The sequence below is a fragment of the Lutra lutra genome, chromosome 4, assembly GCF_902655055.1.
Source record: "Lutra lutra chromosome 4, mLutLut1.2, whole genome shotgun sequence".
Taxonomy (NCBI): domain Eukaryota; kingdom Metazoa; phylum Chordata; class Mammalia; order Carnivora; family Mustelidae; genus Lutra; species Lutra lutra.
This window is the reverse complement of record NC_062281.1, coordinates 149,749,656-149,821,259: the sequence shown is the minus strand read 5'-3', so window position 1 is coordinate 149,821,259 and position 71,604 is coordinate 149,749,656. Positions and strand designations below refer to the sequence as shown.

Genomic DNA, 71,604 nt, shown 5'->3' with positions numbered 1-71,604 from the left:
AGAACTTTCTGATGACTAATTCAGTTCCTTGGGGTCCTTGATGTGGAAGCAGGGACGTGCCCTGGATAAGGAACCCAGGATCACCCAGGCATCTGGTTCCTTGAACATCATAGGAGAAGAATATGGTTCTTGAAGCCTAACAGTGGCCCCATCAGCCAGTGAATGAGGAGAGCCTCGACAAAACTCTTAAGACTCACTGGGAGCAACAGTTGCTGAGTCAGTGAGATCCAGCTAGTACCAATGACATAGCCAGGGTAGAGGTGCCAATGGAAGGAGACAGAAGAGAGAAGAGCCCTATGGAAATGACAGAGGTGTGAACTGGGGAGCACACACCGCATTGCTCATCACGCTTCCTTTGCTCACTCTACCAGCAAAGCAGGCTGTCTCTCAACCCCTGGGATGCCCAGAACTCTCCCCCAAGCTTTCCCTCCTGGGGCGCCTGCAGCTGCTGCCCTTCTCATCTGCTCTTCCCCTGAGGAACTCTAGTCATGGAGGAAGTCTTGGTTTAGGTGTTTTTTGCAGAAAGGCCTTTCCCCCTGGCCCTGCTCAGAAGATTTTTCTCTTTACTTTCCTTCTTTACTGTCTTTGTCAAGGTGTAGAATCATACATTAATCAGTGTGTTTTCTATTTACCAGTGTCTCTTACCAGAATAAAAACTCCACGAGGGGAGGCATCCTGTGGATTTCACTCCCTGTTGCCTTCTGAGTGCCTGGCAAAAAATAGGAATTCAGTGTTGCTTGATAAATCAAATGAGTGTCATATGGATGCTAGGTGTTATGATTCAATTCTCCCAACGTAAGTAAAAACATCAGTCTCTTGGCTTACATCAGAAGGTTTGTATAGTTTGGGTCAATCAGTCCCACTGAGCTTAGTCAGTTCTGGCGGATGACATAAAATTAGGTTTGGGTCCTGCAGTGGTGAGATCATAAGCCTTTTTTTCTTTTAACATCTGTTTATTTGAGCATCCTGACACTGAGCAGGTAGACTCGATCATTTTATAAGATGACTTCCCTTCAGATGTCAAATCGACACCGGAAAACTGAAGTTTGGGACAAGCTGTCAAGGCAAAGTGCGAACTTGTAGATTTCCCTCCTTAGGCCCACCTTGCCAGGAAGTTGTGTAGGAAGAAATGTGGGATAATGGGGGCTCAGCCAAGCCATCTTCTTCCCACTTCTCCCCCAACTCCAGGACAGCTTTGAAGACCACAGGCATTCCAAATTAAACTAAATCCTGTGTTTAGTATCACCCTTCCTACCTGGCATCTTCCCCACCAGTCCATCACCCAAACTGTTACCAGCATGAATCTCTCTCAAGTTGAGAGTCCGCTTCTCTGTGTCCTTCTACATTTCCCTATCACCTGCAAGATAACTCCCAAACTCTTAGCATGGAACAGATCCTACTTCACAACCTCACCCCTAAACTTTCCTGCTTCCATTTCTCTTCTCATACCTTCATTCCCAGCTTCTCGAAGCAGCTTACAGCTCTCTGAATGCACCGTGCTCTCCTATGCCACTGTGCCCTCACATGCAAGTTCCTCTTCCAACTTTTCCTTCCTGGTGAGTCCCACTGGCTCAGCTTACATGTCACCTCTCCCATGAAGTCTCTCCTGATAATGGTTCCTCCTCCCCAGATCTGGCATCTCTTTGTGCTTTATCTGTATGCTCTTCCCCACCAGACTGTGAGTTCCTTGAGAATAGGGATTGTGTCTCACTCATCATTGAATCCCTATGCTTAGCATAGGTCCTCAATGAGACCCAGGCCCAGGGGCATGCCCTTCTCTGGGATGTCAGACATCCAAAACAAAATAAATGGGGTCAGTTTCCAGAGTTAGGAAGAAACAATTTCACTTTCTGGGGCCATCCCATATTCTAACATTTTCCCATCTTCCATGACCTTCCACTTGACCCATATAGAAGATCCATGGAGGCAAGAGTAGAGCAGAGTCTTTTTTGGAATTGTCTTTTTTGGTTAGTTCCACCAATGCACATCTTCTCTAACAATCAAAGGACATGGGGAATAGATACTTCAGCATGATCCTTATCTCTATCCAGAAGATGCTAAGCACTAACTTCTAGACCCCTGAGATATATTAACTTTATAAAAAGAAAGTCCTCTCTGCGATTACCAATGAAGTAGGTTTTTTTTTTTTTTTAAAGATTTTATTTATTTATTTGACAGAGATCACAAGTAGGCAGAGAGGCAGGCAGAGAGAGAGAGAGGGGGAAAGCAGGCACCCTGCCAAGCAGAGAGCCCGATGCGGGGCTCCATCCCAGGATGTTGGGATCATGACCTGAGCCAAAGGTGGGGGCTTAACCCACAGAGCCACCCAGGTGCCCCGAAGTAGTTGTTTTTAATAAAGCCACATCTGGAACTATTTTTTATGCTTGCCTAATGGTCACACATTATCCTTGCCCATCCCCACCTCCAAGCCCAATCTTTCAGGCAGACCCATTTTATATAAGGAGGTGCCCACTTGCATTAGTGGAGGGGAGAAGGGACACTGTATGGCTGGAAGAACGTGCTGACAGCTTATTTTAAGAACACTCATTGAAAGCTGGGCTTTAGAACACTCAGTGAAAATTGGCTGGGCTTGAATTTTCTTGGGGTCTTCAATCCATCTGGACTTGTATACCCAGAAATGGATGAGGTATACTTCACTAGAAGAAATTAAGACCTGAAGTTATTTTGGAGGAGGGTTTAAGTTCAATTGCTTCTTCAATCATCACACATTTATTTTATAAATATCTCCTAGTGCCAGGCACTGTACTAGGAATCTGGGGTCCACAGATGAGTCGGATAGGGTTCTAGCCAAGAGTCACAGAGGTTCACAATGATAATACTTTGATAAGTGCTACCATAGAAGTTTTGATAAAATGTTATGAATGCTCAATGGGAATGTTCATTCCACCTGAAGATAGAGTTAGCAAGGAAAGCTTCATAGCGAATGTGCTATGTATGCCAAGCCTTGAGGAATGGGTGGGATTCATCCACGGGACCAGAAGGAAAGATATTCCAGGTAAATGGATGAGTACAAACAGAAGCCTAGAAGGGGGAAAAGGCATGAGACTCAGACTCACACAAAAGCAAATTTCTCATAATGAGTGTGTAGCCATTAAGCTTAGGAATTATTAACCATTTTTGAGTCATGGAACTCTGTGAAAACCAAATAAAAGCTAATGATTTCTTTCCCCAGGGGAGCGTGTATGTGCCCGTGTATGCATGCACGTACACATACATAGAATTTTGTAGGCTTTTTCATTGAGTTCATGAACCCTCTGCCCCAATGGACACAAAGGGTTACAAATCTGTTTGAAATATCCATACATAACACAAATTAGAAGAGAATTAATGGTTTTATGAGGCGCTAGCTTCATCTTCTCCAAATACTAGTGCTACCCACGTAACTTATTGAATGACAAAATAAAATTAACTTGTGTGTATCTACAAAATTAGCCAATTTTCTGTGTCCCAAGGTCATTGGTTAATGTCCTCTACCACAATGACTTTTCTATCCCTTTTGTTAGAATGGTTAGAATTTCAGGGATATACATTTAGAATGTTAGTTGAAATAAACAAAAAACAAACAAGAGTGGAGATAGGCCTGAGACTCAGGCTCTTTTTTTTTTTTTTTAAACACTTGGGAGTCTAAAGCGGGGGAGTGGTGTGGCTTTTTCTGTGCTGCTCTGTTGTCTGGCTTAGTCTACCTTTGCAGGTAATTAATTCCCCAGCCTGCTTATTTTTTCTAGTTGGCTCTTGTTTAGCTTCCATAGAGCCCCACCCCAAAGTGCTTTATTGTCCCTCTGCTGACTATTCCTACATATGGTCAAAATCAACTCACCTTCCGGGTTGCTGACATCGGCAAATTCACTGTTTGGCAAACTCTGCTCTGCTCCCAGTAACCCTTTGTTAAAGAAGTGTTATTACAGGGGTGCCTGGGTGGCTCAGTGGGTTAAAGCCTCTGCCTTCAGCTCAGGTCATGATCTCAGAGTCCTGGGATCGAGCCCCGCATGGGGCTCTCTGCTCAGCAGGGAGCCTGCTTCCCTCTCTCTCTGCCTGCCTCTCTGCCTACTTGTGATCTCTCTCTCTGTCAAATAAATAAAATCTTTAAAAAAAAAAAAAAAGAAGTGTTATTACAACGGAGTGGATCTGATAGCTAACGAGTCTGTCCAATCTCTTGCACTCCGAGATACACTCCGAAGGAGCAACTCCTTCGGTCCTTGGATTTACAGCCACAGGCAGGATATTAGCACTCTCAGACCTGTTGGGTACTAGAGCACTGCTAATGAGCAAACAGCCCTGCCTCAATTAGTGGTTTGTGAAATATTCCTGGATATCAAATTGCTTTTGCTGCTTGATAATCACACCGGCTCTTGGGATGAAAAGCAACCAAGCAAAAATTGTTCCCCTGCTGCATACTGCCTTGTTGATCTCCCAAGTTGTATCTGTAGACAGAATTTAAGTTTGCCATTTCCCCAGAGCTAAGGTTTGACTTACACAGGTAATCACTGTGTTGGTGTTCATGGTTTCTCTTATGAATCTTTTTGGGTATATAGATTACCATCTTTGAAGGCTATTTCTGTAATAAGGACTTAAGGCTGATTATTTTAACAAATTAAGAAATAAACTATAGAAAAACCCCAAATGGTAAACTGCTATTGTAGTAACTTGTCTAAGTATAGGTGTTTATTTCAGAGAGAGAGAGAAAAAGAGAGAGAGAGAAAGAGAGAGAGAGAGGAGGGCAGTGGAGGAGAAAGAATTTAATGAAACCGGGAGAATGTTTCATCCAGATTGCAAATCGTGTTGACTCTTCCTAAATTCTTAGCTTCTTAATTACCCAGTAACTTCAGATGGCAGTAACGTTAACCCCAGCAACTGAAAAGAAAAGCTTCAGTGTAGAGCTTGGGAAGAAAAAAGTAGTAAAGGGAAAGGAATTCAAGATCTGTTATTGGTATTTGAATACATTTATTGTGACAAGAATGCTGTTATAAATATTCATAAGCAAAGACCATCTTTTTTATCGAGGGATTGTGAAAGATTCCAAATTGGAAGGATACATGTTCTGTGAAAATCTGCCACTGTTCCTGATTTGAGAGTAAGCAACTACTCTTAAGTTTCTGCTAACATCACAAATGGTCACAGCACATGCCACTTGGTATAATCCAGATTTTAAATGGACTTCCCAGGGGACTGTCTGTCCCTCTTCACCACAACCTCCCTTCCCTCAGCCTTCAGAAGGACCACACTATCCTCTGTAAGCAACCCTACATAGATTGTTGGGGGAGGGAAGAGGGTAAGTTGACAAGAGCATCAGCTACAGTTATCTCAAGTCCAGAAGAGAACAGTTTTCACTGCTTGATGGTAAGAAGCACTGAGAGTGATGTGAGTTGACTCTCCACTCTTTCAACTTCACCTAGATAGGTAATCCATAGATGATGCAGAAAAGAGGTTGTGGGAGGGGTACTTTTCCAATATTTTATTGCATTTTCTTAAATATCCTTTCTGGAATTTTCAGGAACAAAACATAAAAAAATTATATACTTTATTACAAATGGTAAACTCAGAGTGCTCCAAATCTCTTATTTACAAACAACACTGGGCAGGACACCCAAACAAACAAACATGAAATAACTTACAAAGGCATGAAGCTGTTTATTGACAGTAATCAGCTTTCATCAAATTAAAAAATATATATATGTACATACACAGTTAAGGAAGGCAGGCCAGAAAGAGTTCATCTGCAGGCTCAGCCTCGCTCTCACAAACCTCCCTCCCGCCTCCCCTCCCCCAACCCTCCCCCCTTTTGTGTTCTTAAGGAGTACTACAGAAGCAATCTAGTCTCTATTGCAGTTTGGAACCCCTCCCCCTCCCCCCTTTAATACTGAATGAGATCGAATGTTAGGTCCATGCAGTTCTTGGTCAATGTTAAAGAAAAGTCTAACGTTCTGTTCCTGCGGGGACAGCCCGTCCGCAAAGCGGGGCAGCCCGCAGGCAGCCGCTCCCTGGCCCCATGCCAAGGGAGGGCGCGCCAAGTCCTTCCCACTCGTGCACACTGGGGGCGCCGTCAGGACGCCGCCCAGTCCAACTTGGATACCCTTGGCTTTAGTCCTTGGACACTTCTTTTCTCTGTCTCTCTCGCTCTCTCAACTTGTCAAGTTCTCAAGTCTGTCTCTCTGTGTAATTTTTTTTTCTCTGTTGCCCCTCAGCCCCCGACAGTCTCTCTTCAAAACGTTTGCAACTGCTGCGTTAGCATGAGTTGGCACCCACTGTTAACGTGGTTCATGACTTTCTGTTTAAGCTGTGCCACCTGTTCCCTGAGCATGTTGGCCGTGGACGCCAGCTCCGAGTTCTGCGCTTTCAAGGTTTTCACTTTTTCCTCCAGCCGGGCGATCCTCTCCAGCTTCCTTTTCCGGCACTTGGAGGCAGCTATGCGGTTCCTCATGCGCTTCCTCTCTGCCTTGATCCTCTCCTGCGACTCCATGTCGATGGGGGACAGGGGCGGCGTTTCCCCGGGCATCTCGGGCACCGTCTGCGGCTCCTCCTTCAAGGCCTGCAGCCGCGGGTGCTGCACCGGGAGCTGCTGGGGCAGGTGGTGCGGCGGCTGCGGGGGCTGCTGCTGCTGCTGGGGCTGAGCGGGGAAGGCCAGGCCGGCCGCGCCGTAGGAGGGCGCCCCGCCGCCGCTGCTCAGCGCGCCCGGGTTGAAGTTGCTGAGGTTGGCGTAGACCGGCGGCTCGCTGTGCAGGCTGGCACTGAAGCCGCCGCTGCCGCTGCCACCCGCCGCCGAAGCCACCGCCGGAGCCACCATGCCCGCCCCGCTGACCGGCTGAGCCGCCGACGTGACGCTGGGCAGCGTGTTCTGGCTGTGCAGTTCGGCCAGGGCGCGCACGAAACCCTCGGCGAAGCCCTCCTGCTCGTCTGTCACGTTCTTGGGGCACAGGAACTGCGTGGGGGTCGGTGTGGTGGTGATGTGCCCGTTGCTGGACTGGATTATCAGGCGCTCCAGCTCGGGCGAGGCCAGCTTGAGCAGCCCCACGTCGGGCGAGGTGAGGAGGTCCGAGTTCTTGGCCCGGAGGTGCGGTTTCAGGCTGCCCACCGGGTCTGCCAGGTTCAGGGTCATGCTCTGTTTCAGGATCTTGGGGTTACTGTAGCCGTAGGCGCCGCTCTCGGACTGGAGGAACGAGGCGTTCAGGGCATCGTCGTAGAAGGTCGTTTCCATCTTTGCAGTCATAGAACAGTCCGTCACTTCACGTGGGGTTAGTTTGGGCTGCGCGCAGAAGTTTCGGGGCCGCAACAGCGCGCTGGCAAGCGGGGGACACCCGCGCCTCCCGGGGCCCTGGGCAAGGAAAGTTTCTCGAGAGGCGCGCGCACCCGCCGGCTGTCCTCCCCCCTGCGCCCTGCTCACCAGCTCGCTCCCCAGGCACTCAGGGTTCAGGTGCCGCCCGCACTCTTGTCAGCTCGCGCGCGCTGCCGGGCTTTGAAAAGTCGCGGTCACTCACGGAGCGCTCTCGGGCGCAGCGGTTCCTGGGAGCCCGCGGACGAATACGCTTCCCGGCGACAGCGGCCTTCCCGGCGGCGGCAGTCAGCGCCGATCCCACTGTGGCAGGCCGGCGGCGGGTCTCCGCCGCCCCGACGCCGACGACTGTCCCCTCCTCCGCTGCGAGGGGGAGGCGGCGCCTGGCAGCGCGGCTCGCGCTCGCCCAAGTTCAGCAACCGGTGCGAGAGAAGCTGAGCGCACGTCCCTCCTCGATCTGCTCTCTCCGCCGCCTTCTCGTCTTCACCGCCGCCACCACAGCTTCACGCGCAGCAAAGCTTTGCAAAAGTTCGCTCCGGGACCCGGGCCACTTGTCCCCTGTCCTCCTGGCCAGGAAAGTTCTTGGCCGCTGCAGCCGCTCTCCGGACTTCCCCGGACGGACTGCCGCCTCGCTCCGCGCTGTCAGCAGCTCCCGGGCAGCGGGGCTCTCCTCCTGGGGGCGGCTGGAGAAGGGGCTCTCCGGACGCTCCCCAAAACACCAGCCCCGGAGCCACAGGCGTTAGCTCTGGGCAATTGGTGAGAAAACAGAAAAGAAAACAGAAAAGGATTTGCAGCTCGGACTCCACTGCCGTCTTGCCTGCCTGTGTCTGCCTGTCTCCCTGAGTCCGCGCACCTCCACTCCCGCCTCGGTGGTTCAGCCACACTCCGTGCAACTCTGAGCCCTTATCCAGCCGGAGCTCAACACTTATCTGCTACCAGTCAACCCCTAAAAATAGCCCATGATGTCACCCCAAGGCCTTCCCATTGGCTCGCATCGCTCTCAAGGGGGCGGGCCCGCCCGTCGCCATGGAGACCCCACCCTAGAAGATTCTTCTCTAGACCCGCGGAGGCTCACGGGATGAGGTAATGCTCCGCTGCCCTCCTACAGTTGGGCCCTTCTTTCTCCTCCTCTCCCCCTCCCCCTCCCGCGCGATTCGCGCGGGGCTCTTTCCCCTCCCCTCCTCGGCGCGTCTTTCCCGGCCCGCCCGGTGCATTGTGGGCTGACGTCTTGGGGTTTGACTGTCTAGTGACCGTGGCTACAGCGAGTCGGGTGAACGCGGGCTCTCGCAGCCTCTGACCGAGGCGGGCTCAAGTTCAGGGCTTGGGCGGGAATGCAGGGGACTCCGGCACCCGGAAGGCTCGGAAACCCGGCCAGGTGTCTGGGGCTGAGAGCGCTGGGTGTGGGGTATTTCCCCACTTGGGGTGCTCGCTATCATCCACCGGCACTTCGCCGCTTTGCGGGGCCGGAGTCTGTTCGCTCGGGTGTGTGCCCCCCCCGCACTTCCGGGGGGCGGGAGCACCGCCCTTAAGGTGGCTCTTTTAAGTCCCCTGTGGGGGCGAGTGAAAGTGGGCTTAAGTTTAGGGGCGGTCTCGGGAGAGCGGGCCCCCCACGTTGAGGACGCTGCAAAGTTTGTCTCCTGGTCAAGTTCACGAGCGATCGTCCGCGCTGCTGTTTGGCTGAGCCTAGAAGCCAAGTGATTTGCATTGCTCGAAACTCGGTGCTCAGCTAAGTCTGCGTTGCACCCCCACTGCACCCTCCAGACCATGGGAGAAAGGGTGCGAGGGCTCAGTTTTGCCTTGATGGGGAAGTTTTTCTATAGGGGGTAGAATTAGGGGGCAACTCAGCTTCCAGTGTGAATGCGCGTTTAGGGAATCCGAAACTTGGGGAACCCCGGTGATCGTCTGCTACCCGCCCCCGCACAACATGCAACCATAGTTCACAAACACACGCGCGGGCGCGCGGGCGCGCACACAGACACATACACACACACACACACACACCCCACCCCACACCACACCACACCTCCCGACCTGATTTGTTTACAGGAAAACAAGTCCGAGAGCGTCAGATAACTCAGAAAAAAGTCACGCAGCGAGTCAGGGGTAGAGACCAGGACTTAAGATCTCTCCGCTCCTGGCCAGGTGGTGGGCCCATATCCTGGGTAGCCTCTAGGAAGCGCTAGACACATATAAGTGGTTCTTTTTCTGCGGTTATTTTATCCTCCTCCTACCCCGCAGCCCTTAGGGACAAAAGTGTATGGCGGAAGGAATATCCAAATCGGGGACCGTGGGTTCTCGCGTGCCCAGCGCTGCCACGGTGTGAAGTGAGAATTGCCGAACTTCTCTTGAATTCCTTCAGGTCTGCAAGTGGGGCCGGTGAGACCCACCTCACTGGGCTGAGCTAGTGGAACATCGTCGCCTCCAGGGCCAGGAGGTGGTCGCCGCACAGCCCCCTTTCCTACCCTCCCTCCAAGTTTCCCAGAACCTCGATGAAATGACAGAATATGAGTGTGACTTGGCAGAACCAGGTGTCCTTACCCCTGTGAGGAGCGGTGAGGGGAGGAAGATGAAGGAGGAAAGGGTCAGAAGTCAGCACTTTCCCGGACCTCCTGTTGAGGACTGGGGTTTGAAGTCAGACTTGCTGCAATTTGTGTTCTCAGATTCTAATTTTGGCTTTTCAGCTTCTGAACTTAGGGGGAATTCATCTTTGGGTTTATAGCCCGGAGCTTTACGGTATTTGTGGCTTTGAGAGTTCAGATTCAAGGGCCCAACAGCAGCTGGTGTCAGAAATCTTGACAACTTTTCTTCACCCCACGCACTCACCTCTCCTTCCCTCCTGCAGCAGAGGGAAACTGAGCAGCTCCTGTGAGCCAGGCACTGAGCTGCGGTGCGAGGATAGAGTGATGACAATACCCAGTTATTTTCCTTGAGGAGGGAACATTCTCTATTCTGTTGCCCTGAATCATTTTCTTTTGTAATCACGGAGCTGACATTCTTAATAATTTTTTTTATGTTAACGGTAATAAAAATAAATTTCATGTATTAAACACCTACCACCAACCAGGCATTTACCTGAGCTATTTAAATATGCTGTTTCTCCTCACAACCATCTCTAGGTGTGTGTATTTTTATTTGGATCTAACATATGAGGAACTAGGTTCGGAGAGGTTAAGACTCTTACTCAGGTCACACAGCTGGAAATTAACCTCAGGTCTTTGTTCCATTCCCTTGTATCTGTTCTGCTCTGGAAGACTTTCTTGTTAAGTATTAGGTGTCTGTAGGGGAATGGCACTTGGACGGTGGGATAGAACTAATTACCATGTCTGATCCTCTGGAACTCCTTTCAGAGCTCCTGTATTTAGAAACTTTAAGACTTAGGACTTTGTGTGTGCAAGTATATATATATACACACATCTTTTGCCTAAGGGTTCTGTATGTTTCTCTCTGCCTTATGTGGTTTAGTAGGCTTATTTTCTCCTTATGTTGAGAAATAGCATATTTTATCCAAAAAATAGCAGATCTGTTCATGTTAACACCCCTGCTTGGAAACCTTCATGGCTTTCCCTTATGATGAGGAAAGAGTTCAGAGACCTTTGCTCGAGAGAGGGGGCTCCTTTCCTACGCTCACTCCTGCTCTCCTGCCTCCTCTCTCACTTCCAGAATCAGTCAGGAAAGGCTGGGCTATGCTCTAACAAACAAACCAGACATCTCAGTGGCTTACCCCAGGGAAGTTTATTTGTTGTTCATGCTACATGTCCCCGCTCAAGGTCTGCAGGGGAGTTCTGCTCACCATGGACACTTGAGGACTTGGACTGAAGAAGGCTTCGTCTTGACACGTACTTCTCATTACTGTCTTGGCTGGAGGAGACAAGGCAGCAGACCATTCACTGGCTCTCGAAGCATCCACCTGAAAGTGACACACTGAGTTTTTGCTCGGGTATCACTGGTCAAAGCAAGTCATGTGGCTACAGCCCAATTTTAAATCTCTGCAATTCTGCCGAGTATCTTAAAGGGAGAGGGCCAGGACTATTTGGAGAACAACACTAATGACTCTAGCAGTCTCTTTTCTGCTCACCAAATGTTTGGCTTACTGTCTTCCCACAGACAGAATTTTCTCATTCTTTCCTCAGGGGGGACAATCCTAAAGATTTATCAAGTCACAGTGTGTCAAGCTCACTTTCCAGGTTCTGGGTGATTCGTAGTAGACTCTGTATCAGCTCCAGATGTGACCTTTTTTCTAAATGCAAGACGTCTCTCCTGTGTACCCTCAAGATGGACCAGTGGAACGGAGACAGGCTAACTGCTGTGGGCACGCTGTTTGGAAAATGAAGGAATGGGAAACCACAGTAGACACCAGTCCACTAAGCAGACATGTTGAGGATACCCCCCCTCCCAATCCAACACCCTGATTAGACACTGATTCTATCCCCTTGGGGTAGCTGCCTTATCCACTGCTTTCTGTGACCTCTGGCTTTGCTCTCTGAGAAAGTCTTCCTTTTCTATATCTGAAGAGGGCATAGGGCAATATGTTTTAAAATATGCCTTTAAAAATTGGGGGAGGTGCAGAGTGATATGAAGTCTTGAATAAGGTCTCCTTTAATCCAGGCTGATGTGCTTTTGGCGGTATAACTCTCACAAAAATGTAGGCTTCTTATCTGTTTAATTCCAGGCGTTCCATGAGCTAATAGCCACAGCTGATTCTTTCCCGGACCTACTTCCATGTTTTGCTCTATATCTTTGTTTTCTTGCTTTCTTGCCTGCTGGTATCTCTTTCTCATTCATTGTCCCTCACTTGTCCTCTCTCTCCTGACTTGGTTTTGTGCGCTTTGGGCTTTCTGGGCTTTGGTGGGAGAATGATACTTCTCATCCCTTTTCCAAACCCATTTTGTTCAATTGCGAACATATGCTGGGTAATATCTTCATTTATCCAGAAGTTATAGCAATAGGTTTGAGGCCATACCCTTGACTTGAGACATACTTCAAGGCAAGGCTGATTTTAATTGACTTTTTTTTTTTTTTGCTGAAAACATGCCATAATTTTATATTTTACTGGTTGAAACTGAGAAACAGTAACCTCTTTGAACCCTACAAATCTTTGAATTTATAGATTGTCCCTACTTGAATTTCTGTTTACAAACTGGGCGAATCTTCTCTGAGCTCATCTCTTTTTTGTAGTAAGTTTCCAAATGTATCCAACAGCTACCAACACAAGCTATTAACATTCTGTTTTACAGTCTCTTGGTTTAGTTCCTTAGGTTCCTCATATGTTCCTCATATGTCTTCTGCATTATCACAGGTAATATGCTCACCAAATAGATCACCATCCTTTTAGCTTCAAATAAGTGTTCTTAGTTATTGCCTTCTAAATGAATGTTTACTTTTATTTGTTGTTGTTATTACATGACCATGTATCTCGGTTCTAATTTTTAGATCAGTCAGAATGGGCTAGGTTTGCCACCATGTTGAACAATTCTAAAATCTCAGTGGTTTGGAGCACCTGGGTGGCTCAGTCAGTTAAGCCTCCAACTCTTGATTTCAGTTCAAGTCATGATCTCAGGGTTGGGAGATCAAGCCCCTGTGAGGTTGAGCCCTGTGTCAAGCCTGGTGTGAAGCCCCATGTGGAACCTCATGTTGAGCCTCATGTTGGGCTCCATGCTCAATGGGGAGTCTGGTTTTCTCCCTCTTTCTCTTTCTTCTTCTGCCCTTCCCTCTGATTGTGTTCTTTCTCTCTCTCTTAAAAAATAAATAAATAAGCAAAATCTTTAAAATCTCAGTGGCTTAACAAAAAAACTTTGTTTCTGGCTCATACTCCATGTTCAAGGTCAGAAGCCTTCTGCTCAATGTACTCATTTAGAGGCTGAATCTGAAGAAGGTTTCTTCTTGATAAATGCCTCCATAATCCTCCCAATCACTTCAACAGAGGAAAGAAAGCATGATGATTTCACATTGGAAATGAAGGTCCCTCCCAGAAATGACACACATTACATGCATGTCCATATTATTGGCCAAAAACAAGTCACATGACCCTGTTTTACTTAAAGGGTGCAAGAAAATGCAATCCTACCATGTGTCTGGAAGTCAAGGGCTGGAAATGCACAACCACGTGTAGCCTAGGTTACACCATGGTAGCAATCCAAAAATCTTACGTGATGACAACCAAAGAATTATTTTTCATTTATACTGTGTGTGCATTATGAGTTGGCTGTGTCTCTGTTTCACACAATATCATCATTTCTCTAGGAACCTTTCTGAAACATTGCTGACTGCCATGGCAAAGAGAAAAGAGCGCAGTACTTAAAGCTTCTGCTGAGAGCAGTTTGCATTGTCAAGCCTGACGTCAGTGGGGCTGGGCAACAAGTATTTGCGAAGAGTAATTCAGTCTACCATACCCTGAACTACACAGGGTCTCAGCTACCCTAAACTTTTTCAATTCCTCTAATGTTTTAATGTCTTTCCTTTTCATTTTATCCTTAATCAAAATGCCACCTAGAAAACTCCTACTTCCCCCTCAAGACACTGCTCCAGTAATTGTTCCCTCTGAAGCTTTCTGTTACCCCCTCTCCACCCTGCACTCAAATAGTTATTATTTTCTTTGGCTCTCACCCTACTGGGTACACCCCTGAAGCAGAGAATGTCTATCATGTAGATGTCTTCTTACATTCCTGACTCCAAATCCAGGAACTGTGTCTAATTCATTTAATAAAGTATTAAATTATTATTAATAAAGTATTAAATTAAATTATTGTTATTTTTTTCTAATTCATTTTTGTATCTCTGATGCTTAAGGCAGTGCCTGGCATGTGGGAGGTTAGGAGGTGCTCAATAAATGCCTATCAGTGAATTTTTTAAAAAGTAGCCTTTTCTATAGTGGAATTAAGGGGGTATTTTAATAGATGGTAATAATACTTTGTTTTAATACATAAAAATTGGGACATATCAAACTCCCCTGCTGAAACCTCCTTAAGTGCATCCTACTGGATTTGGGATGACATCCAAATTCTTAACATTGCCTTTAAGATCTCACCTTATCTGGGCTATACCACCTTTCCAACTATTTTGTAGCCATACTGGGTGTGACTCTATCAGTCAAGGTAGCCTGGGTTCTACTACAGTAAAAAAACAAACAAAAATCTTGGTGACTTAAGACAAAAAAAAAAAATTTCTTGCTCCTACTCCATATCCATCAAGGGTTGGCAGGGCCTCTGATCACATTGCCTTCTCTGGGACCCAGCCTAATGTAGCACCTACTTTCAGGAACATTACAGATCTCGTGGTAGACAGAAAGAAGCTTTGAAGGGTCTTGGCCAGGCAGTTAAATTCCTTTGCCAGAGAATGTACCAAGTCACTTCTCGAAATTCATTGGTTAAAACTAGTCTCTTGCCCACTCCCCCATCCCCCTTAACCCTCCACCCCTAGCCACTGGGAGACCAGGAAGTACAATCCTATTGGCCTGGAAGGCAGAGAGCTATCCATACTTCGTGACCAGCCCTAATGACAGCCACACTGGACTTCTTCAGTTCCTCAAACAAGATAAACTATTTCTTGCCTAAGAACCTTTATATTAGCCCTCCCACTTCTTCCCTGTTGTTTGGTCAATTGATATTTCCTTTGGATGTTGGCTTTAATGACACTTGAAGAGGCTTTTTTTTCATACTGCACCCTTCCCCCATCTAAATTACATTCCCCTCTTATATTTTCTCGTAAGTCTGTTTTTTCTTTATAGCGGTTGGGAACTCAGGAATGTAATAAATAACACTCTTCCCTCTTGAGCTCAGAACCAGCTGGAAGTTAGATATAGGAGTCAGATGAATGGAGATCACAGTGTTATTCTGATAGAGGAGAGATCGCAGGGCTTGGCAGGCACAACGAGTTTCCCAGCACTTTATTCGGAATTAAACTTATCTGCGGGTCCCTGGCGGAGGTGGGCACTTGCAAGCCACTTCCAGATAGACAGTGTGTGTGTACATTCTGTGGACAAATTCATTCTGAAAAGACAGAGCAGTGGCTGGGGTGGGCATTCTGGGTCTTTCTTCTGACTTCAGCAATCAGATAACCCACACCTTTCTCATGGGAAGGAAATAAGGGATGGAGAAAGTGGGCAAGAAATTACTCTAGCAAATATCCCCTCGTGGAAAGCTGAAGCCAGGGAACCGGAGATTTCTTTGTAACAACAGAATTTACCTAAATGGGTTATTCCATATTTCTTTATGTGTTATTTTAAGATCTGTTTTACCTAAAAGAGACAGGATAGGCGTTCCTTGTCTTCACCGAACCCACAGCATTTAGTACGGTGCTTGGCACCAGAGGGTGCTCATTAAATCTTTGTCATATGTCAGAGCCCCTGTGGAAGTCCTTCTCTTGGATCAACTCTCCGCAAAATTCGTTCTTATGTGCTTGAGACTGGTTTCCAATTTTGGAATGTTTCACTCTCTTCCTCACCCTCCACCTGCTTTTTTTTTTTTTTTCCTCCCCAGATTGTCAGCTTGGAAATATGCATTCGTGTCACAATTGGAGTAAGGAGGCAGAAATGAAGAAAATTGAAATACAAGTAAGTGAACTGAGTCATTGGAGAGCATGCACAGACTAGGTTTTGATCAAGGAGGAATGTGTAATGGCTGTGCACACCGTCATCCTTCTGGTGACTTAATCTCAGCATTCAGAACTTCCACAAAACTTTTGGGATCATGAAGTGGAAGTCATCTTCAAGTCCTACCCCTTTCCCAGTGCAGGAATCCCTTTGGCAGTATCTTCACTTGCTTACATACTTCTGGTGATACTCAGGGCTGGGCAGCGGTAATTCTGCTGAATGCTGCTGGTTGGACCTCATTGGGAACACTGTGGGCATGAAACGGGGGAAGGCACTTTTGGCCAAACAGAGCTCAGAGAGGGTCAGTCAAATGGTGAGAAGCCCCAAATTATGTCCCATGGAGAAGAGTTGAAGGAACGGGGCATATATTTTTTTTTTTTTTTACCCAGGGGGGAGAATAAGTGACCATGAGAGCATAATAGAGGTCTTCAAGTAGTTGTGCAAATGTCTCATGGGAAGGTTGACTTAGTCTGTAACTTTGTAGGTCAGAATGAGGGCAATGGTCAGAGGTTAGAGAGGAAAACTCTGCAATATTTAAAGGAGAAATTTCTGAAGTCATAGTTAATTATCAATGGGATAGTTGCCTTAAAGTGGAATTAAAGGGGCGCCTGGGTGGCTCAGTGGGTTAAAGCCTCTGCCTTCGGCTCAGGTCATGATCCCAGGGTCCTGGGATTGAGCCCCGCATCAGACTCTCTGCTTAGCAGGGAGCCTGCTTCCTTCTCTCTCTCCGCCTGTCTCTCTGCCTACTTGCGATCTCTGTCTGTCAAATAAATAAATAAAATCTTAAAAAAAAAATGGAATTGAAGACCATCCATTCAATACAAATTTGTTGTCTACTCTGTGCCAGATGCTATGCTGGCTTAGTTTATGATAATTCCTACAGAGCACATAGTAGCTTGTAGTAATCATCACTTTATTTTCAAGTTCATAAAAACTAACTCTAAGTATTCTCTTTAAGAATTTGGCCGGAGGTTGGTCACCAACGTTAGTGGCTTATCAGTTCTGGAATTGACCCTTTATTCACAAAATCTGAAAGTCTGAGATGATGTTTTCTTAGGTCCGGTGGTAGTTAGATGGATAGTCTTCTGTCAAGACAACAAGAGTTTTCGGTACTCATAAACTAGAGTTATCTGCACTTGGGATCACTTAAAATACTCTCTGTACTCTGATGGGTGACAAACACTTGTGGCAGAAAAACTGCAAAGTATCCACCAAACTCCTTTTCCTCCTGTGCGCATAGCTGAGCTACAGTTCCCGGCCTCCTTTGTAATTAGGAGCAGCCACGTGGCTGAGTTTTAGCCAATGCAGAGGGGGAGAAGGGAATGTGTGCTAGGTACAGGCCTGGCTCTGAAAACCATCTCTCCCCATCTCCTGGTTAAGTGTAAGGGACATAGAAAAGGACAGAGCCACAGATGGAAGGAATGGGAATGACCACATGGGAGATTGGACACTGACCAGGAGTATTTGCATTCGACTTGGCCTGAATGGGAAATCAACTGTGTTGTGTCGAACCACCGAGATTCAAGAGTATATATGTTAAAAAGTTGCTAGCATCTTCTTCTTCCAACTAGTGCTGCAGGATCTGCTCGGTGGGAGAATAAACGGGAAACTGAAGTTAAGGGCTTTGTTCTGCCCTTTCCTGTTTGAAGAGAATTAGTGAGGAAGGCAGAAGTAAAGGACATAGCACTTAAATTGCATACTGATGCTTCCTGTTGGTAATATTTTCTTCCCGTATAATTTATAAACTTCACGAGACATGTGACCGTGTCCTACATCTTCTTCTATATTTAATCTTTCGCTGGATATTTATTGAGAAGTGCCAGGTAGCTTGGGGATTTCAGAAGAAATATAGATAGCACATTTTGTTAACTGTGTTGTTTATTTATTCAACAATTGTGGAGCATTTACCATGGGCCAGGCACTGGTAAACATCAGTGATTAAAAGCGGCAGAACCTGCCCGCAAGCTGGGGGATAACAAGGGAAATAGGTAATACGGGGGCAAGACGAGTCAAGTATGATGATGCTATGAGAAGGGGCGCAGGATGTTCTGGGCTCACACAGAAGAGACATCTGACAAAGGTAGTGGCCAGAGACTTTTCCTCTAAGGAGGTGATGAATAAATTGAAACGTGAAGGCTGAGGAGGAGTAGCTAGGGGGAGAGGAGTCAGTGGGGAGAGAAAGAGCACTGTAGGATGAGGGAATGCATGAACGAAGGTCTGACTATGGGGCATGACTATGGGACACGTTTGGAGGGACCGAAAGGTAACCTGGAAAGGGAGAATGGAGAGGATGAGCATGGGAGGAGGGACTTGTAATAAATGTATGCACACACGTAATAAATGCATACAGAAGGCCTTGTATTCTATGTGTGTACATTTACCTAGGAGGACATATGGCTGATAAGATCAAGATACCAACAGTTGTGATGTTTGGGTAATTTCCATTTTCCTCCTTGTGTTTCTCTTTTTGTTTTAAAACTTCCTACTATACACATGTATTATATGTGTAATAAAAAAAAAAGTAAATGTTCTTTCTCATTAGTTGTAACTGTTCCTGCTGTTCCTCACTGGATCCTCATGGTGGTTCTCTGAGCAGACAGAGGTCCAGAGCTGATACCCAGGGAAGCTGGAATTAGCTTTCCTAAGTTCCCATTCACTCTACTTTCTCTCCTTTGCACCTGCCTTCCCTGCAGTTTTCTAGGTAGTTATGATGGCTTTTCTTGGAAACAGTGACATGAGTGCCGTGTTGCTTATCTGTGTGTTCGTAGCTGACAACTTGGTGAAAATGGGTCAACGTTCTCATGATCGTGACCTACCTAAGAACCTTCCCACAAACAGAGGATGTCCTCAACCTACTGGACAACATCATTAGACTTGCTTTTTTCTGTGATACCATCAGGTTCCTTGCCTAGTGATTTGGCAGTAAGGGAGAAAGCTACTGATAATTTTAAAAAATGAAGTTAGGGAGGAGATTGTTTTCCCATTATTCTGTCAACCCATGTCTTGACTGATGAGCATGTTGTTGCTTGGCCAGACCAGTGGATGATGAATATTTACAATGAACATCCAAACACTTGAAAGTCTTAAAACACTGTATTAACACTCTCTAAATTAGGTTGTGGTAACAAACCACCTCCCAAATCTCAGTCTTTGAACAAATAAGTTTATTTCTTGTGCATGCTACATTTCAGTCATGATTTTTTTTCTTTTCTTTTCTTTTTTTTTTTATAATGTTATGTTAGTCACCATATAGTACATCATTAGTTTTTGGTATAGCGTTTCATGATTCATTGCTTGCATATAATACCCAGTGCTCCATGTAATACGTGCCCTCCTTAATGTCCATCACTGGGCTCACCCATCCCCCCAACCCCTTCCCCTCTAAAACCCTCTGTTTGTTTCTCGGAGTCTGCATTCTCTCATGGTTTGGCTCCGACTCTGATTCCCCACCCCCCTTCATTTTTCCCTTCCTTCTCCCAATGTCCTCTGTTTTCATTATGCTCCACAAGTGAGTGAAACCATATGATAATTGACTCTTGCTGCTTGACTTATTTCACTCAGCATAATGTCCTCCAGTCCCGTCCATGTTGATGCAAAAGCTGGGTACTCATGTTTTCTGATGGCTGCGTAATATCCCATTTTCATCATGATTGAGGCCTTAGCTCTTTCTCTGAAACTCAGGCTGAAGTGGTAGCCCCCTGTCTGAAATATTGCTGTCGTGTGTCCCAGAGGGGAGAGAGAGGTAACACCACTAGATAGCTCTAAAGTTTTGCGCACCTGTCACTTCCACTCATATCTGATTGGCTAGAGTGAGTCTCATGACTTGACAGGGAAGAGCGGCAAATATTTCCACAAACACCTCAGCTCTCTATCAGTTTCTTTATCTACAACAATGGAAATAGGTAAAATAGATTATGGTATATTTAAACCACGGAACATCATGCAGCTAATTAAAAAGTGAGAGAAATGCTCTTAAAAAGTTGAATTGTCCTGGGTACCTGGGTGGCTTAGTTGCTCAGGTGTCTGCCTCAGGCTCAGGTCATGATCTCAGGGTTCTCCCTGCTGAGTAGAGAGTCTGCTTCTCCTGCTCCCTCTGTGCTCTCTCTCTGTGTCACTCTTGCTCTCTCTTTTTTCTCTCTAACAAATAAATAAGTAAAATCTTAAAAAAAAAAAAAAGATGAGTTGGCCTAAAGAAAAACCTATGATACTACATTACATGAAGAAAGCAAGCCGAGAGTAATGTGTAAAGCATTGTCACATTTGTGCATACATTAAAAAAAAACAACCTATGCCTGAGATATTTGTTTGCATGAGAATATAAGAAGAAGAGCTAATGTTTAATGAGTGTCTACATCATAGGCTCATCACTTTGCTAAGTGCTTTTTACATGCATTTGCTCATTTAATCCTTGGAAGATCCAAAGAAAGGAATAGAAAGTTCCCTATGAAATGATGACTGTCAGCTACTTTCACTGGGGGTGGGATAAAGAGAGTGCACTTATATTTAAAAGCGTATGATTTCTGTACATTTTTCCTGGTCACAATAGGTGGATTAATTGGCTTTTGTCATGAAACAAACGACCACAAAATCAGAGTGCTATCTAAGGTTAAGTATTATTTTTCCTGCCTCTGGGTCTGCAGGTTAGTTGAGGGGGCTTACACTTCCTAAGGTCCAGGTGGGTGGTCTCTTCTCCCCACTGCACAGGGCTCCCTGGCGGTTTTTAAAGTAGTGATGCCGGCTTCTCCTGGAACTGCTGATCCGAGTACCATACCATGTGTGTTCGTGTGCACCCCAAAGAGTTAGGGTGGGGGACCCAATGCAGGGCCACTTGATGTGTTGCATTCTGGAACGCATCCTAGAGAGGCAGGTCCTACCAGAGATCTGTTCTTCTCATGGCAGAGGTTGGGGCAAATGGGAACATGGGAAGTTTTTTCAGACCGAGGTTTGGAACCAGTATGCTCTCCTTTTTGCCCACTTTCTGTTAGCTGAAGCAAGCCACATGGCTAAGTCCAATATCAGTGAAGCTGGGAGGTCATGGAGGATATGGAAGGAGATAGTGAATGTGTGCTGTATAGTCATCTATGACAATCCACATTCATTGCTTTGTTAGTTATAAAAATAACAATAAAGTGAGGAAAAGAGAATACTGAGCCAGGATGGTTTAAATTGTGTTCAATATATTAAAAAGTTGCATTAAGCATTTCTTAAGAATACAAACTCCATATTTACAATTATAATGAGCTTAGTGATGGTCACATGGATATTTAATTAACCAGGGTACTCATTGCCTAAAAGGGCAGGTAGGCGTTTACACCAGCTTGGCTTATACGGCCTGTGCTGTGATGTTCTAAGCATAATTCAGGGACTTTAATGGCCCTCTGTATGCATCTCTGCTAATTGTGTGGCCATCTGCAGTGCAAGGAGCTTAAATCATGAAATCATAGATTCTTAGAGCAGGAAGGGCTCTGGTGCCCATGGTAGGCAGGTGCCTTCTAACTTACATGGACAGCTGCTTTTGCCAATTATAGTTATTCTTGATTGGGTGTGTCTCACATTGCTGGAAAGTGGTTATGGAAATCAAAATTCCTTCATTTAGCCAGTGGGGACGGTGAACCTCCCAGCTGTCACTTACCTGAGTGACACATTAAATTAGTGGCTAAGATGGGATTGAAACCCAGGCGTCTAGAAGGGGGCCAGGGCCTTTTACTTTTCTTTCTGTGTAACACAAACATCAAATGTGTGGATCATTTGGGAATATTCACTAGGCCCTGAAACTTCCATTACTCTCTTTAAAATATATATTGTCTTCTTTCTCTGTTGCTTCCTTTGTCTTGTGAGAACCTAAGCATTTCTTAGACCAACGACCTGAATCCTGCAAAGAAAACACCAGTTGGCACAGAAACTGAAATAAAGAGTGCCACGTTAAATTCCTGAAGACACTGGCCAGGGAATCATGCCTATTTTAATTTCCTTTCTATTCAAGCTAATTTAAACAATATCTGCTGATCTAGCTCATGGGAATCAACTGCATAAAGAAAATATTTTATTAAGGGCTTTGTAAGGGCTAAGAGTTGTATTCCTCAGTTTTCAGAGATTTACCCACTGCTTTTTCCATTTTGTTATGTCCACTTACAGATCTAAAATTAATTTTCTTGATATTTTTCTTTAAAGAGATTTACTTTCTTAAAACCTAAAGATATTTTTGTAGGAGAAGATGTCTTACAATTTTTTTTTTAAGATTTTTTTTTTTTTATTTGACAGAGAGATCACAAGCAGGCAGAGAGGCAGGCAGAGAGAGAGGAGGAAACAGGCTCCCCGAGAGAGCAGAGAGCCCGATGCGGGGCTCGATCCCAGGACTCCGAGATCATGACCTGAGCCGAAGGCAGCGGCTTAACCCACTGAGCCACCCAGGCGCCCGATGTCTTACAATTTTAAGCTGATAACAAATATTACTTGCCAGAAACATTTAGACCACTGTAAAAATAAATGCATGGTCATTAAAATAGATAGATTTGTCCTTGTACCACTGAAAGTATTCTCTTACTCTACAGAAGGTAGGTGTTCTCCACTGATATAGTAGAAAAGTATGGGCTTTGGAGTCAGGAAAACATGGGTTCAAATCTCAATGCATTTCCTTCCCAGTATAATGATTTGGGGTAATTTCCTTAAATTGTTGAACATCAGTTTCTTGTCTATAAAATGAAAGGACAACAGCTATTTCATAGTGCGTGTGTGTGTGTTCATGTTCAGAAAGCATCAAATGTCATTCCTGGCTCAGAGTAGGTGTTCAAAAAATTTAGCTACCTTCTTTCCCTCATCCCCCCCACCAATGGCATTTATGGACCCTGTTTTTGGATAAAGGAATGATCTGTGGGCAGAATTAATTGTTCCTTGAATAACTTGCTGATCAGCAGCTTACCATATATCTAGAAAATGTGCTAAATGTTGTGGGTACGGTGAAAACTGGGTGAATGGACTTGAAGACTTGGATTCCAGTACTATTTCATCACCTTTGGATAAGTCACTAAACGTCTCTGAGCCTCAGTTCCCTCGTCTGAAGGTGATAATTGCCATTTCCCCATATTTCTTGGAACTTGGGTAAGGAATGGCATAGTAGCAGGTGGAAAAGCCATTGATGCACTGCTTCAGGCATTTCTGCTACAATGTGACACGGAAGTCCCTGCAAAGCTTGGTGTTCTGCAGAGTTGCACATTAAAAAATAACAGAAATGAGATTGAGGCAGACCACTGAAAACCTGTGCAATATCCTAACCGTAACGCTAAGATAAAACTCTAAGCATCCTAATAGAAATAATAGAACTAGAAAGACCTGTTAAATTTTGGTGAAATAAATACACACACACACACACACACACACACACACACACGATAGCAAATATAGGACTCGACTTTAAAATTGGCGAAGCTTGCTTGATGGAAGGCATAAGGGAGAAATGAGGCTGCTGAGCTATGGAGGGGAGGGCAGGTGCTTGAAGATGGCGGGGCGGGGGGGGGGGGGGCATACCGAACAATAAGCTCTTTTAAGAAAGGAAGTGTAGGCAGAAAGCCCAGTGGGAGGATGCGGGGTGAACGGGCACAATGCCCAGTCCCCCAGTTCTGTATGCCTCTGAGGTGATTGTATTTCCCTGAGTAGGACAGTTTCTGTTCCGCTGCTGTTCCTCAGTGGAACAAAATTCTAACATCCTGAGAAAAATAAGTGTGAAAGAAGGAGGCTCTTATTCCTCTTGTGATCCATCTAAGTGTGTCTTCAAGTCACACGTGTCACAGTATTGTGTAGTAGAGCAGGGCGGCCACATAGGCTGATGTGGAGAGTGAGGGGTTCAGTTCTCAACCACGAGCTTGCCCTTGTCCTGGGCTTCGTGAGCTGAACAAGCAGAGACTCCCAGGGGCAGAAGACACTCAGTGCCTTCCCTCTGTTCTCCGTTTGGCTGGGCCACAACCCCTCCTCTCCTTGGTTTCAGGGTTCCTCTTCCTCACTAGTCTGTGTCTTCTAGGGAGAGACGGCTCTGTCATAGTTACTGGTTTGCTCTGAGGGCCTCCAGAGGGGCCCTGGAGGAGAATGCTTGCATTACAGCTGAACCCCCTTTCCTAGCAGGGAAGGGCCCTGGGCTCTCCTGAGAGCATCGGAAGCAATGGACTACCTTGAGATGAGGATGCAGGCACTCTGCCAGGACAGGGACACTGTCTCATTCAGCTCTACTTCCAGTATCTCTGTCGCTCCCAAGTGAGGCAGGGACTCCTCAGTGGGTCCCAGCCCTACTTTACCGACAGGAGAGCATGAAGGGGCTAGTGGCATGTCTTCCTCCTCAGTCCTCCTTCTTCCCTCCCTTCCTCACCCCACCCTCCCTTCATTTCATTCTTCTGACAAATACTGATTGAGGACCTATCCCATATCACACATTATACACGGTCCTGGGAATGAAGTGATGGGCAAGAAAAGACATGGAATCTGCCCTCATGGTGCTTCTATGTCACCTAGAGGTTAAGCCCTTAACCTCTGGAGCCAGATTGTCTGGCTCTGATATTCAGTTCTGTCCTTGATGCACTATATGCATTTGGTCAAATTCCTCTCTCTGAATCTGTCTCCTCATCTATAAAATAAGGTTCACAAGGGAATCTGTTTCAGAGGGATGTTATGGTAGTAAATGATTCAATGACTACTGAACCCAGTAAGTGTCCTGTAAATGTCAACTGTAATCACTAGTATTATAGTGGCTATATAGAGTTAATAAATAAATTAATATGAAATCACAATAAGCAGCATGTGTTAGGAGTGAAAAAAAGCCAGGTGGGAATTGCCTGTGATCTGGAACTATGTTTTCCCTGTGGTGTACCTAGCAGGATATTGGACGTTACCTGACAGGGAGTCGGGAGACAGTTGAGCTACTGACCTAGAAGATCTCCAAACACTTGTGGCTTTAAGGAAGTAAAATGGAAGATCTTCATAAAGGGGATGATCCAAAAGGGGCTTTCTAAAGAGGGGCTAAAATATAAAGAATATAAATGTTGACCCTGGGAGAGGAGAGTGGTTTGGGAAGGGCATTCTGGGAAAAGGAAAAGGCAGGGAAGAGCCATCACCAGTGATCAGCAAATTGAGGACTTTTTCTACGGGCTCTGCACTAGGTCAATTCTGTTAAAAGATCTTCCTTTCTCCATGGGTCAGTTAAAGAGTCTACTGTAGGGGGTGGAATCTCTGTTGTGGCTTTTAAGCACTGGACACAGGACATTGGAGAGTGGGGAGATGGGGCAGAGAGAGAGGGAGGGAAAGAGAACCCCAGTCAGACTCCCTGTTGAGTGGGGACACCCCCCGGCACTGAGTGGAGAACCCCCGCTACCCAGCATGGGCGGGGCTCAATCCCAGGTCCCTGAGATCACAATCTGAGCCAAAACCAAAGAGTCGGTTGCATAAATGACTAAGCCACCCAGGTGCCCCTGGTATTATCCATATCTTGAAGATTCTGGAACTCCACGTCTTTTCAGGCTCTTACTATGGCTCCCTCTACACTGCCACGTCTGTTGGATGGTTGTTGTACTTCCCAGACTACCCTTGAGCAAAATAAAGAAAGGAAATACAATGAACATGCATTTCCACATTCCAAATTCATGCCCAGGGCTCACCTCAGCAGCACATATACTTAAATTGGAATAACACAGAGGAGATCAGCTTGGCCCTTGAACAAGGATGACGTGCAAATTTGTGAAGCACTCCATATAATAAGCAAACAAACAAACAAATTCACTCCCAATCCCTAAGTTTCAAACAGTATGTGTAACTAGCCACATACAGCTTGGGTAACCTGGGTCATGTCATCTCATTTGCCTGTTCATTCACGAATCCTCGTTCAACAAATACCGATTGAGCAAGAAGTATGTGCTAGCATGACAGGTTAGATGGGTCACTTGGGGCCTCGGCTTCTCCACCAATTGCATGAAGGCCTGGGCCAGATCACGGACTCTCCACTGCAGTGTTGACTCCCAACCTCCATTTTATTAAACAAATTAGAGTGGATTCAAGTTTATCCCTTTAATAGCTTCAGCTTACACCCCGGGATACTGAAAAGCTGTCTCTAGTGGGAGAGAAAACAGTGGAGTGACAGCTAGCAGCTGGAAATGTTTATTATTATTAGCCCATAAATTGTTTTCTCTGCCTAGGCTGTTAAGGCTATGTGAGTCTTACCTGTCCAAGACGCCATGGGAAGGGTTGAGAACTGCTGGACTTGGTGTTCTCTGAGGCCCTTCCTGGTTTTGACATTCTCTGAGTCCTGTTATTATTTCTGTTTTTCCTTTGCTCTTTCATTTTTTTTTTTTTAAGATTTTATTTATTTATTCGACAGAAAGAGATCACAAGTAGGCAGAGAGACAGGCAGAAAAGAGGGGGGGTGGGGGAAGCAGGCTCCCTGTTGAGCAGAGAGCCCAATGCGGGGCTCGATCCCAGGACCCTGGGGTCATGACCTGAGCTGAAGGCAGAGGCTTTAACCCACTGAGCCACCCAGGGCTCGATCCCAGGACACTGGGGTCATGACCTGAGCTGAAGGCAGAGGCTTTAACCCACTGAGCCACCCAGGCGCCCCAACTTTGCTCTTTCATTTAACACCAATTCATATGCGTGTTTCCAAGAATCCACGTGGCTCTCAGGGATTATGCTTCAGTTTTGCTTGTAGTGTCCCTTTAGATTCCTCCCTCTTGATTTACTCTGTTTTACAGATCTTTTCAGAACCTTCATTTCAATGAATCCTGATTGTGTGCGTGTGTTTGTGTGTGTGTGTCCCCACACTCAAAGTCTTTATCTCTGGTAGCAGTAGGCACTTAGTAACTGTTGGACAAATTAGCGAATTCTTTTTTCTTTTTTTGAAGATTTTATTTATTTATTTGACAGAGAGAGATCACAAGTAGGCAGAGAGGCAGGCAGAGAGAGAGGGGGGGAAGCAGGCTCCCTGCTGAGCAGGAGCCCGGTTTCGGGACTCAATCCCAGGACCCTGAGATCATGACCTGAGCCAAAGGCAGAGGCTTAAACCACTGAGCCACCCAGGGGCCCCAAATTAGCAAGTTCTTTTTTTTTTTTTTTAGATTATTTATTTATTTATTTGACAGACAGAGATCTCAAGCAGGCAGAGAGGCAGGCAGAGAGAGAAGAGGAAGCAGGCTCCCCACTGAGCAGAGAGCCCGATGTGGGGCTCAATCCCAGGACCCAGAGGTCATGACCTGAGCCGAAGGCAGAGCCACCCAGGCATCCCAAATTAGTGAATTCTTAATGATTATCAAGAACCTTACCATATACTTACCTACCATATACATAACCACCTTTGGATTTTTTAACTTCTTTTTTAAGGGTATTAATTCTGAAGATGGAACGGCTAGATACAAAGATATAAGCAGGTTTTGTGCTTCTATTACCAACTGCCAGATTGCCGTGCTGCTTTTGTTTTACGTAAGTGGTGGTATTGCTGATACTGCTAGTGGTAATTATTTGTAACATTACCTTAAATGTTCAAATCAAGGGGTACCTTCTCTCCCTTTTTATTCTAGGTATCAGTATGCTTTGCATTGCAAACTCCAGTAGTTTCCCTAAAGCCAGTCAGATCGGTGCTGCCTGCTCTGACTTTAGCCAGAGAAGAATGGGGCTGCTCCAGCACTAGGTACGAGCAATGTTTATGGCCACCCTTTGCCATTTCAGTACCAGCCCAGTTTGGAGATTTCCATGGTGATGATGGTGATGGTAGAAGTAACTGTAAGAACTGTGTGAAAATATTATTAGCCGCATATTATAGACGAGGAGATGAAGACTCCAGAGAGGGGACACAGTGTGCCTTCAGACACATGGCTAGGAAAAAATAGCAAAGACAGGGTTTACTTCTGGTTCCATCAGACTCCAAGCCTGTCTCTTTCCTCTAAACCGTACTACACCACTCCCCAAGTGGACGCTCAAGGTCAGGAGCCCCATGGGACCAGCAGGTCTGTCAAGTTCTGCAGGACCGAGCTGTTTATCGTTGCAGAGGACACTCATCACTGTGCTAATTACATTAATTGCTGCCCACTCTGGGGCTAGGTGGGTGGCTAACACTACCTAGCAACATGGTAATGATGCCTGGGCCTGCCTTTCTGCGTGAAAACATCTGACTGCCTCCCCTCCGCCCCCCTCATTTAAACTTCTTCCCATGGTGGCCAGAGATAGTAATTGTAGGTTCTATGGGTTGGAAGTTAGTGACTCTCCACCTTGTAGGGGAAAGGTCAAGACTCCGAACTTTGCCCTCTATCAACGTCAGCTGATCAAGTGTCAGCTGACACTTGATTTAAGGGATCTTTGTAATTCTCATGATAGCTCAGAAGTAGGTATTATATTATTGCTGTTTTATTTATAGGGGAACCCCCTCACCTCTTTGGGATCACATAGGCAGGAAGGGCTGGAAACCAGCTTAGAACTCAGGACCATTGGAGGACAAAGTGAGTTTCCACTCATTTTCCCTAAACCACAGCACCCCTCGACAGGAGTCTTTTGCCTCCTGATGCTCTAAACTGAATTACCAGAGTAGTTGAGTCTGCATTTCCGGAGAAGAAGCAGGACACTGGGAATCGGTGTTTTCAGGAGTCCTCTATTGCCGAGGGATGAATATTTGACATTTCAACCTTTCTACTACCACCCCTTCCCTGAGCTTCTTAAGGAAATGGTAACAGAGCGTTCCAGTTGACTTTTTAAGAAGTAATCTGAAGACTACATCCTTGTACTTCCTGGGAATGGACAAGATGGCTTTGGCAGCTCATCATAATTGGGCAAATGACTTAACTTCCCCAGAGACCCAGATAACAGAGGTTAATTTAGGAAGCAATTGACTTTGGAATGTTGTGTATGCATGCACTGTATGGGTGTGTCCATATCCGTATATGTACGTATACATGTCAATAAATGTGTGTGCGCATGTGTGCATGTGTACACCTATGTGCGTTCTTCAAGAAGTCTTGCAGTACTGGTCTGCTTAGATAACTTGGTGCTTTTCTTGCCTACCACCTATCTGTAAATGAAGTTTAAAAATATATTTTACTAAAGTTCAAAACAGTGGTGTTATGTAATAACACAGAGTTGTGGGTAAGCTATGAGGAGGTAGACCAGCACTGAATCTTGGCTCTGCCACCTACTAGCTGTTGTGACTTGGGCAAGTCACTGAACCTCTCTGGGCATCCATTTTCTCATTCCTAAAAATAGAGACAGTAACAGTTCTGACCTCATGGGGCTGTTGTAAGTCAGGGACATTTTTGAGGGCAGGGACTATGTTGATAATCTTCTCTGCACCCAGCCAGAATGAGGTTTGGAAAGAATAGGCTTTGGACTTAGACAATCTTTTGACTCTGATTCCAGCACTGCCATATTGACTGTGTGACATTGGAGAAATTCTCTGGGCTTCAGATTCCTCCTGTGAATAGAGGCTCCAACCTCAGACCATTACTGGAACTTTTCAAGCACATTCTACCTTTGGGTCTTTCATACTTGGAGTTCCCTCCCCCTCCAAGTATCCGCAGACTTCACTCTCCCCTCCTCAGCCTCTGCCTACCTGTTACTTTATCAGGAAGGCCCTCCTTAATGACCCTCATGACATGGCACCCCCAGTCTCTCCCAATCCCCTATTTGACTGTCCTTCTCACTTCTCAGTGAAATAGTATATATTTATGTATTTAATTTTATTGTCTCTCTCCTCCTGCCCCCAGTAGAATATTAAGCTTTATAGGAATAGATTTTGTTTTGATCCCCCCCTTTTTTCTTTCTTTCTTTTTTTTTTAATTGAATGATAGCTGACATACAATGTAATATTAGTGTCAGGTGTAGAACCTAGCAAATCTACAGGTACACATATCATGACATGTTCACCAGGATACGTGTTGTTGCTGTCACCGTACAATGTTATTACCATACGATCTCTTTCTGCTGTGTCCCCAGAGCCCGACATATAGTCGGCACTCCATAAATAGTTCCTGTGTGCCTGGAAGTGTGTGGCCTCTCTCTGAAATGCCCGGGAAGAGCCCACTTCGATGCTCCAAGTGACTCCAGGCCTGGATGGCTCACTGACCAGCATGTATGTTACCCAGACCAAGGCAACGAGCAGCGAGGAGGAGGGTCAGGGACCCACTTCCTTCACGCATGCGCCCCTGGGACCAGTGTTGTTGCGTGTGTGGCGGTGATGTGCCCCCGCTCATACTCGTCCTTCCTGCCGTGGTCTCAGGGCTGTCTGGAATTCCCATGGCAGCTTTACATTACGATTAATTCTGCTCATACAGATGCATACCGATCATAGATAAGGATCACTCAAGGTTTACATCTGACACCACCACAACACATGGAAAGTTAGAAGCAGGATACCTAATTGTTCCCAGCCTGGGAAAGCAAAAACACAAAGTTGGCTACCTGAACCCCTCTCCTCCACTGGTCTCTCCCTCCCCTTCCTTCTCCCTGTCCTGATTCTGTTCCTGTCACGAAGTGTGGTAGCTTAGTGAGGTGAGGGACAGCCCTGGGAGCCCAGGGCTCGAGACCCAACACCCACAGTGGGAGCTCTGTGAGACCTCAAGTGGGTGCCCCACCCCCCAAGCCTCAGTTCCCTCTTCTCGAAGATGCGCCTGGAGAAGATACTCAAGAATACGTCTTGAGCGGAAGACGACGGAATGTGACACGTAGAGCGTAGAGTGGCTAGCTCATAGGCAGCATGCTAGTGTCTTCCACGCTGACTGACTTACCTGACTGCGGGGTTGGGATAACCTTGCATTGGCTTCAGTCAACTTTTAGAATAGGCAACCCAGCTGCAAATCCAGACAAGGCCTTCGGGACTCAGTACCTCATAAGGCTTTCACCGAGGCCTGTTTGCATGGCGAGGTTTCTGAAGAGCCTGGGGAAGGGGGGGCTGGGACATCACAGCCACGAGAGACACAGTTGCTGCTAATACGGGTTTCCTAGGGTTGCTGGAACAAACGCCACAAGCTTGGTGGCTTCAAACAATAGAAATTTATGTTCACACAGGTCTAGAGGCCCAGAACCCAGTGCTCCCATGGAAGGCTCCAAGGGAGAAGCCATTCTTTGCCACCCCCAGCTTATGGCAGCATCGCTCCAACCCCTGCCTCCCCCTTCACATGGCTGACTTAGGGCCCACTCTAAATCCAAAATGATCTCATCCTGAGATCCATAATGATGTCTGCAAAGACCCTATTTCCAAATAGGGTCACATTTCCAAGTACAGAGGGTTAGATATATCTTTTTGGAGGACATAATTCAACCTAACCCACTACAGCATCCGCACTCCCCACCCACCCCTGCCCCAGAATTTCAGATTCGGCAAAGGGACAGAGTGTACAGCTGAAAAAGCAGGGTTTCAAGTCAAGAGGGAGGCAAGCACTACTGGAAGGTGGGCAGGAGTTGATTCATTCGTCCTTTGATCCGGAAACACTTGCTGGGCCTCTGCTGAGCTTGCTGCTGGGAATTAGGGAGTACAGGCCCTACCTTCAAGGAGTTCACAGACGGGTAGCGGCAGACAGAGAAACAGGCATTTCCAGCTCAGAACAGCAGGGCTGTGCAGGTGGTGGGCCCTGGTACTGGGAGGCTGAGCAGGTCTGTGTCCCAACTCTGGAGGAGTGGTGGTCAGAGAAGACTCCTGGAGGCAGGACCAGAGGCTGGAGGGATGAGGCAGTAGCAGCCAACCTGCCGAAGGAGGGAAGGTGCTGGGAAGAAAGGAAGAGAGAAAGGAGAGGCTGGCCTCTGTGGGTTCTGCACAAAGTGGGGGGTGGTGGGCTGGAGAGGCAGACAAGGTGTCCAATTGTGTATAGGGGGCTTTTACAAATAAAAAGTAGAAAAAGCCTTTGGTGAAAAGTGATGTCCCAATGGATTTTAAAATTGTATTTGTTATGTCATGTCTTTTTAAAAGAACCAGATCACATACACAGACAAGTGCATGAATCCCAAGTGTAAGTTGGTGAATTGGTGAGTAGCTTCACGTGCACCCGACCGAGGCTGCTTGGGTACATGGATTGTCAGTGGTGGGGGCTGGATAGAGGAGAGTCTGAGATGGGCCCAGGACTCAGAATTCCTTTTTTGTCCTATGGATAAATGACCCCAATTACAGCAAGAACCTGGGATCTAGAGAAGGCAGACTCAGGTTTGAGCCCCATATCTGGTATTTCCTTGCTGTGTGATCTCGGGCAAATGACTTTGCTTCTTTTATTCTCAGTCTTACCATCCACAGAATGGGCCAAGAGGATCTGCCTCACCAAGACGTTGTGAAGGTTGAAATGAGACCAAGCTGGGGAAAGCATTATGCAAAATAGTTACCGATAGGATTCTCAGATTCTAACCTGTCTCAGGTCCGGACTGCTTCACTTGACCTTCTTCCTTTTCCACCTGACAGTTTTTCCAATAAAAAAAGAGGAGAGGAGGGAGAGAATTTCTGTTTTTGCAGTGCTTTTTTTGTTGTTGTTGTTTGGTTCCCATTCCCAGATAATCTGCCCGGGATCCGGATCCAGGTCTGTACCCAGAGGGTCACTCTCATGCCCTTCCTTGTCCCTGCCCTCCCACTCACTGCCCGTCCTCCCACCCAACCAGGCCCCAGTGAGGCAGAGGAAGGAGGGAGAGAGTTGGGGAAGAGGTTTGAGGCTGAAGATGAATTTGATTCTTTCCCAGCTTTCTCGGAGGACCCGCCATCCCCAGTCTGCACTGGGCAATGGGGAGTGTCGGTGGTGGGTGGAGGGAGACGTAGGCGGGAAACACGGCATTCCCACTCAGATGGTGGGCTGGCTCGTTTACTGAGGCAAAACAGAAAGAGGTCCAGAACAGAGCAAAGCCAGCTAGGGTCTAAGTCTTACCACTCAGAGGCAAAAGCCCCAAAGGAGTTGAGTAACAGAGGAGTCCACTTTATTGGGTAAAACACTATAAAGAAGGTGGGCTCAGCACGGGACTCCCGTCCCATGTCAGATTCTTGGCGTTTCTACAATAACTCTCTTTAAGTGATCTAGAACATTCTTTTACAGACATTGTCTCCTAGGATCCTCACAACAAGACCCAACACTCAGTATTGTAATACTTTTCAGACTGACACTTCCAGTGACTTGCCCTGGATCACACCACTCACTGTCAAAAGGAAGGAAACAGCTCAGGGCCCACACGGATCCAGCTGCGAAGTTCCGGCTCTCTCCACGCAGCCCTGCCATCTGGTTGAAGGTCCGTGGACAGGAGCCACACGCTTTATCGGGCTGCCTCACATTGCATGCATTTTTCGTATGTGTACGCACATGTCAGCCAGCGCGTTGCTGTGCCTGCTGGGTGAGTCGTAATGATTGCATTTTGAGTAGCTAAGTGCATTTTTGCTGGCAAGGCCCCATGCAAGGAGAACAGGAAAGGAAGCATACAAGCCCTCGGTGTGGGAAGCCAGTCACATGGGTGAGGGCTGGTCCTTGAACAAATGACTGGGAAATGGCTCTGTTTAGTCCTGGTGGAACTTTACTTCACTGGGGGCCCTTGGGTTTTTCCATGACTATTCTATTTCCAAAGCACAATTCATTCCCTATTCTTAAAAAAAAAAAAAAGAAAAAGAAAAAGAAAAGGAACTAATATTTGTTTAGCACCCACTCTGTGCCGGTCATGGTGCCGGGTGCCTTACAACAATGATCTCGCTTAATGCCCACAAACCCTGCGGAGGGGGCACCATGAGCATCACTGCTCAGCCCCCAAGACAGATGTAGGAAGGGGGCACCATTTGTTCGATATCCTTCTGCTGCTGTGGAGCAGAGCAGAGGCTCCTGCCCGGTGCTGGCCAAACGGCAGGCCATTCAAGTCATTGGTGAGATATTTTATTTTTCAATTAACGTTGTGAATTCCCTCTAATTCAGGACCCAGGATGCCGTGAATGGACTCTGCCCCTGCTCTTTTAGAAAATGAAATGCTTTATCTTTTCATTCCTGAGTAACTGCAGTGTTTTGTCCCAGAGATAAAAATCTTCGCTTCAGGTCACTTGAGTGTGATGTTAGGAGGGTAGTGCATGGCTGTTCTCACTTATTTGGCTTTTTCTCTTGGTGTTTTTCCCAAGGCAACTGGCCTCCTTTGGAGACTTTTCTCTGTTGTAATGATAGTTCTTTGCTGCTGGGGTGCCACCAGCCATGGCAGTGAAGGCTGGGCCAGGGGTGTGGATGAGCCTATCACCAGGAAGGCCTGCTGTGCTCAGAGTCCAGAAGGACCTCTGAGATTGGACATGGACTCTAATAGTCTCCCAAAGACCCCGAGTCCCCACTTACAGTGTCACCGTAGCAAGGAGAAGTCCTCAGCGCCACTTGAGACCATCTGGCCTCTGAGACAAGCATTTGGGCCACTAGCCCTTTTAAGAGATGACAGTTCTGAATACCTGAATGGTCTTAGTTTTTGCACTGGGCAGGCAGATTGACCAAACCTTCCGGAAGTGGAGGGAATAAAAAAGATGAGCCTGTTCTTTCCAAATCTCTTTTAAGGCTCATAAAAGCAGAGAGCAACGGGCAGAGAGACTGGGGGAGAATGAGCTCTTGGCATGGCTGTGGTGGAGGAAGCCCCAGACTCTGGCTGTGTGACCTTGGGTATCCTCCACTTCACCTCTGAGCTCCAGTGTTTTCTTGTGGTGTTTGGCAGTGGTACTGCTCTTTCTTCCTTACTCCCGTCCCCAGATGGTGTCTGTGACGATAAAATGGGACTATGTTTATGACATTTGAGCAGGGTCCCAACACAGAGAAGGGACTGGGCAAAAATCAGGAAGCTCGGGTTATACTTTAGATTCTTCCCAGAACTCTGAATCTCCTTTCTCTGGGTCTCCCTTTCTATAAAATGAGGGGATTCAAGTAGGTAATTTTTTTCCTTTAGGGTCTCTTTTGACTCAACATGCTCTCATCCTATCTCTAAGTAGAGCACTAGAAGCATATTTTAAGAGATGAATGGATTTTTTGGTATTTAGCTACTTAGCCGTTCAACAAATACTTACTAAGGGCTTACCATGTGTCAGGTGATGGAGGTAGCACTTGGCTCATGGACCTTCTAGTCTAGAACAGATCTTCAGGGCAGCCCCTCCTCTCAGAGAGTTGAAAAAGTGCCAGGGCTCCACGGGGAGTGCTGTTCACTAAAAGAGCCACATTGAGCAAATACATTAATGCAGACACCTTAAGGAAGCTCTTGGAGTGACCCTAGAGTTGGGGAACAGTTCCTAGGAGTCAGGAAAGTTTGTGGGAGCTCTGGCCAAGGGTGTGTATAATTGCAAAAGAGTTTGTTTATTGAGACATCTGAGAATGTGAAGATCTGCCCCTACCTGCCTGGTTCTCAAGGGGGCCATTTATTGGAACAAGGAACAATGACTGCTTCCCATGCCTTGTCTTTTCCCCAGAGGTAGAGCCAGGGAAGATGCTGGAACCCAAAGGGAGAAGAGAAGGGTGACCAGAGAAAAATGCCAGCCTTAGTATGACACTTGGGCCAAGCCCAGAGGACCATGAATAGTTACAGAGTCTCATCTGTATCCCATCAAGAGAGAAAAGGGGCCCAGTTGGAGCACAAGGGCCACTTGAGAGTTGGTTTCAGGGTCATGGTCAGGAGGCTGCCTGGGGAGGTGGAAAGAACTTGGACTTTAGAGTTGGAGACTGACTTGGATTTGAAGGCTGGAACCTTGGGCAAAGCACTGAACCCCTCTGAACCAGCTTTCTAATCTGTTAAATAGACTTCACAATGTTGACTTCTCGAAGATGTTATGAGGTATAATATGTCTCAGGCTCCTGGGACTACCTATAGATTTGATGATTAGTGTTTATAATTATCACATCATGTATTAATAGGACCTGGGTCCTGTTTCTGCGCAATATTGAAAACCAGTGGTAGAAGCAACTTTGATGAGAAATCTTAGAAGCAGTTTGTATTATCTTCTTCTTCCTTTTTTTAAGACTTATCTATTTATTTGGGGAGAGAGCTCGCCAAAGGACACACAGGAGCAGTGGAGGGAAGAGGTGGGGGAGATGGAAAGGGAAAGAGAATCTCCATCAAACTCTGTGCTGAGCCTAGAGCCCAACACGGGACTCAATCTCAAGACCCTGAGGTCATGACCTGAGCTGAAACTAAGAGATGCTTAATTGACTGAGGCACCCTGGTGCCCCTGTATTATCATTAATATAAGTGAAATGGTGACTGAACACTGAGTGAATCCGCAGGGATTTATCTCTAGCTTAACTCACCCCTTAACCAGCTGTCTGACCTTAGATAGGCATTTCTGCCCTCTTTGAGACTTGGCTTTCTCCTCTGTTAAATGGGAATAATTTTCATGCTCAACCTTTTCTCATCCATCCATTCGACATTTACTGAGTGCATTTAATGAGCCACACCATGCTTGGTGCTGAGGACGCAGAAACAAAGCATCGCCCCTGTCCCTAAGTAGCTCACCATCTAGTGGGACAGGCCATTAAGAAAGCACTTACAATACAGTAGAGACAGGCCTAGCCCTGTCTGGATGGACAAGAAGGCTTCTTGGAGGAGGTGCCATCTAAAGCCGAGAGCTGAAGGATGAATCTTTTTTAACCAAGGTAAAAATAGGAAAGGAAATCGAGGAGCTAGGAAGAACATTCCAGGAAGCAGGAATTGCATGTGCAGAGGTTAGAAGATAAATGGGCACAGCAGATGCGATAACGTGGCTGGCTGAGCACGCCTTTCTGCAGCGTGGACTTTGTGCAAAGGCAGTGGGCGACCCCTGAGAGATCTGAAGCGGGGGAGTTGGAGTAACATCACCGCATTTGCATTTTTAGAAGGAACATTCAGGGTTATAGGTACATATGTCAAGTTATATTATAGAGAGCAGTGGGGGCAAGTTGATTCTTACCTCCTCCTCTTCCTGATCCCCTTCCTCCCCCTTTCCCTGCCCACAGGAAGTGAAATAGCCCGCAGGAGCATGCCCGGTATGGTATCTGGCACACAGTAGGTGTCCAGTTAGCATTTATCATTCCCCTTTTTAAAGTAGTCCTTGAAAGAGAAATCCCCTGGCATGGAGTGCCTTTTGGGGTAAAAGTGCTGTGGGCGGGGCTCTTTGTATTTCTGGCTGCTGTTCCGAGATAGCTGACAGGATTTAGGTCAAAGGAAGTTCCCCAGACAGTTCCGTTTCAGCCAGTCATCTGGGGTTTCAGGGAGGGCGGGTGGAGGTCAAAATATCTCCCCGAATTCCATGGGGAGCCCATTCGTCCCCCAGGGTCCTGGTCTTGAAAACTTACCAGGCATGGGCAATCCTGCTGATTTGTTCAAGCTAGCTTCCTCATCTGTAAAATGGGTATGAACTTACCTGTGCTGTAGGGCGTCGTCAGGCGATCAGAAGAAACATGTGAACCACAACAAAGTAATACAATAGATTACATTCACTGATGCCTACCTTAGGCCAGGCCTTGTTCTTATGAAGCCAGTATTATCACTAACCCTATTTTACAGATGAAGAAACTGACTTTCAGAGAAGTTATACAAATCACCTAGGGCAAAGTAAGTGGCTGCAGCCAGAGCCCTAGAGTTTTAACCCCTACACCACGACAGCCATAATGTGCTGTCCCTTGAAAACTACCAGGTACTCCCCGAGCTCTTAGCATGATTCAGGTAATCCAGAAATGCATGCAAAAAGGTGGAAGAAGGAAGGAAAAGGGCAGTGTCTGCAATCTGAGAAAGTCTCTTCTAATGCCTCCCACCTCTCCCTCCCAGCCAGTTTAGGGTTTTCTCCCAGAAGCACTCTGAGAAATGGTTCCCGGCCCCAGATGAAAGTGACCTGTTCCTTGCCTAATGCCTCAATAGTCTGAGACAGGGTGAAGGCAGGAACTGGGTTTGGGTCATGGTGGTATCCCCAGGGCCTAGTATAGTGCCTAGTACTAGAAAAATATCTGTGAGTCAATTCCTTCTGTCACTTGACTGGCTTTTCTGCTCAAGCCTTCCTTTTGGCCAAGAGGTCTAAAGCAAAGGAACTGAGGCTTCAGGGGAAGTTCTCAGAGGTATTGGGCATTTGCTGATGGAGAGCCACGAAGAGGAGAGTGAGCCAGCCTTAGGCCAAGCCCCAAAACCAGCCTCCCACACTCCCCCTTGGCTGGATGGACCTAGAGGGCTAGGGCTGCCTTGGACATCCTGCCCACTTTCTCCATCAGACTTGACTCTGGAGGGCCATGCACAGGGCCAAGATGTCACACGAGGAACCCCTAAGGGCTTGCTCAGTGGACCTGGGTGTGCAAGCCTCAGTACCTGCTGGGTGGCTTGAGCTGCACCCCGCCCCTCCGCCACCCCTCCCCACTCCCCCGGCCCCCCGTGGTTGGTCGACAAATAGCATGAGAACCAGAACAATCCTCAGGCACATTGAGCAACCAGCTTCCATTCCTCGCCCCCGGCAGGAGAGCTGGGCCAGGGAAAGTGAAGAAAGCTGTTCTGAGCCTCCGCGGGGTGGGCGTGGGCGGGGCCCTGTCGGGAAAGGGGCGGCTGGACCAGTTTCAATTGCTCCGGGACCGGATGCGGCGCGGTAACTCGGGCGGTAACTCGGGCGGAGACCGGAGAAATGCGCGCCCTGGGCGCACCTGTGTGTCTTCCAGCCAGGACATTAGCTTTGGCAATGAATCGACTAGGGGCTCTGGGTCAGCGGTCACCGGGAGTGCAACTTCCGGCTGCTAAATCAGGCGATCGGGTGGGGCAGCGGCGAATCAGCTGACAGGTACAACTGGAGGAGGCTTTGGACGCCCAGTTTGCCTGGGAAAGAAAACCAGGGAAGGGGCGGCTCCCCGAAACAGCCGGGTGATCGCGCGGCTCTCTTGACGTCGCAACCCCGCATTTTGTGTTTTACCCTGGGGCCTCCCCCGCAGCACGTTTGGGTGAGAAGAGCCTGGGACAGAGTTGTGCTTGAATCCCAGCTGTTCCCCCTACAGGCTTTTGTGTTCTTAGGCAAGTGACCGCTTTTCTGAGCCAGTTTCCCCAGATGAAAAATAGGAGGACCTTCCTCAAAGCGTGGTGTGAGAGGTCGATGAAATAACACACGAACAGTGCCTAGCACGTCGTTGGTGCTCATAAAGCGGGGTGTGGGGGGATGGTGGGGGGCTTCCTCTCCTTGGCTTAGGGTCTAGATCTTACTCCCTGTTCAACCCGAAGTCGTGCCACACAGGAGACCCGAGGACAGTGCGGTCTGGGAGGCAGGAGGCCTGGCCTGGCAGTAACTCGCGAATCATTCGAGCCTCGGTAGGCCAAACTATCAAATGGGACGGGGCCTGTGGGCTGATTCCGAAGGCCGCCTTTGGGTCGTGTTTCTGTGATCCCTTTCAACGCATTCTTTCATTCGCGTGTTGATTTATTCAGATTCCTATCAGGAGAAGGCCTCCCCCGGCGCTGGTGCCAGCCCGCCCGCGTTTCGTCCATACATGGCCAGCCTCCACCGGCTGCTTTCCGTGTAAATAAAGCCACGGCCTTCCGCCTGCAGGTCGCCGCGGGTCCCGCGGGCAGAGCGGGCGGGCGGAGGAGGCGGCACTGGTGCCACCCGCAGCCGTGGGAGCCTGGGAGCCTGGGAGCCGGCGCGCCCAGCTCTGGGGGTGGGCGGGTCGCTCGCGGGGCAGCCAGGAGGAGCCCACGGGAGCAGAAGCCCAGGCTTAGACCCTCAGAACCCGGACCCCTTAGCATCCCCATCCCTTGACCACCCGGCAAGCCCTTGACAAATAACCAAACCTGCCAGGGGTATTCTACCCATTTTAAAGACGCGAGAATGAGGCCCAGGAGGTTTAATTGGCTTGATGAGGGTCCACAGGCAAAAAAAAAAAAAAAAAAAAAAAAATGGCAGAACAAGAAATTCTAACCGAACATATCTGGTTGCAAAACGCAGTCTTTCCCCCACCTCTCCTGTCATCAGTGAGCTCATAAAAGGTCTTAACGGTAAAGAAAAAAAAAATAAAAAATAACCACAACGAATCAGATTAACAGCGGGAGTTGAAAGGGCCTTCCAGAGCTTCCTTGGAGATTTCAAACAGGGGGCCGGGAACCACAGGATAAACCAAAGATTATTTTTCCTCGGTGACAATTTTACTCCTTTTCAAATTAAAAAGTATAGATTCGTAGTAAAACAAGTAATGATGGAAAAGAATCTAAAACTCTACCTTATTCGCTGAAAAGAGGGGACTTCAAAGAAATTCAGGCTGTTTCCAAACCCTTCACCTTTTGATCTTTGGGGCAGAAGCACTGTTGACACAATTTACACAGACGGGCAAACTGAGGCCGGAACCTAGACGCAAGGGGAGCAGAAGCAGAGCGGGGTCGGGTGGGGGTGGGGAGAACAGCGATTTCCGGACTCCCTGCCCTGGGGTGCTTTCTGCTGGAGGAGTGGGGCGCCCTGTTTGCAAATAGGTTTCATCGGACAATTACTGCTGCGCTTTGTCACTCAGCCAGCCAAGTGGGGACTATTCTGCATAATCCGCAGGCTACCGGAGCTGCTGGGGCTAAAAGTGAAAGGGACACACGGGCGACCGGCTGGGAGGGCAGGGGGTGGACAGCCCAGCCCCGCCGACGCAGGCGGGGCCCCGGCCCGGTCCAGCAGTGGGAACGCATGGGATGCTTCGTGCCTTAGCTCCTGTCCACGTCCCTTGGAGGGGAGAGGGGACGTGCGCAGGACCCCAGCGCCAGGACAGTGCCCTGCGAAAGGCCGATTAGAACTATCCCCTGCTCAGGAGCCGACACTCCGACCCCTAGTCCCAGCAGGGGCTAGGAAGACATGGGAACGCTTGCCCCAGGCACCTGGGACCAGAGGCCCTCTCCTTGTGTTGGGATGGACAGTGTGTCAGGCCTGGGCTTAAATCTGTCCCGCGCTGATATTTGCAAACCACCAGGCCCTGAGAAAATGACTTAAGCTCTCACCCTCAGTTTCTGCGTCCGTAAAATGGGGGTAAGCAACCCTTATGTCATGTAATTGCTATGAGAAGTAAATGCGTTCCTATCTGTGAAGGCCTAGAATATTGAAAAAACCAATTAAATGGTATGTTTTTCCCTTAATGTTAGGCGGGCCTGGGTAGGAATTTAAGTTGGGCCAATTAGGAACTAGCTGACCTGGCAGGTGTACTTTCTTCAGTTACCCCACCTGGAAAAGGGAGCTTTATTACACTTTACATCACAGGGTGGGGGTGAGGACAGATGAGCTCCCCAGTATCTGGCAAGTCCACAAGTGTTTATGCGTGCAACTTTTATTGTTTGCCAGCAATGTCTTAAGCACTTTGCACTTATTAGCTTATTTAAAGCTACAATTACAGTATGAGGGAGGTATCACTGTTCTCCCATTTCACAAGTAGGAAACCAAGGCACAGAGAGGTTGAGTTACTTACTGAAGGTCACACAGCTACTGAGTAGGGTTTGCATCCACAAAATCTGGCTCCACCCTCCATGTTCCTGACTCCTACTGGATGCACCAGACATTATGCTAGACCATGGGGATACATCCAGGAAGAACAACAAGCAGTCACTTCCTTAATAAAGGTCAGGGAGTCCTTTCTGAGTTTACTAGCCTTCGTTAGGCATGCTTAAGCACCAGACGTGCTTCATTATATTTTATGTACACATAGTGTGCTCCTGGTACACAGGAAGTACTCAACATTGTTTGTTTCCCTCTTCTTGTCTGTTTGGGGTTCCAGCTACAACTACTTCCATGAAATGTGGACATTAAGTATTTTAAGGTGATAGTCCTTGGTGTCTGTAGGTGCTTCCCACACCTGAGTTCCTCCTTATCTGCATTTAGTGATCTTCCAATTAAATAGACTGAAACAGCCACCCTTAAGGTTTAGACTTTTTAATAATAATTGCTTCTGCCTCTGAGAATTACTGTATGCACTGTGGGGTTCCCAGAACTGAGGGTCAATTTACTGTATTTATCACTTAATCATTTCCCAGCTAGCTTATGACTACACCACCTTTGGTCAGAGCTGCAGAATTCTCCCTCCCCTCCCCTCCCTCTGTGGGGTCCCTGTGCTAGCTCTTGCTGTAAATGGCTAAAGCCATTAAATAGAGAATGTAGATCTTCCTACGAGGAGGCGAGTATAAGCTGTCGTTACATTAATCGCTTAAATGTTATGAACACTTCAAGCTTGGCTTTTGCATTTGAAGTCTTGAGTTAAATGTGGAAAGTGGGGGGGTGGGGGACATGACGGTTAGAAATAAGAGCGTGCAGTGGGTAGGTTTCCAGAGTAATAAAAAACAGCTTTAAATTTTAGAAAGGTTTTAAGCCTGCTTTAATTCCAGGCAGCGTACCCTAAGTTCCCATCATTCATCGTGGATGCATTCTAAAGGGTCAAAACCATCTTTAGACAATTCAGGGAACTCGACTGATGACATAGTATTCAATCTTGAGTTTCTCCTTGTAAATGAGATGGCCTGCGGGGAGCATTCAGGGTGTGGTAGGCACTCAAGGGGCCTCTGTTTAAATTGAAGACTGGGCTGCAGTTAAAGACTTTACCCTCAGCTGATGTGGGCACCTACTATGTGCCAGTTGCTTGGAATTCCATGGTTTCAAATAAACCTCCCAATAAGCCTGTGGGGAAAATATGCCGTGGAAGAAGTTGACACTTTACCAAGTTCATTCACTTGCCGGTCTCACCAGAGAATAAGGGGAAGAGTCTGGGTTGGAATTTGGGTCTGACTCCCAAGTTCAGTGTCTGAGTCATGGCACCACTCTGCGTTTTCCTGTGTGCCTAGTTGTCGGTTATCTTAGGACTGGAGGCTAGAGGCAGAGGGGTCTTTAAGATCAGCCCCGCCAGGGTTTCTTTGCCTCTTTTATAACCCAGATCACCCTCAATAAACAACATGCTCACATCCTTTTAATAAGAGTTTCAGATTCAAAATAATTTAAGTATAATGATTCAAAACAAATCAAAGCAAAAGGACAAAGTTTTCGGCATTTTGTTTTTAAGCAAAATTAGCTTCCTTGGAGCTTCTGGGTCTAGCTCCTCACCTCTGTCTCCAGTGCAGAGCTGATGATCTGACCCCCACCCCCAGCTCATTTACTTCCTAGGAACTTGAGCCCAGAGACGAGTGTCTTGCTCATGACACAGCCAGCACTTGAACTCAGGTCTGTCTGACTCCAAGTGCCGTGTCTTTTGTCTAAACACCCTGCTTACCACCTCTTAGTTGGGTCTGTCATGGTCCACACTTCCAGTCAACTTTGTCATCTATAGTTCCCAAATGTGTCATCCCTCCAGGACTTTGCTCAGACTGTTCCTCTGCCTAAAAGCCCTTACTCCCCATCTTCCCCGTTTGGTGGGTGAGCTCCCATCATTAGGATTCAGCTGAAATGCAGCTCCCTTAGGGAAGTCTTTTGGACCCCTCCTATAACCAGACAAATGTAATTGACTCCTTTTCCCTGCCTGCCTATGTAGAAGTATCTCCTGGTATTAGTTAACACTTAAGTGTTGTTCGCAAACCTCTCTCTCTCTCTGGCTCTGTCACTTTCTCTTACCATTTTTGGCCTCCCTGGACATCCACCACCACTACTATCAAAATTATGGTGGTTGGGGTTGAACCACATCTTTATATTCTTTCAGCGGAGTGCCTGGCATACAGCAAGCATTTAGTAAATGTATATGAACTAAATATGCACCCATATACACACAGGTCACTGTCAGGTTATTTTACTGTAATAGTCTTATGACTTCACCCATGGTATAAGCTCTTATGGACAACTGTTCCCTGTTGAAGCAATAGGGAGCCACTGCAGGTTCTTGAGGTAGAGAGTTCCTTGATCCATAGGTAATAGAGACTTCCTCATGGGATTGAAACTGTAGATCTCCCAGATTCCAGACCTTTCCTTTTGTAATCTAACCCTGAGAAGGTTTTATTTTATAAAAAGGAGGCTGGGGAGAAAAAAGTTTGTTTTTAATTCTTTGTTTATTCCGAAAATGTTGGTTCCTGTCCCCCAGGTGCTAGTTGGACATCATGGATATAGCAGTGAGCAAGGTAGACAAAAGATCTCTCAGAACATTTACGTTGTCCTGGGGGAGAAAGACAGTAAATAAGTAATTAATAAATATATCAGTTCAACTGGTGATAAATATTATGAAGAAAGAGCAAGACCATAACAGTTGGGTGGAGTGGGGGATGGGCAGATGATTTTTAGGTGGTGAGGTCAAGAAAGGCTCTTTGAAGAAGCAGCATTTCACAGAAGCCAGAATGTCATGAGGGAGGGAGCCAGGTAGAGATTTGTGGGAAGTTCATTTCAGGCAGAACTGGCAGCAAGTGAAAAGGCCCTGAGGCAGAAACAACTGGGCACATTGAGGAACAAGACCATGGCTGAAGTGACAGCAGGGACAGTGTCTGGGGGTAGGTCTTGGTTTGTTTTCAGTGGCAGCTTCTGGGGTCAGGTGATAATTTGGTAGGTGAGATAAGATGAGCCATGGCAGCTTGTTTTGAGTTCAGCCCCACTGTGGGTGAGTGAATGAGTGAATGAATGGAACGTGGTTGATCAGCCGGGAAACTGGACTGAATACCTTGGTCATATTTTGATAGCTTTTAGACGGCAACAAATGGAGGCCTATGGACCAAAATATAAGAACAATATGATTTTTAAAATGAGTTTCAATGATCAAAAAAGAACAAAGAATGATTTTCTGAGTGTCAAATAGGTGGCATTTTAGTGTTTATTCTTTATAAAGGAATCTGTCTAATCCATCCCACAGTTGTTTTAACTGAAATCTAAGTTACTTTCCCTGGAAGTTTGAGGATGACACTGAGACGCCATCAGCAGGGGGAGGGAGGTTCAGCTTACTCTCCTGGGGGGGGGGGGTCTCTGGAATGTGGGTTACATCCCAGAGTCATCCCCACCCAAGGCCAGGGAACTGTGGCACCTGATGGTTTCCCCAGGAGTAGCTGCTGGCACTGGCCAATGGAGGCTCACAGAGGTGGGGGCACCCCTCCCCACCCTGGGAAACAATTCAAAAGAATCCCAAGGGAATGTGGTTGGAACAGTGACATTATCTGATACAATAAGGCAGAATAAAAGAGGGTGATCTGGAAGCTCTTTTGTCTCAGGGCTGCCTCACACGTGTAACATTCCAACTATAGGGATTATGGGATCCAGGATAGTTAAGGGAGAACCAGGGGCCCAAGCCGCCCAGGCAGTTTGAGGTCTTCTGCTTTGCTTTTACTCAGTCTGGAGGGGCAGATAAATACACACGTTACTCCAAAAGAGCAGGGAAACAACGTCAAGGCAGAAGAACTTGGACTCAGATTCTATCTTCATTTTCAACCCCAAGGAGCACCGGGTGACCTTCAGCATGTTAATTAACCTCTCTGAGCCTTGATTTTTCTCTTCTAGTACACTTAATCATTCTCAGGCTCAGACACTTACCATCACATTGCCTTGTCTTTGGGGGTCACTGACTGCCTACGATGTCTCTGAAAGCACGAACATGCTAACTTTTGTTTTTCAGGAACCAAATGAATTCTGGCTCAAGATAGCGCATAATTGATATTCTTGCTTTGTAAATTATTCAGCCTTTACTTTCCTGGCTTTATTTCTTATAATTATAGGATCTTGGTCAAGAAACCTTGAAATGTGTTTGTAGAGGAGCAATTTTATACCTTTCTTTAGAACCCAAGGAGAACTTTTTAAAAGGGCAGTTCTGAGAGAATTGCTTTTTTAAAAATTTTTATTTTATTTTATTTTTTTTTTAAGAGACAGAGCACAAGTCAGTGCATGGGGAACTGGGGGGTGAATAGGGGGAGGAGGGAGAAGAGGGAGTGGGGAGGGGAGGGAGGAGCAGAGGAAAAAGAAGAGAGAGAATCTTTTAAGTATGCTCCAGGCCCAGCATGGAGCCCTGTGTTGGGCTTTATCTCACAACCCTGAGATCATGACCTGAGCAGAAACCAAGAGTCAGACGCTCAACCAACTGAGCCACTCAGGCTCCCCAAGAATTGCCTTTTACTGTCAAAACTAGGAGGTGGCACCAGTGGGGGATCTAAGAGCTTCTAGAGGGAGGGGGAACCTGGATATCCAATATGCTAGAGGGGCTTCTTAGAGACAGGCTCACTCCCAAGCAACGGGAACCCTGCATAAGTTTGGTGCACAAGGAGTAAATAAATGGTCTGTTCCATGTGGGCTGATAGGAAAGGAAGGCTTCTCTAAGGACCTGTGCTCTGGCCCCATTTGCAGCTCTTGGGTATGTCCCTCAGCCTCTCTGAATTCTATTTCTTCTTCTGTTAACTGCAGAGCCTCAGACTTGCCTAACCTACCTCCTTGGGGTGTTTCAAGTATCAGATGTAATGCAAAAGTACCTGTTTGTGAATAAATGCACGGAACAAGTGTGATGAAGTTCCTCTGCACTCTTTCAGCAATGAACTAGTGTGAGCTCCAGAAAATTCTGGGTAGCTCAGTCGGTTAGGAGTCTGCCTTCCGCTCAGGTCATGATCCCAGGGTCCTGGGATATAGTCCCGCATCGGGCTCCCCGCCTGGCGGGGAGTTTACCTCTCCCCTGCACCGCCCCCCCACTCACGCTCACTCTCATTCTGTCTCTTGCTCTCAAAAACAAATAAATAAAATCTTAGAGAAAAAAAGAAAGAAAATCATACAGCTTTATTAAAGCCTCCATTTTTTCAACTGTGAAATGGAGGTAATACCCATCTTGCCAAATCCATGGGGATTCAATGAGATAGTGTGTAGGAAAGCATCTTATAAACAGTAAGGTCCCCAAAGAAAGCTAACAAACTGTTATTTCCTCTTCCTTATCCTTTCTGTCGTTACTACATTGCCTCCTCCCTGAGAAGACCTTGATTGTGGCTCCTCCTCACGCCTTCCCCATCAGGGTGCTGCTGTGCCCAGAGCACAGGCTTCTCAGTCAGAGAGCCTTCTGCTTCAGTCTGGGTCCTGCTGGCTACTAGCTGGTGTGTGACCCTGAGTTAGTCACTTAACCCCTCTGAGAATCCTCAAAGAACTCAGGACAATGAGACCCACCTCACAGGTGTTTGCGCTAAGACTCCAGCAGGAGAACAAGGGTGTGCTTCTAGGGGAGCGTCTGGTAGAAGTCCAATCAGTGGCTGATTACTTCTTTGGCCAATCCTCTTCCTGCTCCTGGATCTTGAGATTTAAATCAACAAAGAGGTGGCCGCAGTGAGGGGTTGGTCTGGCTTATTCCTAAAACTATTTGTCACATGCTAAGCTGAATCATGAGTTGCACAATTTCCTTTCTCCGTTAAGCTATGAAGTCCCCAAGAAGAGGTTGTGTGGCCAGGAGTTCTAGCCCCCGGTGTGGGGTGTGTATGCTCTTCTAGGCACTGGTGAGAGAGCAGGGATGTCGGGCCACACAGATCTGGGCCAGATTTCTCTCTCCTACTTCCCTGTGGAGAACCCTGGACAAATCACTTAACTGCTTTGAGCCTAAGTTTCTTCATCTGACAAACAACCAAAGATAGGTACATATATTTTGGGATCAGTGGGAAGATTGGGTAAAATATGTGTAAAGTGATACCTGGCCCACAGTATAACTTACTGGGTAACTGGTGACTGACTAGAGGTTCTGCCCCACATCACATTCCATCACTGACAGCAGGTTCTCTCCCTGGACAGCAGGAATTGGAAAGTTTTCCCATGAGTGATAGACCAAGGGGGGTGTGCCCTTTGCCACATACTTTTTGCCCCAGAGAGGAAGAACATTTTGTCTTTGACAGAGTTCAGAATTGCCTGCACATGGTGACAATTAAAACAGTGCGCCTCTTGGGGCGCCTGGGTGGCTCAGTGCGTTAAGCCTCTGCCTTCGGCTCAGGTTATGATCTCAGGGTTCTGGGATCAAGCCCCGCATGGGGCTCTCTGCTCGGCAGGGAGCCTGCTTCCCTCTCTCTCTCTCTCTGCCTGCCTCTCTGCCTACTGGTGATCTCTCTGTCAAATAAACAATAAATAAAATCTTAAAAAAAAACCAGTGGACTTCTTAAAAATAATTTAAAAATCATTTACTTGTTAAAGTTTGCTACAAATAATGTACCCCTTATCATCTGCACCCAGGGCGGACTGCTCCTACCTCCTGTGTCTGGTCCATCACTGGCTCACAAAATTAATGAAAGATGGGGTAGGAGTGGTTAGGGGGGAAGATGTGCTATAATTTCAGGGCAGTGGCATGACTGCCGGCAGAGGTGGGTCCATGGGTCTGTATAAGCACTTAAGTCAAGGCCATCCACTCACCCACCCACTCACCCTGCTGTAGGGACAAGAATTTGGGGGATGTTGCCAGGGAAGGCTGATGGAGGAGGAGTCTCTAGGCTGGCCTCATCTAAAGGGAAGAGGAGGAAGGACTGTCAGTATAAGTGACGGTGCCTGCCAAGGCATAGACTTTTCACACTGCATGCAGTATTCTGGGAACTTCAAGTAGGAGGGTTTGGTTGGGGCAGAACCAACAGGACATAAAAATCTCCTGGGGAATGACTTCGAAGTCCCATTTTCTTGTAGGCTCTGAAGAAGATTCCAGCCTCTTGCTCTATTGTTCTCTGAGTGCAACACTTGGTGGAACCCTTTCTTGGCCTGCAGCCATTAGGATATTTCTCAGGGAAAGCCCTTGGACCAAGAAGTCTGTTTTTTCTTTTCTTTGGAAACTATGGTGCTCTTTGTGAAAACAAAGGAATTTGGATTCTGTTCAGGAAAAATGTAACCTACAAACAAATAGCCTTGGAAAATCTGGGCCTCACCCTCAGTGCCTGGGTCAGGCACAGGGAGAGCCCCACCCTCTGCTGCTTTCTAGCTGGAAACCACCTCCTTTTCCTCTTCTGTATGTTGTCTCTGGCTGCCCAAAGGGCAATGCCTCCTTTCCTTGCCTCTCCCTTCCCTCTGCTCCGGGCCCAGGTCTTTGCAAGTGCTCCTGCCCTGTCTGGAATGTTCCTCCCTTCCCTGTCTGCAAGTCCTCAATTGTTCTTGGAGACTCCACTCCAGCATCTCCCCCTCGGTTCCCAGTTCCCCAGATGGCTAGTTGCTCCTCTACTCTACTGTGTTGCTCTGGATAATATAAAATTTAAATATTCTGCCCCCCCGCTTTTTTTTTTTTTTTTCAGATAACAACCCCTGATCTTATTTTTAAAAATTATAGTAAAAATAATGGTTGCTGACTTAAACTCTTGTTACACACTGGGCAATATGGTACATAATGTGCTTAGAACAGAAACAGAAACAGAGACATGAGTTCTCGATAAATGTGACTTATTATCAACTTTATTATGTATCTTCATTCTCTTGGAGCTTGTGGCAAATATAATTTGTCATGCACATTATAATAATCAGGTTACTTTTCTGTGAGCTCTTTAGGTGTAGGGACTGTGTCTTCTTCACGTGTATCTCCAAGCATGTGGATACACAAAGGATGTGTGGTGAGTGAATATCTAGCCTTTGAAACTGATGATTGAGTGCAGAGATTTCTATCAGGAGTACCCAAATCAGTTTAGAGTAACTGTAGCCTAAAAAAAGTTAGGATGGGGAGTTAGAAACTTTGGGATTAATTCTGTTCCAACTATCTACTAGATTGTTTGACCTTGGGTAAATTAGCCAATGTCTTCTGAACCCCAAGCACCTATTTTGCAAAATGGGGACAATAGTACCTAATTTGCTTTCTTCACAGATCTGCCTTGAGCATCAAGAGAGCTCACACACGGGAGAGTTTTGTGAATTGTAAAGTATTTTACACATGTGACACATTACTGTTAGAATAATTTTGGACTCCATTGCCTTCACCGCCATTCTTAGGAGAAAAACAAGACAATTAAAAAAAGACAAGGATAATAAGTAAACTCAAAAATCAACAAAATAGTAGAATTCATAAATATATTCTTGAGCTTTTTTGTTTTTTTTTGTTTTGTTTTGTTTTGTTTTTTGGTGGGGGGAAAGTAAAATAGGCAGCCCTATAGAGAAACCTACTTAAGAAAAAAAAAGGCGAGGGGCGCCTGGGTGGCTCACTGGGTGGCTCACCTGCCTTTGGCTCAGGTCATGGTCCCAGGGTCCTGGGATCAAGCCCCGCATCGGGCTCTCTGCTCAGAGGGAAGCCTTGCTTCCTCCTCTCTCTCTCTGCCTACTTGTGATCTCTGTCTGTCAAATAAACAAATAAAAATCTTTAATAAAGGGGGGAAATAACCGATACCTGAAAAGTTTCTATAGTTTGTAAAGCACTTTCCTATTCTTTATCACTCTTGGTCCCTAAACGAATTCTGCATGCTGTATATTTGTGTCCCTATTTTGCTAGTGATCAAACTGAGGATCAAAGAAGTGAGATTACTTTTTAGGGTCACGCGATAAAACCATGATTTGAACCCTCTCCTAACTTTGTTAAATATTCTTCAATACTCTCATAGAATCCTCCCACGTTGAATATAAGAAAGAAAGAGTGAAACATTTACTATATCTGTATTCAATTCCTGCAGCTGCTATAACAAATTGCCACAAACTGGGTGGTTTAGAACAGCAAAAATGTATTCTGTCGGTTCTGGAGGCTGGAGATATGAAATCAAGGTGTCAGCAGGGTCATGCTCTTTCTGAAGTTTCCAAAGGGTTATCATCCGCTGTCTCTTCCTAGCTTCTGGTGGTGGCTGGTGGTCCTTGGCATTCCTGACTTGCCACTGCAGCCCTCCAGTCTCTTCACATGGTGTTCTCCCTGAGCACCTTCACATCATCTCCCCTCAGTATATATGCCTCTTCTATTTCCTCTTCTTATAAGATGCAGTGTTTGTTTTCCAAATAGAGAATTTTCCTTTCAGTATGATCCCATCTTAACTGGTTTAATTTTATCTTCAATGGCCCTATTTCCAAATAAAGTCACATTCTGAGGTTCTAGGTGGACATGAATTTTGGAACCCAAAATTGGGAATTATAACTGGGGATTATACAACCCAGTACAATGTCCTTATTTTTTATGATTGTACTTTCAAGAATATCATGCTCCACCCGCATAACAGATCTGTGCATGCATGCATCTGGTTAGCCAGTGATAGTTTACTGAAAGCCTAAAATGTGCCTGGTACCTAAGTAGATGACCCAAAATACACATGCACAAAAGGCCACTTGAGATCTTGTACCGTATTATTAAGAGTTTACTAAGGTAGGGACAGGTGGGAATGATCATCCTATTCTGGTCAGACCCATTAGAGAACTGTTCAGAATTAGGCACTTCATGAAGAAGGAAAAGTAGAACAAATTCAGATGACTCTGACCTGGATCCTAAAGTCTTAGCAGTCTGGCTATAGCTGGAGGAACTGTAAGAATGTCTAAGAAGATCTCAGGTGTGTTTGCCAGTGGAGGATGGGGAGTGGGGGAGGAAGGAAAAAGCATGAAAAGCATTGCTTCTACATGAAGGGCTACCAGCTATAGGAGTCTGGGATTGTTTTATGTCTTGGACTAGAAGGACCACAACCAGTGGGCAGAAGGTACAGAGATTTCTATTGCAAGTCAGTTTACAGAGAACTAGGATCCTCTAAAGATGTATCTGGGACCGGATGATATTGATACCTATATAGGAGGGGCTGGATGGAGACGAGGAGAAGAGGGGCTGCTTAATGGATCCTATCACTTGCTGAACATTCCAAGCAAGCTAGTACATAGAGATCTAGGTTTAAAATTCGTCCAGCGTTTGAAAAATGCTGTTGGTATTTGGATCTGGATGGCACTGAAAGTGTAGATTGCTCTGGGCAGCATAGACATTTTAGCAATGTTTATTCTTCCGATCCCTGAGCATGGAAAATTTTTCTGTCTTTTTGTGTCTTCTTCAATTTCTTTCATGAGTGTTTTGTAGTTCCTGGAGTATAGATCCTTTACTTCTTTGGTTAGGTTTATTCCAAGGTATCTTATGGTTTTTGGTGCTGTAGTAAATGGAATCGATCCTCTAATTTCTCTTTCTATAGTTACATTGTTAGTGCATAAGAAAGTAACTGATTACTGTGCATTATTTTGTATCCTGCCATATTACTGAATTGCTGTATGACTTCTGGTAATTTGGGGATGGAGTCTTTTGGGAACATTGCGTTGCCTGATTTCAAGCTATATTACAAAGCTGTGATCACCAAGACAGTGTGGTATTGGCACAAAAACAGACACATAGATCAATGGAACAGAATAGAGAGCCCAGATATGGACTCTCAACTCTATGGTCAACTAATCTTCGACAAAGCAGGAAAAAATATGCGATGGAAACAAAGACAGTCTCTTCAATAAATGGTGCTGGGAAAATTGGACAGCTGTTTACAGCAGAGTGAAACTCGACCATTCTCTTACACCGTACACAAAGGTAAACTCTAAATGGATGAAAGACCTCAATGTGAGACAGGAATCCATCAAAATTTTAGAGAAGAATATAGACAGTAACCTATTTTCTTCCCTGATCCCGCAGACACTCCTCTGCCTTTCTTTGCTGCTTCCTTCCCTTTTCTCTGTTGGATGAGGGGCTACCCTGCAGAAGGGAGACTACTAGAAGCTTTTCCAGGGCAAGACTCATTGGCAAATAAATCAGCCAGGAAAACATTCTGTTTGGAATACAGTGTGGTACAGGCAGAGTAGAGAGGATAAGATTTGGCCCATGGACAATCTGTCTGGAGGGTTGGAATGGCATATGAGAGAAGAAAGAGCAGAAGGGGCATCATGGCCATAGAAGGTGCTGGGGGCCACATGGGGAAAGGTCCAGTTGCAGAATCAGAGTGCAACATGTACTATCCTGCCTTGGGTCACGCACATGTATCCTCCTGGCTTGTTGCTTACCGAGGATAAAGTATGAACATTACTCCTATGAGGGAAAGAGAAACTGTTTGAGCATCCACTATGTGCCAGACACTGGTGGGTGTGTTTTATATGCATGGTCCATACATGTGCACTTTGAAAGAAGGAATTATTATCTCCATTTTACAAATGAAAAGCCAGAGGCTGAAAGAGATTCATTGACTTGCACAAGGTATTAACTGGGAATTGGTAGAAGACAGATTGGGACTCGGGTCTCTGGCTTTACAGCAGTGTTTCCAACTTCCCATGTTCTTCTTACATCTCAGTGAATGAAAGCAGAGCTTTCCCAGCCTCCTCCCTCTCACCTCCTGCCTATTCTCAACACCATTTGGACCCTTCCTCACTAAATGTATCCACTATCTCCTTCCAATGGGGTCTGTTCTCCTAAGAAGCAAGTCAGGATCTTGGTATCTCTTTTTAACCTGGACAGGCCCCCCTAGGACCCTGTGATTGTCTTCAACTTTCATGACTTCGCAGGAATAATTTGAGCAAGTGTTTTTGTACCATGAAAATATGCTTCTTTTTTTTTTTTTTTTGTATTTTACTATCTTTATTTTTTTTATTTTTTTTTAATTTTTTAATTTTTTTCAGCATAACAGTATTCATTATTTTTGCACCACACCCAGTGCTCCATGCAATCTGTGCCCTCTACAATACCCACCACCTGGTGCCCCCAACCTCCCACCCCCCACCCCTTCAAAATTCTCAGATCGTTTTTCAGAGTCCATAGTCTCTCATGGTTCACCTCCCCTTCCAATTTCCCTCAACTCCCTTCTCCTCTCCATCTCCCCTTGTCCTCCATGCTATTTGTTATGCTCCACAAATAAGTGAAACCATATGATAATTGACTCTCTCTGCTTGACTTATTTCACTCAGCATCATCTCTTCCAGTCCCGTCCATGTTGCTACAAAACTTGGGTATTCATCCTTTCTTTCTCTCTCTTTTTTTTTTTTTTTTTTTTTACAGCTTTATAAACATATATTTTTATCCCCAGGGGTACAGGTCTGCGAATCGCCAGGTTTACACACTTCACAACACTCACCATAGCACATACCCTCCCCAATATCCATAACCCCACCCCCTCTCCCAACCCCCTCCCCCCATCAACCCTCAGTTTGTTTTGTGAGATTAAGAGTCACTTATGGTTTGTCTCCCTCCCAATCCCATCTTGTTTCATTTACTCTTCTCCTACCCCCTCAACCCCCCATGTTGCATCTCCTCTCCCTCATATCAGGGAGATCATATGATAGTTGTCTTTCTCCGATTGACTGATTTCGCTAAGCATGATACCCTCTAGTTCCATCCACGTCGTCGCAAATGGCAAGATTTCATTTCTTTTGATGGCTGCATAGTATTCCATTGTGTATATATACCACATCTTCTTTATCCATTCGTCTGTAGATGGACATCTAGGTTCTTTCCATAGTTTGGCTATTGTAGACATTGCTGCTATAAACATTCGGGTGCACGTGCCCCTTCGGATCACTACGTTTGTATCTTTAGGGTAAATACCCAGCAGTGCAATTGCAGGGTCATAGGGTAGTTCTATTTTCAACATTTTGAGGAACCTCCATGCTGTTTTCCAGAGTGGTTGCACCAGCTTGCATTCCCAGCAACAGTGTAGGAGGGTTCCCCTTTCTCCGCATCCTCGCCAGCATCTGTCATTTCCTGACTTGTTAATTTTAGCCATTCTGACTGGTGTGAGGTGATATCTCATGGTGGTTTTGATTTGTATTTCCCTGATGCTGAGTGATATGGAGCACTTTTTCATGTGTCTGTTGGCCATCTGGATGTCTTCTTTGCAGAAATGTCTGTTCATGTCCTCTGCCCATTTCTTGATTGGATTATTTGTTCTTTGGGTGTAGAGTTTGCTAAGTTCTTTATAGATTTTGGACACTAGCCCTTTATCTGATATGTCATTTGCAAATATCTTCTCCCATTCTGTCAGTTGTCTTTTGGTTTTGTTCACTGTTTCCTTTGCTGTGCAAAAGCTTTTGATCTTGATAAAATCCCAAAAGTTCATTTTTGCCCTTGCTTCCCTTGCCTTTGGTGATGTTCCTAGGAAGATGTTGCTGCAGCTGAGGTCGAAGAGGTTGCTGCCTGTGTTCTCCTCGAGGATTTTGATGGATTCCTTTCTCACATTGAGATCCTTCATCCAGAAAATATGCTTCTTAAAGGGGGATAATTACCCATAGTAAGAATTTTCCCACTATTACCCATAGTGGGAATTTTTTGGATCCAAGCAGCCAAATTTTCTCTCTCTCTTAGCACTCATAGCCACAACTTATTAACAAAAAGGAGAGAAAAATAACAAAACCTAGAATGAATGAATTATACTGGCTTTGCTTATCCTGCAAAGTTATACTGAGCGATTACCTTGAGTAAAGTAATCATAGATCAGAAAATGTGAGATGAAGGAATGATGTTATCTTTAAATTCTTTGTGGAAAAATGCGGGCATAAATAAAATATGAAATATTATTTTAATTTCTTGGTGGTTAGTCAGTTCAGGGAAAAGAAAATCTGAACTCAATGTAGCTTAAGCCAAAAAGGGGACTTCATTTTCTCAGATAAATCAAGTGCAAGTGTGGACCCAGCCTCAGGAATGGCTAGATCTGGGTGTCCCATGCTGCCAGAACATCCCTCTGTCTTCTACCTCTCTGACCCATTGCCTACTTGCCTTATTCTCTCCTGCTGTTCATGAGGTTCCAGTATGATCACCAGAGCTTCAGGCTTGTCTTCCAACTTTTGTAAAGTCTTTTTAAACTTGTGAAACATGATATCTGCAGAAAAATATGTAATGATCTATGTATATGCTAGCCTTCCAGTTTTTTCAGCTTGTTATCAGAGATGGAAGACAGTTTTTTCCTAGAACGTGAAATGGAAAAATCCCACAGAAGCCCTGTGATTGGCCTGATGTAGGTCATGTGTATACCATGGACATATCACTGGCCAAGTGTGAGCAGGTCTCAGGCTTACCCCATGTGGCCAAGGAGTGGAGAAAGCACAGACATGGCCATGCCCTTCGTTGCTCAAACAATTGGAATTTAAATAATAAGAGATGTGGAAAGGGGATACTTCTGCAGGCTTCTGGCTCCACCAGGATGCTTCAGATCTGGGAGTGTAGGCCTGCCTGGAGGTGTAAGGTAGATATTTTGCACTGATGACACTCAGATATCTTACCACTCCTTGCTTAATTTAAGTCAGCCAGGTGTCACTACAGAAAAGGCACCTACTTACGTTGTCAAACTTAGTGTAGAGAATGGAGTGAAATGAACTGGCTCATGGGTGAGCCCTGACCTGTGCTTGTATGCATGCAAATGTAGCAGGGAAGGCAGACATTAAGTATCTGTGCCACAAAAGAGAAATACAGAGCACCCAGCAGCACAGAAGAGAGACCAAAGGATGCACTGATATCAGCTCAGTGAAGTGTTGTGAAGGAGAGGAAGGCCTTCTGGGTAGAGGGACAAGCATGTGTCATAGTCCTGGGGTTGGACAGAGCACATGAGAGGAAGTAAGAGGGCCAGAGTACTGTGGTGTAGAGAATGGCTCAAGGTGAGGGAGATAGGGGCCAGATTAGGGATCTCAAGAGATACTAAATTCTAGGCCCATACTGAGTGCTTATGAGTGCTCTCTCCATCTTTGGTCAGGGTTGGCTTCTGATTCTTACAGGATGCCCGTAGCCCAACAACCAAGCTCACCCATCCTGTCATAGCATCTTCTTTAAGAGCAAAACAAGCAATGGAGGGAGCATCAGCAACTGGGAAATAGTTGCAGGGCCATTTCCTCCTTTCAAGAGAGCTAAGCTCTGCTGGTAATAATACTTATTGTTAATGCTAATCATATTTGACACCTCTGCTGCCACATAGCATGCTGACCATCAAAGCTCGCAGGAGCGATAATTACACTTCCCAGGTCCCCTGTGAAAGAGGTAAATCAGGGACTGAGGACAGGATGAAGAGCCATAAGGTCCCAAATCAGACACCTTCTCTACAGCCTGGAGCAGGAAAAGGAATAGACTCCAGAAAGCCCCTGTTGGCTCCCAACTGTAGAAAGGGAAGACAGACGGGAGAAAGGAAGTAATCGTGGCCTCCCAGGTATGCTGAGACATTTAATTAGAAGGATGTGAGGTATGCTTTCATGAGGGAAAGGGCTGCTGAGCACAGTTTTTCCAGGCTTCAAATTCCCCTTTAGACAGATAGAACATTGGGGTTCCGGGACCGAGGGCTGGGGTCTGAAGGAAGGGAATGGGAAGAGCCAACACTTGCCCTGAGATGGCACTCGTCTGGCCTGAAGAAGGCCAAACAAGGCCAAACCACTTGGCTGTTTCGAAGCAGGGAGGACCGAACCCTGATTTCATTCAGGTCCTTTCTCCTCCTGATCTGAAATGCTCCAGGAGGCCAGGATCTTTCAGGTTCCTTGTGGTTCAGAAGTATCTCCCCAGGGTTTTGCTTGGGGCTTAAACATGACTTTGAGTTTGGTCCTATGCCCACCCCCGCCCAACCCCTTCCAGCCCTCCCTCAAATGCATCTCTCCAGCTTTCACTCTGTCATGGGTCTTGCACAAGGCCGTAGGGGCAGGATGGTAGAGAAGCACACTCCTGGCCTCTCGGTTTGGGTGGGGAAATGGAAGTACAAATGGACAATTTGAATTTAGGGTAAGGAGCTATGAGAGGAAAGTGCAGGGAATTTGGGATCCTGGAGGAAGGGCACAGAAAAGTAGCCTTTCCCAGCAGCCCTAGCCCATGGGTTGCCATGGCACCTGCTCCTGGAAACCCACAGCTCTACCTGCTCCAATCCTGTGACACTTCTGACCAACTCCTGTTTTTGAACACCACTTTTGCTGAAGTTTTATGTTCTGAATGATGGAATGAAGAGCTAGAGCTACAATGGCTTGGGTTTGGATAGAACTTGGCAGTTCCCTGAGCACTTACGCAGCCATCTCCTTGCTGCCTTCCTCCAGACAGTCCCATTTCATGAGAGGGAAGTCGGGCTCAGAGATCGGTTGCCTCTGTCTTGTACCCTCTCAGATTCCTGCTGCAAGCGAACAAGGGGAGTGAATTAACACCCAGGGCATGCCTGCTAATTACCTTCTAAATACTTAGTGTGTGTGGTTCTATTTCACATTTGTACCAGTTCAGCGAAGGTGGTGTCATAGGAACCCCTTATAGAGGAGGAAACTACAGCCTCAGGAGCTCAGGTCACTGGCCAGCGTCCCACAGCTCATAGGGCATGGAGTTGGGATTTCTCCTGGCATGGACTTCCCATCCAGCCTCTTTACTTGGCTACACCATGCTCCTTGCTATTTATCTTGGTATTCATCTCTCACTGCCGGGCACATAGTAGGAGCTTTGTGAAGGTTTGGAGGTCTGATTCATTCATCTGTGTCCTTTTTCTGCCACGCCTTCTTGTTCTGAGCAAGGGGAGGCAAGGGGAGGGAATTTTGTCCCTGGCGCATCAGCCCCGTGGGCTTAAAAGCAAACCCTGATCCCTGGGGCACCTGTTCCTTTTCACTGCCTAGAATGTGTCCTGTGAGAACAGGATGCGAAGATGTTGGAACACTGACCACCCAAGGAGGATGGTTCCTTCCTGTTCCCCTCCTATCCAGGCCTGAGTGTTGCTGGGGGCCGTTGCCCAACATGAGGGAGTCGCTCTGTGAACCAAAATATCCTCTCCCTCTGCCAGCACTAGTTATTCACGTCCAGGCCTTTCTCTTGGGCCTCTTTCCCCAGACTCTTTGCAAATCGGCACTTTTGGATCCATTTCATGGCCTCTGCATCTCTTAGGAATCATGCCTTTCATTTTTATTTTCCGGGGCATCTTTGGGTTATCTGCAGTCAGCACCTGTCTTTTGGGCCAGGCCAAAGCGTAGAGTTGAACACAGCCTCTAGGCATTCCCAGGCTGGGGGTTCTTAAACACTCCACCCAGGGTTAAAAGGTGGTTGGAAGCAAGACTGGGCCTTGCAGGTTCATGGAGCAGGCCAGGGAGTCCTTGGGGTGATTGGTGCTCAGGTTTGGTCTGAAAAGATGCACACCAATTTTCCATGCAGAGCACTAGAAGAAAGGGATCAGACAAGGAGGGATTTTATCTATTCATGGGTCCTGGTGACCCTGAGGAATCACAGATACGTACACGGATTCTGTGGGATTGCCCCTAGATATGGGAACAGTTCGCAGGCCCTGCTTTGTGTATGGCTTGGCTCCGCATTCATGGGCATCTATCCTCCTTGACTAGTGTCATAGTTCCTAGTTCCCTTGACATCTCTGAGCACTTGTCATGGACCTGTCCCATTTTGACACTGTCCTTCTGAAAGTGGCAGCTGGTGTGGGGCTGAAGAGTATAGTCTTCATGGTGACACGAGGCCTAAGCATGAACCATGGCATTGCCACTTATTAGCTGGGAGAGCCTGGGCAATTTTCACTGAGCCTTAGTGTCCCTCTATGTGAAACAAGAGGGTTGTAATGCCCAGTCAGTCTGCTGGGGGCTTTATGTGGGGTCATGAAAGCAAAGAGCTGCCACAGAGCTGGACATAAGACAAGGGCTTGATAAACATCCAGCTCTGTCCATATTCAAAGTGTGCAGCCCAGAACTGAAGACGAGTGGACCTGGGGAAGCTGAGACAGAGCTGGATTGTTGCCTCCTGCCTGACACTGGCCTATTCATGCCACAAGGATCACAGTGGCCCTTTTGGCAGGTGCAGCCCCTGCTGACTCACCCCAGGTCGTCTGGTCCCTGGAAGGCTTAGACCTCATTTTCAAGGGCTGTGCTGCTAAGTCACGTCTCCCCAGCCATTTGCTGGAGCCCTTGGTGTTCCAGGAGTCTTGTCCAGGGTCTGACATTTTGGCTTGTGAAACTCTAGTGTGGGTACATTTAGCCCATCTGTCAAGCCTGTCTGGAGCCTGGATCCTGTCTCCTAACATTTGCCTGCCTGTCTCCTTGCAGGATTTCCTCCCTGCCCAATTCCTCCAACAGACCATGACTAGAGGGGCTTCGGGAAAGTGGTTTCCCACCATTCCTCTCCTGGTCAAAATCCTTTAAGCTCCTTAGCCCGGCACACAAGACTCTTCGTGATCTCACACCAACCTACTTTGGGGACTATTTTATTCTACTTTTCTTTTCTGAATAGGGATGGCAATCATTTCTGTATCATGGGATTTTTGTGAGGATTAAACAAGTTCATGCTGGGAAAGCACTTAGAACAGAATTGGGAGGTGTGTGGGATCTCATTCTACCTGCAAACTAATAGGTCAGCCTGGCATGATTCATTGCTGCTAAATCAGAGACAAGGATTGTAGAACTCACAGCAATAGCAGTAGCCAGAGTATCAGTGTTTTCTTATGCCCATTCCCTAGCCCCTGTTCCTGTGGGGTGACATGAGGAAGGCCAGGGGATACCTGACATCTGTGGGTTGCACTAAGGAGGGGAGCCCCGAGCTCAAGGAATCCGATTCTTTTATAATGGACAGCAAGGGAACCTGCTGTCTGTGTAGAGAGGAACAATGTATCTTCCAAGTCTGTTTCTATAAGTGTCCTGGGAAGATGGTCTGGAACAAAGGCAGTCAGTACCTCTGCTTGCAAAATGTGCAGAATACAAGAGACCCACAGAGCATCACCTGCCAACAAGGGCCCCATGTGTTGTAAGTTCTTGGTAAGTGTTAGCTGTGGTGGTGATGAGGGTGGTACTGGTGTGCCTGCTTTGCTTCGGTGTGGTGGCTCTTCTCATTGACCCTTCAATGCAACTTCTGTCCTTGGTGCCTTTACGTACACAGTTCCTCACACCTCCCCAGCATCCACCCTGCCTCAATACTCTGCCTCCTGCTCTAATTCCTCCTGGCCCTCTCTCCTCTCCCAATTCAAATGGAGCTCCCCTCTCTCGACCCTGATGGTGTCTTTGGTCTCCTTCTCTCAGCACTTAGCAAAGACTGTTTCCCTCCAGGACTTTTGCAAAGCTTTTCCCTTCACATGGAAATTCCTGCTTATCTCTCTTAAACTCCACTTCATCCTTTGTTTATCAGCTTAGAGGACACTTCCTCCAGAAAGCTTTTCTGGTTGCACCTGGACTCAGCCTGGATTAGGAGCTTCCATTTGCTCCTGTGGCATCAGTGGTGACCTCTGAATGGTATTTCTTGTCCTGTTGCCCCTGGAGACTTGGAAATTCTGGAAGACCCTTGGGTGCCTAACATCTACCATAGTGCCTGGCACAGAGAAGCACTTAACATTTACAAGTAAATGAATGGTTGCATGAATGTATGAATACCCGTATCACCTACTTATGCAAGTTTAACAAATAAGTCTAACCATGTCAGAAGCTCCTGGAAAGTGTCCAGTGGTCACAGACACTCCAGTCTGCGTTTAATACCTCTGGGTTGACTGATGAGATAAGCAATAGTCACTATGCTCCCTTTCAGATGGGTGAATGTCGCCTTGCTTTAAAGGATATCCATGAGGCCAAGGGGACCCTTATTTGAGAACATATACATTGTAAAAGATAGTATTCATCCTGACTTTATTTAAGGGAAAATTCTAGTAAGCATCCTCGAAGCAATTTAAAAACCATAAACTTCATGTTCCTTTAACTTAGTAAATATCAAACTTGTTTCATCCTTAATAGTCCACAAAATCAACACTAGTTTAAACTAATGGTCTGTTTATAGCATTCATGGCAAGTTTCAAATTGCAAATGCGTTTTTACCGCGGCTTTTGAAAGTTGACATTGGAAAGAATGACAGAACAGTCACCGTGAAACCTAGGGCTGAACTTGAGGCCAGCTCCCCATTTTTCCATAATGTGATAACATTATAGCAAAGAATGGAAAACTTAGAAACTCAGCCCAGGGGATGGGAGCCCTCAGGCCACTTTCAGAGGCAGGGATCACAGTGATTCAGACAGATCCCTCTGGGAGCACAAGCACTTGCATTCGAATCTGATTCTCTTAATCACCAAACCTCGGTTTCTTCACTTGTCAAGGCAGGAAAATATAACACACAGGAGAAGATCAGCATGAGATCTAACGAGGTGATACCTGTTTGGGGGGGGGGGGGGAAACAACAACCAGGACAGTATGTGGCACATAGTAAGCTTATAACAAGTGGTAGCTGTTGGCACTCTTAGTAATTTTATAGTGAGAAAAACCTGGGTTTGTATCCCAGCTCAGGCACTAGCCGCTGTGTGCTGGACATCTCAAGCCGAGGGACGTGAGGAGTCACCCCGCTTCCCTGAGTCTCGGTTCCTTCATCTCTAAAGTGGAGACAGTAATAACACCAGGATCATCGAGTTGATGTGATAATTGTCAGATGACATGGAATGTGCTTAAGGAAGGTAGAGTGGGCACTCGTAACAGTGAGGTAGAAAGAGTATGATAATGATGATTCTAGGAATTTTTCTTTCCGTCATTTGAAAATCTGGGAATGCTGCTGTTGCTGCGTGGTTTCGAGAACCGGAAGTACTCTTCACAAAACACCTACCCAACGGCAGGCACAGAGTAAGCGGGAACTCCAGATTCGAGGCCATTGTTTCTAGACCTTCTACCTGCCTCTGCTTAGTTTCCAGCTCCAGATCGATGAATACAGCAATTCGGTTTTCGGGGGGAGGGGGGCCTCTCTGACAGCACAGGGTGGGGGCGACGGGCAAGTGAGGGCTTCATCAACTGGAAACCGCAACCTGGAAGTGAACTTTCCTAATCAGTGCTGCAGGATTCCAACAGCTGGTTCTACTTTGGAATCAATTGGAACTCCCTGGGCCCCTTGCTCTTTTTCTGCAAGGAGCAAAATGCCATCCCAGAGCTAGGATTTAGAAATTTGCCACACCATATCAGAAACAGATCCCGCCTCTGGCAAGGTCAGCGTTGCTCAGGCCCAGGCCCCGGCCCTGGAGCCCCCGCAGCCTGCCAGGTGGCCTCGGAGGCTGAGGCTCTGGCCCGGGGTCAAGGCCACCCGCCGCTGGGTGGGTACTGCCAGCAAGCACCATCCTGTCGCTTGCCCTTAGGAACAGCCACCCAAACCGCCCAGATTTCCATTTCAAAGAGTGAGTCAGGCTCGGATGTGGAGAGCACGTTCAATAACAATTTTTAGGATATGAGTGTTAGAGAGCAGCAGCAAGAATGCATTTGATTTGGAAAGGAACTGCTTCCTAAATGCCAGCCTTGTAATTCCTTCCAGCTGGCCCCATTCTGATCGGCGGGCTTTGAGGGTCTTTAGGACCCCCAGCGTGGCCAGTGCCCTGCCCCCTCCCGGCCCCCCGCCCCCGGGTGCTGCAGATACCAGAGGATGTTGGCTGCGTGGAGGCCGTTATCACCACTGCCTGAGGCTGGATGTGTCATTGGGTGAAGGAGCCACAGGCTGCGTGGGGTCCTCACTCTGAGTTTACTAGCTGTGTGACATGAGGAAAATCCCTTGCCTTCTCTGAGCTTCCCTTTCCAAATCTGAAGAGTGAAGGCTAGGGGATCCGCTCTTGATGCTCCCTTGCAGTGCTTTCATTTTCTGATCACAAGTGATCGCAGATGCTGTAATTGCTCAGTGAGTGAAAAATAGCAGCTGCCCTTAATTAAGCAGTCATGTTAAGTACTTGAATACATCAGTGAGTGAATCGAATGAATGAATGTAAAGGTCTACTATCTCTTGGAGAAGAGAGTAAAAAGGGAGGTAAAGTGACGTTTGGAGCAACACTAGCGTATTCCACACTATCCTGGATGCCTTTAATATCTCTTGTCCTCTTTTCAAATTGGTTGATATTATTACCATAATGTATAGATCCTTAAAGGGGTAAAGTACCTTGCCACGTAAGCAGTATATCCAAGGATTTCAACCCAGATATTCTACTTGGGTGGGGTATATGGATTGGTTTTCCTCGCAGATTTTGAGACCCCTTCCTAAGTGTTGCTGGCAGGCAAGAAGGGCTCAGTCCCGAGGGGGTCCCGAGTAAAGTCCTGTTACGGCGATCAGGAGGGTCCTAGAGACCTGTTTGGAGAAAGGCAGAGCCCTGGCATGCAGTGGGTGAGGGAGGGGTGGGACAGGGGAGAGCCCGAGCTCATGCATGCCCAGCATCGAGACAACTGTGTTGACATGGCACCTCTCACAGGCCACCGCCGGAGAATGTCTGGCTGGGTGTGCTCTGACCCCCTTCTTCAGCAGAGGTTTCGGTGAGGTGGATGGTAGAAAGACCCCATGGTGCAACTTTTAGAGAAGTAGGAAGGAGTGGCAGAAAGGCTGGTAGAGCTGAGGAGGAGAACTTCCTTCCTCCAGGATGCAGAAGACTGGGACCGGTAATCCTGGAGAGAGTAGTTTCTCCTCAGGCAGGGCTCCCCACCTGCTCTTGTTTTATATACCCATGTTGGTGGATAAACTGGGTGCTGGCCTCCAAAGGCTGTGGAGGAGGAGGCCCGTGCCCATTTTATAAACTGGGAGATGGACACACACCTGCCCTCACTCCCCGTGCCCCTCCCCCAGCCTTTCCTCCCCATGTAGCAAGACCTCCAGAAGTACCATGAGCTCTACAGAACATTCTGATGCTAGTCCCAGGGAATGAGTATATCCTGGCAAGAGCAGAATAGAGAACCCAGGATTCCTTGCTTCCACTTAAGAGATTTGTCTAGTTCCAAGCCTCTGAAATTTGGTTAGTCACACTTTCCTTTATTCAACAAATATTTGCCATGCTCCTGCATTGATCTTAGACACTAGAAGATATAAGAGGTGAACAAAATAGAGTCTTAGAGTCTCATTGGAGGGTAGAGTGGAGGTAGGGAGGACATTTTTTTCCCATGGATACCATAACAAAATGCCAGAAACTGAGTGTCTTCAAATAATAGAAATTTGTCCTTTCATAATTCTGGAGGCAGAAGCCTGAAATCAAGGTGTTGATGGAGCCAGTTCCTTCTGGAGGAAGGAGGGAGAGTCTGGCCCAGGCCTCTCTCCCAGCTTCTGTGGCTCTTGCAGTCCTTGGTGTGGCTTGGCTTACATTTGCATCATTCCAATCTCTTCCCATCTTCATATGATCTCCTCTGTGTGTCTTCTCTCCTCTTATTAGGATACTTGCCACTGGATTTAAGGCCCACTCTGGCCCAGGATAACCTCATTTCAAGATCCTTGTCTCTATCTACAAAGATCTTTTTCCAAATAAGGTCACATTTATCAGGTGCCAGGTGGGGATATCTTTTGGGGGCTCCCCTCTGCCATTGCAGGAGGCAAGAATAAAATTAAATAAACTAGCAATGACATAATCGCACATTGCGTTAAGTGGTGAGACAGGAAGAGAGACCTAGAAAGTTGTGGAATGGAGATAGTACACCGGTTGAATACTTTATGGCTCTGAACCTCTGAACCAAGCAACAGAATTTGATAAGATAATTATAATGGCTAACTCATGAAGTTGATGTAAGGATTCAATAGCTTGCGAGTTAAATGTACAATTGTTGATTGAAAAAATGATGGAAATGTACTTGGCAAATTGTTATATATAGAATTTCTTCTCCCACTGGCCTCGAATTTTCTTCCTTCACCTCCTCATTCATTCATTCGACAGGTTGTGAGCCTTTATTGTGTGCTACATTCTTTTCCAGGCTCTCCTCTGAAGGTATTGCGGGGACCAAAATCAACAAAGATTTGGGTCCCTCATTGAGCTTACGTTTTCATCATTATAATGGTTAATTTTGTCAACTTGACAGGGTCACAGGATGCCCAGATATATGGTCAGATATTAGTTGGGGTTTATCTGTGAGAGTGTTTCTGGATGAAATTAACATTTAAATCAGTAGGCTGGCGAAGCAGATTGCTCTCCCTAATGTGGGTGGGCCTCATCCAATCAGGTGAAGGCCTGATTAGAACAAAAAGACTGCCTGTCCCCCGAGTAAAAGAAAATTCTATTTGGTAGATTTTGAACTGAGTCATGGGAAGATTTCCTGCCTTATGAGTCATACTGAAACATCAGCTTTTCCTGAGTCTCCAGCCTGCTAGCTTCCAGACTCAGTCTCACCATTGGCCCTCCCGGGTCTCCAGCTTGCTGGCTATAGATCTTGGGACTTGTCAGGCTTTATAGTCATGTGAACCAATTCCTTGTAACCTCTTTCTCTCCCTCTCTCTTTCTCTGATTCTGTTTCTCTAGAGAACCCTGACAAATACAGTCCTAATCATCACAACCGCTTTTGTATTTGTCTGGCACCCCCTTTGTAATCTCTTTTTATCCACCAAGAAACACTGTGACGTAGGCAGAGCAAGCATCATGAAAATCTCCATTTTATGTGGGAGGAAACTGAGCCCTGGGGAGGATTCCCTTTAACAGCTATGCCACAGAGCTAATCCCCACCCCCCCCGCCCCGACCAAAGACAGGGACACCTGCTATCCCTGATGCCAGAGGACATGCAGGAAGCTGGACAGAAAGGTTGGACTCAAGTCAGGTTTTCTAAACCTCTTTCACAAGGGAGCAGTATTTTAATTATTATCATTTTTCTTCTTGCAACCAAGGTGGAAAAACAATTACTCTCGTCTTTGATTTTCAATATAACATTGGTCATCAATGAGAAACCTCTTAAGATTCCCTCAGGGAGAAATATGAGACTGCTAAAATGTGGGCTAGGAAGGTCTGGTGAAATCATATACATAAAAGATCTTTCAGAAAAGCTCCAACTGGACTTTAAAAAGAAGTCTGGATGAGTCATGGGAACTCAGGCTTAAAATGAGTTCAGAATTTGTCAATTTCAGTCCCTTCCTTATACAGCAAGAACCCTGAAACTGGGAAAGGTCAGCCGGCTTCCCAAATCCACAGATTGAAAGAAACATATTGCCATCATTGCTCGGATCCTTTGACTTCTGGTCCGGGGTGCTGTTTATTACCCAGTGCTTATGTAGTGAATGCAAAGACTGTTCTCCCGTCCACCCAGCTCTCAGGGTCATCTCATGCCAACCTTGTGGCATGAGAATGGAAAGGTACTGGAAGGGGTGTTCATGCTTGCTTTCTCCATATTCTTTGCTCACAAGCAGTCCCTTGATACACAGGTTACCTACCGCTTGTGGCCTTCCCCCCGACTCCCATTTGCAGGCGAAGTATTTTGGAGTCACACAGACCTGGGTTTCAATCACAGGTCTGTTGCTTTCCAGCAGTGGAAAACTGATCAAATTACATAGCATCTCAGACCTCAGTTCTTTTTATCCGCTAAGTAGACCTAGTCACAGTATTTGCCACTGTAGTTTTTGTGTGAAGACTAGGTGAGATCATGCATGCAAAGCCCTTGGCACCGTGCCTGATATAGTAAGTGCTCAGTAAATGTTACCACTTTCTGTTAAGGTGAAATCCAGTGTCATGGGAGGTCAGGAGAACACGCTAGGTCTTGAAGGCTCTGTTCAAGGTTGCCTCCCCTGGCTACCCCAGCTAGCAGCAAGTGCATTCTCCTCTGAATACCAAAGTCATTCCGTTGGGCCTTCCCTGGCACTTGCCACCTGTGTTGTCTTGCATTGTCCCTGTATCATCACAAGAATCTTTTTCTTCTTGAGCGCAGGGTGTTTTGTTTTGACCTATCTGTAAAACAGGAGGTGGGGGAGGGGTGTATACCTACCTCACAGGAGTGTTGAGAGATTTAAGTATGAACGTGTCTGACAAACTGAGCTAAATGAGAAACACTCTCATTCATGCATTCATTCGCACGTTTATTGAGAAAATGCTCTTCGTGCCTGGCACTGTGCTGGGGGCTGAGAAAGCATTGGCAGGTAAGACCTTGTTTCTGTCTTCTGCGTCTTCACAGATAAGTAAAGAAGAAATTTCCATATATAAGATCATGATTATTATTTTAATAATTCTTGTCATCAGATTTCCTGGGATGGATGAAAGCTTTTGCATGGCTGGGACCTTCAGGAATATTACTGACAAAACCTATCTGGGGTCATGGCCTTCATGGTCAGATGAAGCTTCAGAAAATCATCATGTCATTCTTCTGTTTAGGGTTCTATAGTGGCTCCTCCCATAAAATCCTAGCTTCTGAGCAGGGCATTTTTTCAAGGCTTTCTGCAGCTAACTGGTGCCTTCTTGCTCGGCCCTCCGTAAATCTCACTTCCTGCTCCAGCCATACAACACCCCACTCAGATCTCTCAGACCATCGTTCCTTTGCTCATGCTGTTCCCTCTGCTGAGGATGCAATTCCTCTTTCCTTGTCTACTTCACAAACCCTTCCCTGTCCTGTAAGACACCACCTCTTCTCAGGGGCTCCTTGGAGAGGGTCAGGCCCCTGAGTGCTCAGAGGCCTCCTACCACTAAAATGATAAGTGTTACCATCTGTATTTTCATCTGTGCCCCCACAAATGGAGCCCTCTTTATGCCAGCAGCCCTGTGTTCCCCACACGCAGCGAAAACCTGGGGCAGAGACAGAGCGTGTTGGTGAAGGGAGCGAATGAGTAAGTGTCAGTCATTCTGAGCCACATTCTCAAGACCTGGGTTCAATATATTAGTCAAGTAGCCAGTCAAAGTGGTTGGGCAACAAAAATTGCTTTTCTGCCACTTCCAAGATGGAAAGTTTGGCCTTCACCCAGGGTCTCTCAAGGTTATCTAAAGCTGTTGCCACATAACTAGAGGTGTGGATTCCGAGGATGCCCCGGGAAGCTGGAGCCTGCCAGCAGGAGGAGATTTTAAGGCCCCTTTTCTTCCAAAAGGGCCCAGAAGTGATTCTCACTGTAGCTAGAATCAAGAGAAGAGAGGAATGCCCCCATTTCACCAAATGTTCACAACCCTAAATGAAGGGCTTTCATCCAGTGGTCCAAGAAGTGCCTCCTTTCACTTAATTTTCTTCAAGGATCCCCATGGTATAATCCAAAGGATTCATGCTGTGGGGGTCAGAAGGACGGGACTGGAATTCTGGTTCTACTTGCTAGTCGTGTGACTTGGGAGCCCTCCTAGCTTTGGTTCCTCCTTGACAGGTTACCCACCTCACACTGTGGTGGACCAGACCCAAAAGGTTGACATCTGTACCACGTAGTTCACTTTTCAGTGCCTCATACACGTCCAAGAGGGGTGAGTTCTCTTCCTTTCCTATTACAGAAACTCACTCTGAACACGCTCCCAGTTGTCACCATTGACGAGCCACGCTCGAACATGGGAAGATGTTTCCTGAAGTCTGGTAGAGAGAACAGGGATACTAGAGCTCACAGCATTACTGTGGACCAGGCTGTCTCTACATGTTTGCCTTCTTTTCAGTAGCCCTGTGGGGGGATATTATCATCATCCAGTATTGTCATTCTCAATTCTCAGTTGAAGAGACTGAGGGTCAGAGAGAAGCCACACAAGTGAAAAGCAGGGAGCCAGGATTCTGGCTCCAGAGCCCCGTGGTACTGACTGAGCTAGTCTGTCACTCACACCTTGGCCTATTGGAAATCTTGGTGAACAGCAGTTAACTAGTGGTGCCCAACCAAGCCACTACAGTCTCAGCCGACAGCAAAGGAACTTGGTCTTCTTGGAATTTTGTGGAGGTTGCTTTACCGACAAGTATGTTTTGGGATATTGAAAACATTTCTGGATACCACACTCTCATTGCCGTTGAGGCCAGGGATCTGAGGTTAGAAACCCCAATATAACCTAAACTTATAAAAAGAACACAGAGAGATTTTTAAGAAGTGGCAGTTGTAATCAAAATATAATTACTACATTCAACACCTTCCTTGAGTTTAATAAGTAATATATTTTATCAAAAACAACATCTTAAAATTTACCAATAACTTTGCATGTAATGAATCATTTGATGCTAATAATAGTAATAATAGTAGTAGTAGTAGTAACCATGACTCACCAAGAGGTCCTTTATTAGTCCATTTAAAGATATTATTTACGCTTCACAACAATGAAAGATGCACAGTGTTTTCTCTGGCTTACAGATGAGGAAGCAGGTTTATGCATTACCTCATTTGATCTTTGTCTTAATCCTTCGAGATCGGTTCTTTTATGATCACAGATGAAGAGACTGAAGCCCAGGGGGCTATGAAACTGCCCAAGCTCACACAGCAAATTAGAAGTGGAGGTGGGTCTCCAACCCATATTTTTCTGACTCAGAAGTCTGGATTTTGAATCTTTGGGCTGCAGTTCTCAAAATAATCCTTCACGTAGGCAGAGATCATCTTTGTTTTGTAGTGGGGAAATAGGTAATGGGACAGGAAATGGTTTACCTAATACTCTCCCAGCATCACTGTGCTCTCTGGGGATCCCAATTCTTGGTAGTTGCCCTTAAGGGCTGTGGAGTGCGGCTAGCGATCAGCCCGGTGCCAGAACCTAGGGAGCCATCATTAAATGAGAGCTGTGGTCATTTCTAGAATGGGAGCTCAGCAACCCTCAGCCTTGGACACCAACCTGCTACCTGTGTCCTGCACTGTCTGCATTCTGTTTTGTGCCTGCTTGTGCTTAGATCACAGGACTTTTCTATCATTTCCATTCAATGCCCACCGATGACACACCACCCCGATAAAGGCCATCTGAATCTCCACAAGGAAAAGCTCCCTTTGTGGGAGGTCCTTCTGAATGGATGTGGCCTGCAGGAGACCCTTGGAGCGCAGACCGGGTCTGTGACTCATGCTGAGCTGTCCCTCATCCGGCTGAGGCTGGCGCAGGAACCGCCCACCTCTCTCTCTCTCTCTCTCTCTCTCTCTCTCTCTCTCTCTCTCGAACCCGGCCTTGTCTTCTTGGCACAGACCCCCGGTTGCAGGCTTTGGACTCTAGGCTGCAGAGTTACTCACTCACTGATTCCTCCTTTGGCATCTGCCAGAATCCAGGAAGAGGCTTTGTAGCCTCTCTTTCTCACTCAGCTTTTTCCCTGCCTCCTTTATTGGTGGAATTGCTGGAGCCAAGGCTGAATTTCTCTCCCATTTCCCCCAAGGACCAGGATCTGACAAGAATCATCTCTGCACTTGAGAGGCCGGGGGAAGTCAAACACCAGTTCTGGCTCTTTGCCTCTGGAGGCAGAGTTAGTCACTTGGTTACTCTGGCTGAAATTGATCAGAGATGTCACGGGGAGGAAATGCGCTTCTTATGAGTTAGCACAGCACGGTCTTCCAAAAAGGGGGGGGGGGGGCTTTTTATTGTACAGAGAAAGTGGCAAACTGATTTCCTGTTCTGAGAGGACTGCCGTGGTGGTGGTGGTGGTGGGGGGGGGATCGTGCTGAGACAAGGACGTGGCACTGGGGAGAAGGAAAAAGAGGTGTTCTACACACAATGCTTCATTTTATCTCCACCACAACCTATTGTCACTATCCCCATTTTCAAGGGTAAAAATGTCAAATTTGGATTGCTGTTGTAATCTGCCCTTGCCTGTCCAAGTTCACAGTTAGTATCTGGCGGAGCAGACCCATGGACTTAAGTCTGTCCAATGCCAAAGCCATAGTAGGGAAGTGGTTCTTCTCTCTCCCCCACTTTTCCTCTTTTTCCCACTTGTCACCTCCCCCACCTTTCAAGGAGTCAGATATTTTCCAAAGAATTAAAGAACACAATACACTACCTTACGTACAGTAGGTGCTTAATAAATACACATTAAATCTCAATTGTGATGCCATGCCTTTCAAGAGTATTTGCATTTTTCAAAAAGGACTCCTGGAAAAGATAATACCTAACACCAACTACTACATGGTGAATTTCTGACACAGGGTATCTTCAGTGAGACATTTCTTTTCTTTCTCCCTCCCCACCTTGTTCCTCCCTTCTCTCTCTCCTTTTCTTCTTCTCATGTCATCTCTGCCTTTCAAAACAAACTCTGGCACACACTTAATGTGTCTTATAGGTATTTACTGATTTAATCCTCATTACCCCTGTATGTATGTTAAGTACTACTATTACTAGCAGCATCCCATCTGGCTAGTAAGTAAATGGGGCACAAAGAGAGCGAGTGGTTTAGTTGTCTGCTTAGGAACACACAGCTTCTGATCAGCAGAGCAGGAGTTTGAAGGTGGGCGGTCAGGCTGTCTAACCTCCACCGGTGCACCAGTCGGCCTGTCGAGGCAGGACTAACTTCCTGGAGGCACTTCTAGCCTTTATACCCAACTGACATTA

At 46.6% G+C, this 71,604-nt stretch overlaps 1 protein-coding gene, 1 non-coding gene and 1 pseudogene across 2 annotated transcripts; 2 read left to right on the top strand and 1 right to left on the bottom strand.

The window, feature by feature from the left end:
• Positions 1-5,458: 5,458 nt before the first annotated feature.
• On the bottom strand, positions 5,459-7,230 carry JUN (Jun proto-oncogene, AP-1 transcription factor subunit). Its single transcript, XM_047726657.1, has one exon. It carries the CDS (start codon positions 7,223-7,225, stop codon positions 6,221-6,223), a length of 1,005 nt encoding a protein of 334 aa, XP_047582613.1. The 5' UTR covers positions 7,226-7,230; the 3' UTR covers positions 5,459-6,220.
• Positions 7,231-25,505: 18,275 nt separating this feature from the next.
• On the top strand, positions 25,506-25,612 carry LOC125099487 (U6 spliceosomal RNA). The gene has a single exon (XR_007127212.1). It is a non-coding gene; the product is annotated as a U6 spliceosomal RNA (small nuclear RNA).
• A 6,910-nt stretch (positions 25,613-32,522) lies between these two features.
• LOC125097387 (uncharacterized) lies at positions 32,523-48,931 on the top strand (annotated as a pseudogene).
• The last annotated feature ends 22,673 nt before the right edge of the window (positions 48,932-71,604 follow it).

Excerpts from the sequence above, each read along its gene's own strand:
- JUN (XM_047726657.1), bottom strand. The coding sequence starts at position 7,225 with ATGACTGCAAAGATGGAAACGACCTTCTACGACGATGCCCTGAACGCC.